Source organism: Hippoglossus stenolepis, chromosome 11 (genome assembly GCF_022539355.2).
Source record: "Hippoglossus stenolepis isolate QCI-W04-F060 chromosome 11, HSTE1.2, whole genome shotgun sequence".
NCBI classification, from domain to species: domain Eukaryota; kingdom Metazoa; phylum Chordata; class Actinopteri; order Pleuronectiformes; family Pleuronectidae; genus Hippoglossus; species Hippoglossus stenolepis.
In genome coordinates, this window is record NC_061493.1 from 16,647,414 (window position 1) to 16,717,630 (window position 70,217).

General features: G+C 41.5%; 5 protein-coding genes across 6 annotated transcripts in view; 1 reads left to right on the forward strand and 4 right to left on the reverse strand.

Annotated features, from left to right (window-relative positions):
- Nucleotides 1–32,800: 32,800 nt before the first annotated feature.
- On the reverse strand, nt 32,801–39,663 carry snap47 (synaptosome associated protein 47). 2 transcript variants are annotated; one of them, XM_035169955.2, is made up of 5 exons: nt 39,533–39,663; nt 38,218–38,741; nt 37,578–38,086; nt 37,153–37,277; nt 32,801–34,546 (listed from the first exon to the last, which is right to left on the reverse strand). In XM_035169955.2, the coding sequence occupies exons 2-5, from the start codon at nt 38,712–38,714 to the stop codon at nt 34,400–34,402; spliced, it is 1,278 nt and encodes a 425-aa protein (XP_035025846.1). In that variant the 5' UTR covers nt 38,715–38,741; nt 39,533–39,663; the 3' UTR covers nt 32,801–34,399. The 2 variants fall into 2 exon arrangements, with proteins under 2 accessions (XP_035025846.1, XP_035025845.1); XM_035169954.2 differs by lacking the exon at nt 39,533–39,663 and adding an exon at nt 38,850–39,048.
- On the forward strand, nt 39,248–41,706 carry jmjd4 (jumonji domain containing 4). Its single transcript, XM_035169953.2, has 6 exons — nt 39,248–39,920; nt 40,016–40,181; nt 40,275–40,400; nt 40,502–40,769; nt 40,909–41,055; nt 41,167–41,706. Exons 1-6 carry the CDS (start codon nt 39,668–39,670, stop codon nt 41,500–41,502), a joined length of 1,296 nt encoding a protein of 431 aa, XP_035025844.1. The 5' UTR covers nt 39,248–39,667; the 3' UTR covers nt 41,503–41,706.
- Nucleotides 41,707–41,710: 4 nt separating this feature from the next.
- iba57 (iron-sulfur cluster assembly factor IBA57) lies at nt 41,711–44,203 on the reverse strand. Its single transcript, XM_035169957.1, has 3 exons — nt 43,693–44,203; nt 42,501–42,850; nt 41,711–42,373 (listed from the first exon to the last, which is right to left on the reverse strand). The coding sequence occupies exons 1-3, from the start codon at nt 44,052–44,054 to the stop codon at nt 41,982–41,984; spliced, it is 1,104 nt and encodes a 367-aa protein (XP_035025848.1). The 5' UTR covers nt 44,055–44,203; the 3' UTR covers nt 41,711–41,981.
- A 5,345-nt stretch (nt 44,204–49,548) lies between these two features.
- gjc2 (gap junction protein gamma 2) lies at nt 49,549–54,372 on the reverse strand. Its single transcript, XM_035169307.1, has 2 exons — nt 53,907–54,372; nt 49,549–51,923 (listed from the first exon to the last, which is right to left on the reverse strand). The coding sequence occupies exon 2, from the start codon at nt 51,892–51,894 to the stop codon at nt 50,635–50,637; it is 1,260 nt and encodes a 419-aa protein (XP_035025198.1). The 5' UTR covers nt 51,895–51,923; nt 53,907–54,372; the 3' UTR covers nt 49,549–50,634.
- Nucleotides 54,373–69,317: 14,945 nt separating this feature from the next.
- Nucleotides 69,318–70,217, reverse strand: part of LOC118117221 (5-beta-cholestane-3-alpha,7-alpha-diol 12-alpha-hydroxylase) — a 2,155-nt gene continuing 1,255 nt past the window's right edge. Inside the window, exon 1 of the mRNA XM_035169282.1 lies at nt 69,318–70,217. This exon is cut by the window's right edge and continues 1,255 nt beyond it. Within this exon, the coding sequence (XP_035025173.1) occupies nt 69,900–70,217 (318 nt within the window). The 3' untranslated portion in view covers nt 69,318–69,899.

The following is a 70,217-nucleotide window of genomic DNA, read 5'->3' on the forward strand; positions in this document are numbered from 1 at the left end:
GGGAAATGGAGAAATACACTGGATATATAAAACTGAAAGGGGCAGAAGCTGACACAAGACAGTCCACCGCCCCATCAAGATCAAATGAGAGCCGTTATGCACTGAATCTCCTCAAGTTTTTCACGATAAGGGAAACACAGTGAGGTTCTCCAGACCAGCTCTGCTGTCCCCGCACAGATAAATGGCTTCCTCTTCTGAAAGGTCCCACTCCTCATTTGGATAAGCAGCGTAATCAGCAAAACACTTCGAAAAGTATTCCCCTCATTAATGTTTGCTCAAGCTTTGAAGCAAGGCATACTTGTTTGCACCCGAGTCACTTTGGATGTAGTCCATGCTCTGATTAACCTTTGAAGAGCTGAAGCTCGGGTTGAGAAAGATGTCGGACACTGCAGCTGTTATTCTGGCCTTTTAAACAAATCACAGGAAAAATAAATTTTGTTTTAATGGGAATGAAAAAAAAAAAAAAACAATTACGCAAAAGTGTTTTATGTGAGAATAAAAAAAGAACCATCACAGCTGCGGATTCACATTTTTTGAATAAAACAAATCCTTTTGAATTTTTCATTTGCATAACTTCAAAAAGTCTCAGAACCAGAACCAAGACAGCACGACACGATTCAGAGTGAAAACAGAACTTAATGACCACAAAGAACAGATGGCGGAGGAATGTCTTAAAATACTGAAAAGATGTTCAACTAAAGGAGAGACCTCAGCTCGTCTCATCGATGCTAGATTTATATATTTATGAATCATATTTAATTGTACTTTGCTGTTCTTTGAGACATATTAAATCACTAACAGTCCTTTAAAGCGCATTTCTCACATGCCTTTTGTTTTATACTCGATCGTTCAACAACAAAAACGTGTCACGGCTTCCTTTCCCTCAACCACAGAAAAATCTGTATCATTTTATTCCAAGAGCCGTTTTAACACCAAAGACATTCAAAATATTTAATTTAGCGAAGATTACATTTTTCCATTGTTAGTAACCATCAGCTGGTGTCAAATTAAAAGCACCCAACATGAGGCCTCCTGCTGTTTTCCATTACATGGTCATCCAGACAAACTGAAATACAATACAACATATGGTTGTACTTTCATATGTGCTGCACTCAGTTATGTTTCTAAAGAAGACATTATCTCCTCATCTAGTTGTAAACACCTTTTTTTCTCCACAGTGAAACACTTTTTCCATTCTTTTGTGTATTAGAAATGTTATTGATAAAATAAAAATCATGGAAAATTGAAATTGAAAACGGAGCACGATACTTGTTTCGAAATTCATTATTTTTTGGCATGTGTTATTAGCTGTAAAAAAAAAAAAACTTGCCTAACTCTGCTGAATGTTTTTGTCTCCCTTTTTGGGAAGTGAGCCTGCAGCGTGGGGGTGAGTTATTAGTGTTATAAGATGAGGCTCATCTGCTGAGGTGGTGACACACACTCTACCGCCACATTTTGTTGCATTACATGTGTGATGTCCTTTAGCCTGTTTCCTAATTGTTGCATTTAAAACAAATGCAGCCAACGATGAACTAAGACTTAAGGCCTGAATGACTTTTATGTCGCTCATGGTAAAGAGGCTGCATGAGGTCACTTTCATCTCTAACTGGGCCTGAAGTGCTTTTGAGGACACACAGAAAAACATGATGAAAGCTCAATTGCTTCATTTGAATTTTGCTATCTAGTGTTTATTGTATCAAGATTCTCATGTTGGGGAAACAATCTGTGTTGGAACTTTCCCAAATACCTAATAGAGAAATGATGGAGATATTTGCTGATTAGCGAGGAAAGGCTCTGCACATCTGACACACATCAATCAGTTCAACAACTAAACCAACTAAAATATCCTTGGAATAATTTCTCAGGTCACGTAAAATCATCGGTAAACAGCTTTGTACATCTGCTCCCTTCACGTCTCCAGATTACTTGTTTTCTTTACTACACATGCACTGAGGTGTTCACAGTCCAAGTGAAATGTATAAGCAAACATCAGTAAATGGGCTTGAGATCTTCCAAATGCTCTCATCTCACAGAAATGTCTCGGTCAACCTTTCTGTAAGGACGTGTTTCCGTAGATTTTAATTATAAATGGTCAGTACATCATGCTATAATTTCACACGGACAAGGAAGACATCCCGTGTGTGCACAAGTGTTCTCGTGTTCAACTTTTCTCTCACATCATACAGAAATGCACATTGACCTTCTTCCCTAGACTTGAAATAAAGGAGTAGTTTCATTCTTATTCTGCTTTTTCAACTAAGGCAGACAAGTCGACAGTTCCTGTCCGTCATCATTGCAAATTCATTGATTTGACTTGTTTAAATGGTTAAAGCTCAATGTACTGCAGCTCATTTACTTCACATTACCACAATGAACATTACTACAATCCAGTTATCCATCCATCAGCAATACCGCTTATCCTTTGAGGGTCAAACACTCACATTTAAATGTACAGACAATTTACAGTCTACAATTAACCTCACCTAACTGCATGTCTTCAGAACTTTCAGTTCGGGAGGCAGACACCATCTGTACGTTTAAGAGTAGGCTTAAAACCTTCCTTTTTGATAAAGCTTATAGTTAGAGCTGGTCCAGGCTTGTCCTAGACCTGCTCTTAGTTAGGCTGCTATAGGTCTAGAAGGTCGGGGGACACATGACACACGGAGCTTCTCTTTCCAGCTTCTCCTTCCTCTTCTCAATCGTTATCACATCAAAGTAATTCATATCCCATCAATACATGTTACTGACTTGACTTCTTCCCCGGAGTCCCTTTGCCTTATCGTCCGCAGATCCAGGGCCGCGGCTGTGGCCACATCATGGATTAGGATCTGTGGATCACGTATCAGAGATCGTAATGGTGGATCCAGTATGGCGGATTCTGCATCGTGCTGGCTGATCGTGATGATAAAGGCAGATCCTTTATCGTGTTGGCATCAGATACTGGTGGTGGACCACGACCGAGGTGGCAGCTGATGATGGATCCTAATGGCGGCAGTGGACAATGACTGTGGACTATAGTGGCAACCGATCTTGATGGTGGATCATGATCTTGCTGGCTTCTGACCATAGACTATGATTGCAGCAGGACTGCTCGATACATAGTATTTCTCCTCAGACACTTGACCATTAATGACATTAATCCACCAATTCACTGACCTTCAGTTATACTTCAAAATGTTTACCCTTATCAATGCTGCTAAAACCTTTATCTTGATGTTCTCCTTTACACTTGACATCTATTGCACTTCTGTCCGTCCTGGGAGAGGGATCCCTCACATGTGGCTCTCTCTGAGGTTTCTACGTTCTTTTTTCCCTGTTAAACGGGTTTTTAAGTAGTTTTTCCTTACTCTTGTTGAGGGTTAAGGGCAGAGGATGTCACACCATGTCAAAGCCCTATGAGACAAATTGTGATTTGTGAATATGGGCTATACAAATAAAATTTGATTGATTGATTGATTGATTCAGACTGTGGCAGGAAGCCGGAGTACCCACAGAAAATCCAAGACGGGACCTGAACCTGGAACCTTGTTTCTGTGCCGTCCTGCGAGAATCCAACCTAATGATATCAGATGAACTGTAATTCAGCGTAAAGCAGATACAGTAGAAATGTATATATTTTACGTTATTAATAAGTGAAACTCTGTTCAGCCATATTGTGTCATGTTGTGTTGCTCGTAGGAAGCAGTGTTTTTCGATATTAATGAATGAAAACGAACTGCGCAATTAAATGTGTTGTGACAGGTCTAAGGGAGGCATTCCTTTACTGTGGTGCAACTTTTTATAGAAGAGGGAAAAACGCCTACTTTACCCCCCTATTCTTCATTTTGCTTTTAATCTGCATTGACGCTGTTGCAGCGCGTATAAGCCAGTCATAACACAGTTTTGGAAAAGGGTGTAGACTTAACAGTAACAGATTAAATTTATGAACACAATGGCCTAAAACTGAGTCCACCCCTGACTGTCAAAACTAAATGAAACTCGAGTGCAGAGGTTTGGAGAGTTCACAGAGTTGTTGTGTGTCAGGACTGAACTTTTGATGGGTTGTCCAGTCTGTGTGCTCACATGGATACAAAGTAAGTCATGGTGAGGCAGTGCTGTTACCGTACGTTACCTGTGTGTGTGTATGTATGCATCAATATTAAAACAGCTCGGTATTAATAGCTTGTGGTCACGAGCAGCGCTTGTGACATGAACTCTGGAAATTGTAATCAACGAGGGTGTCGGCGAAACAAAGTAAAACAACTATCTCACTGACTTCCACTTCATTTTCCGACTATTTCATAACACTTCCTGCCATCAAGGAATTGTATAATCATTGTTTTCAAAGGAAAACATTATTTTCATTCACCACAACCCAGATGACATCAGTACAATTACTCTTTTCAGGAAGAAACATCCCAGTAGATGGTGAATGCCCAATAGACAGTAGAAACGTGACTAACTGACAAAGGGGGATACCAGTTGTTCATCATTTCATTACGTGTGCTGTGGTCATTCAAGGTATCGTCTTCCTTAAGAAGCTCCGTCCAAGCTTCACTGTTGTGGTTCTGGTGAACTGGACCAAGGTGCCATCACGCAGCGCCTGCCTGTTTTCTCAGCCGGCCACTCGAGTGTCGATGGTCACTGTCGCGTCCACGGCCCGCTGCCTCTGCTTCGTTAGACAGGAAGATAAATGCGACTGCTATGGGCAGCATCATTATTAATGAAAAGTGACATCATCGCGTGGTCTGCTTAACGGCAATCAGGCCTCTCTCTCTCTCGCTCTCTGCTGCGCTCAATGCAATCCAGATGTCCGTTTGATTAAAGGCTTAAACGAGATTGGAGAGGGTGAGAAGGAGGGAGGCACGGCGCGGGTCAATCCCTGAATCCTAAACAAAAAGAGTTTTTAATAAATTTCTCTTAAAATAAAAAACACATGGATAGACTCCCCCTCTCCCCCCCACGTCCTATTCATTTCTTCTCTGATGGTCTTCACCTGGTTTCAAGCAGCAACACTTGATAATCTGCGTGGAAATTCTTTCCTAATTGGATCCAGTGCTTATTGTGAGACATTACATATTTCCTACTGTAATAGTGGTGGGAAACTCACATGCTGATATTTCCGCACCGCTCGGTGCCTTAGGGACAGAACATATCTACAAGGATTCTGATGTTCAGCATCGGTAACACCATTTCTTCAGTCAGTCATTTTACATCACAGGTCATTACACATAACACATCAGCAACTACTGCATGAATTCAGATTCAAATTGTGAAGGGATTGATTCATGATCCCCACAGACTCTGGTAATCCTCTGCCGTCACCATGAGGTCGACCTTTGAATCATGTTCTGCTCAGCCTCAACTGTATCTGTGTTTAGTGCTAATTAGCAGATGCTTAATTAGTTGGCCAGCATTGTCGACATTATATTGCTCATGCTAAACATCAGCGTATTAGCATTTATCAGCACTGTCACTGTGCATGTTTGCATGCTGATGTATTTGACTCACTACAATAAGTATAGTCACACAGGGCTGCTAGTGCTGCTGTGTGCTCTAAAACAGCACAATGTCAAAACAACGCGAGGACATATGTTGCTGTGAGTGTGTTGTGTCTGGTGCCAGTGAGAAAATGGAATTGGATCCAGGACGCGGCCAGTTTGAGAAACAGATCAATGTTTATCAGACACCAAAACATTTTACCATGAGAGACGACTACGACTCTGAAAAAGTTACAGTGATAATCATCTCTAGCTTTTGTCTTTCGATTGCTGAGAAAACTGGAGCATTCACGTAACCAGCAAATTTACAATTGGTCGCTACAAATAAATAAGGGAACTTTGTTTTTTTAAACAAGGTGCTCAACACAACCTTAAGTTTGTCATATCTCCATGATCGTCTACTTCGAGGTACAAGTATAGTCGCCAGGTTCTGCTCGCACTACTCTCATCCTATCCACTGTTTGCCATTTGACTGCATACTATGTTGTACTATGTACTATGTTTTGAGTACTTAATATGTTGCGTGCTTATATGTTCTGTCTACTTATGTTTACAAGGCATTTCAATCCCGTCTATGTACATAGCAGAATTGACAATAAATTTGACTTTGACTTTTTTTCCTTTACCTAAGAAGATTATTTTGCCAAGATTCTGCTTAATTTTAATAAAATCTGAGCAGGCATGTGTGCAGCATTAAAACACAGATTTTCAAAATGCGAAACCTGAAGTGCTGCAGTGTGCCTTCTCTCTTCAACTCCTCAGAGAGGCTCTTTGTTGACCGAGGCGGACTCAAGTATTGGGTGGAAGAGAGTCAGGTATATTTGTTTTGGAACATCACATGGAAGAGGAGCTCTCGTGGTAACACTGAGATAACGAACCCTAGGCCTTGTCTTTGAGAACACATATGTATACAAGCAGTTCAAATGTGGGAGCTTGGCTGATGAGTCATCCAGCTCTTATCATTGTCAGTGAAAACTTCAGCCCCCATTCGGCTACAGAATCCAGGGCCTTCAGAGTTAGCCCGGTAGAGACCCCATCGGGAGCTTTGTGATTGTAAGGTCAGCGGCATATTTCCAGGGGATAACAGAGGGAGGCAGACATGAATCCAGGCTGTTAATGCAAATAACAAAGAACAATAGGGATAAACCCCCTAGCCCACCCCACCGGGGGGGGACACCAGCTGGTATTACACAGGGATCAAACGAACAGGAATCCCCACCGCACCCGACTATTCTACTACTGTAAACCTTCTAACCTGCAGTCACCTCTGTGGAAGCTGCGACGATGAAGGTGAGCAGTCACAACCGATTGCAAACTGTCTTACACTGCAGCGCCACGAGAGGAGCGATGATCATTTTTGATTTAGCTCATTTTCTTTCTAAAAAGCATTTCTGCACTTTGACTGAATCATAAGCTGAAGACGCCCTGAACGTCTCACGGTGACAGATGCCGTCATCTGGCAGTGCCACCATGGGACCGGAAAAACAAGGATTTAGGTAAACTGAAAAAAACATAACCCAACAAAAAAACATGAAAACACACCTGTCACAAACTGGGATGAATTAAGTCTACCTCGGTTTTTCCCCTCTCTCCCCAACCAGCGTTTGACCTGCGCTGGCCGCAAGAAGACGCGGGCGGTTTGGACTGACTGCAACCTGAACTGCCACATAAAATGACTCACCTGATGCTGACTGGGCGTGACCGTCCTCAGCTCACATTTTCCCCCACCAGCTTTTTTACGAGAGCAAAGCCAAGGTCGAAGCCGAGGCAAAAACCCACCCAGAGCTTCTTGGCCCGCTTGTTTTCTTTAGCGTATATGTTGCTGATGCAGGATGGATAGAGGGGATGAAAAATGAGAATCAGTGACTCACTTTATTTGCCTGGCTCCCTCTAATGGCAGGCATGATGTTTATCACGTTACTATGGTGGCTCTGATGGGATCCCGAGCTCTGAGATCTGCTGTTTTCCACCGTGTTATAATCTAGCGGGGGTCATGAAAAGCCTAAGTATCACTAAGAAGTTTTTTCTGTTTTGTTATGACTGTGCAGGTACCATACAAACAACTTGGAGAAAACACTGGGAAACTCCCTTTTCTGCAGGTCAAGCGCTCCAGTTCTCTGTGGGCCAAACGTTATACAGGGGAAACCATCGCTCACTGTCTGTACCTCTGTCAGGTTTGCAATGATGCTATCTGTTGGTGTAAGCTTGACGGGTGCCACACATGTAGGGTGCAGGGCCCCGTGAGGGCGGGGGCCGGCTACACAGGGAACAGATGAACTAAAATGGAAACTGGAGAGACAGTGTGTGAGGCCTGTCCATCAACTTGTTTGCGTGTTTGTTTTACCAATTAGTTGTTTGTTTATTTACCTGCTTGCCGTCTGACTTATGCGGCTCATGGAGAGGGAAACATTTGAGAATTTTTCCACTCAGGTTATGAAAGCAAATGGTGCAACACAATAATCTATTAAGTTTTCCTATTTATGTACAAACTCAAAGGTCAGCACTGTCAATACGACTTGCTTTTAGTCATCAAACCAAATTTGCACGTCAAACTTCAGCCAAGTTTAAATTCAATTATTTTGCTATTTTAAATGCCAAAGTGACCAGGCCGTAATTGACATAATTGTAGATATAATATGTAACTTTTCCTCATTAAAAACAACAAGAACTATGTTATATATTTTGCTCACATGATTTGCAGGATTTTCACAGGAAGTTAGAAAATATACTTATATAAACTAAAGAAATATACTGACAAAATAAGGTATTTACTTTGCCACTGTATTCCACATCTCTTTAAAACAGATTGTTTTGTTTTCACTGATAAATACTTTAAGGAAAAAACTCCAAAATGAGGGGAAAGAGCAAATACTGACACTGAAAATGATTGTAAATTTAGCATGATAAATATTTGAGCTGCTACAGCGATTTTGAAAAGATTAACACAACGGCATCATTCAAAGGAGCAAAACAAATACCTTTATCTGTGTTTATACATCTTAAATACGTCTTATCATGCGGGACCTCTGCTTTCTAAACACAGTCAAATCTCTTTCCTTTCGGGTCTAAAGAGACATGCAAAGCAGCCCCTCTGGTCGCAGGATGTCTGTCCCCTGTTTGAAGTTTATCTAACTACCATATGTATTTGTTTTCCCAAGCAGAGTAAATGATGATTCTCTCTGTCTACTTATCATCCGCTCCCCCCCCCCCCTACCACCAGTGCGCATGTTATTTATTATGAAATGACACCTTGCTGTCCGGGGAGCCTACTGTAGTGGGCATGATTCATGGAGGGAGACGATGAGACACAGGAAGGCCATTAAAAACCCTATCAACATCATGTCGCAGTCGCTGCACCGCGCGGGGGAAACTGAATGGCTTGCGAAATGTTTTATGCTCCAGCCTGTTTTCCTAATGGGGAGTCCAGATCAAAACAGTACGATCCAATTACCTTTATCCAAAATGTGACATGAGCATATTTTACAATGATGATCACAATGTTGGTGAAATGGTTCAACATTTGGGGAAATGAGCTTATTTGCTTCCTCGTGGAGATTTATTGTGAAGATTGATACAACTCTTGTGTGTTTGATAAATGAATATGAAAGTAGAGCCAGCAGTTAGCTTAGCTTAGGATAAAGACTGGAAACAGGGGGGGGGGGGGAGCCCCTTTAAGGCTCATTTATTAACAAGGTATATCTTGTTTGTGTGTAAAAATGACAAGTTGCGGTTTTACCCTGTCCAAGGCCCACTTCTAGGTCAAAGGCCACGAATATTATCAAGACTCTGGTCTGTTTGTGCATTTGAAGCCAGAAACGGCCTTAGCAAATACACAGAAAAATATCCTGACAGTTGCAGATGCCTGGGCTCAAATGGCATCAGTCGGAGCTGAAAAACATCCAGCATGCAATGTTTATGAAACCAAATCCCTGAGAGCCCAGAAATTTCAGCTCAGTGATAAATTTCCTTTTTGGATTGTTTCAATCTTCGAATGCACTTAGATACACATTGGGGCGGCTTTGAAGACTGGAGGTGGACATATGGCTCTCCCTTTCCTCCCTTCAATTTACTGATACATACCAGGTGTTACACTTTTCATGTTGCCTTCTCGAGATAAAGGTTTCATTCCTGGAAGAAAATAAAAGAAGAAAAAAAAAAAAAACACATGTTGGTGTGCTACAGGGAGAGAGGCAGCTTTTTCCCTAAATATATTGTGCTATCATGAATTCTAATTTCTCTGTCTGAAAAGCAAAGGAGTCTGTTGCATCCCATATGGCCCTCAGATGTTTCTGTTATTACCGCTGCGCTAAGACAATTTATTATAGCAGAGTTCGAGGGCCCGAAGAGAAAGTACGAAACATGAATTTTCTCCTGAGACGTGCAGCGAGGGCCAAGAGTGCAACGGACAAAATAAGCATAAAACGGCCCCGAAGAAAGAATGTGGTTCATGGATCATGAAAAGATAAGAGGGAAGGAATGACAGGGTTGTCAGGTTGTTCTGACGGGTGTCTCCTTTAAAAGTTAGTGGGTGGTCAATATCAGTCACTTCACAGAAAAATGCATGGAAAATGTACAGAAATGAGAGTTCTGGTGGTGGCTGTTTTGAATTTATCACAGTGATACACTCCATAACTGTCACAGTGTACCATTTTGTTATGGAGGATGGGGGCGGGGGGACTGAGTTTCTCATTTGATTTCTCATCCCTGTAGATCAGTGTTTGACAAGGAGCTTCTTCGTGTGAGGTTATGCTCAAGTCAGGCCGTGGATAACGTTGCCAGGACGGACTGGTGTCACATTAATTAGTGGACGTTGCACCAAACACCAGCCCGGGAATGATTCATGATTCAGCAATAACAATCATCTGACGCGGATGAATCATTCAGGTGGACCTCGAAAGTCCCATTACACTTTGTTTTACTGAACCCAAATGATCCAGCAGCAGATATCTTTACCAGCAGCTCGCTGACTCTCTGTCAGCCCCGCATCGGAGAGTAAATCCTCCGAAAAATGTCTCTTAAAGCTGGAGCAAGGAGCATTGTAGTAACATTAATAGCCTTGCCCTATCAGGAGGGACTGTAAGAGCAAATCCGGTAGATGTCAACATTCCTGTGAAGTCTGTGTCACTCTTTTTCATAATCACATTTAAAGTTTTAATCAGATTAAGCATGTACAATACAAGCTTACCCCATGTGTGGTCTCTGCCCTAAACCCGTACCCAAATCCTATTATTACCCATTTTAATTACAGGATAATACCTGTGGGATATTGTATCATTATTGTTGCTAATATTATTAATATACAACTGATTGACACTTCTGATCACATGCTCTGCTTTTGAGATGCCATTTTACCCCTGAGAAGACAAATAAGAGGACGGAGACGGACACTGTTGTATAGGAACACAGCAGTTGTGTGAATCCTACACATTCCTCATAAGCTTCTGGCAGTTGAACGTCAGCGTAGATCAAAGGAAAACGACTGTTTCTTCTATTTTTTTACACGCATGTGAATTGTAAATGAAGTTGTTTCTACTTTCTAAAAAGAGAGTATCTTTTTACATGCATTACGCTGATTTTGTCAAACACGCTGCCGTAAAATTTTCCTTGTTAAACCTTAATAGGCTTGACTCCTGTTATTCTATCTACCGTGCTCGAAGTGCTAAATCAAAACTGTTTGTAATTAGAGGGAAGTGAGAGGCAGCGCGAGGCAGGGAGGTCTGAGGAAACGCAGCCACCGAAGGTGTGAAAGATGAGGACAGATGTTGTGTTGTCTCTCACGGTGAGGTCACTTTGATGGCTTTGACCTCATACGCGCGAGTCAGCAGGACTCTCGCAGCCAACAGGTCATAAATATATGCCTGGGATCGGGAGTCAGACATTACCAACATAGTGCTGCATGACCTAATGATCTGGCAAGCTGTAGACGGCGTAGTGTGTTGTTTTGGTGTGCCCATACTACCATTCATTCACACTGCAAAATAGATTTACTGTTCTGCTGTAATATATGAGAAAACGTGATGCTGATCAAACAGGGTTTAAATTATTGTGAGTAAAGTTGAGAAACAAATAAAATGTTGAATAAAAAAATCAGGGGAAGTCAGAAGAATATTGAAATGTGTATAATCGGGGCAGAGAAGTGCTTTTATACGTTGCACTTACTCCAGATGTCATGCCCATAGGTAAGATGTCCTTGACCTAATACTTGCATTATGGCAATGGAATTACAAATTGGCTAATTGGGCACTTTAGAGTCATTATAAAAAATTGTATTGGTCTGACCATGACCCTTCAGTCTGTTTGAGAAATTACCATAAGAGTCAAGGAGCAAGAAACAGTGACACACTGCCCACCATTGGCAGGAATGCATATTTACACTATATGGTGACCATTACACCACACATCCATCACCTAGCCCTGTAGGGTTTTGGGGAGGCCTGCTTAGTGTGAGCTTTGTTCTCTTCAGAGTACAAAGCTTGTGCTTCAGACCACAACTTAACTTCACAATTAGCTTTCAAGCTCTTCCCCTCTTGTTTTGCAAAATGACTGTATCAGTGATTATGTCCCCAAACAGGTCAGGCAATTCCAGTTGCCGAAGCCACATGGAGGATTTATTAGAACCAGATGGGCTGTGCTCCGTTACAAGCTCGACCGAGTCGAAAAACACTGGGCTGGCTTCTCCCAGGCCTGCTCTGGGGAAAGGAGAGCGGCTGGTCCACCCATTTCCTTTCCTTGCCCTTCCCAGGCATGTCAGAGAGGAGCCAAGCCAAAAAAAATCAGACCTGCAGTGGCTTTTGAACAGGCTAGGACTCGAACAGTGTGGTAATTACGGATGGCAAGAGGGAAGGTGTGTGGTAGAGAGGAGGGGGGGCCGCCGGGCGGAATCATCCCAGGCCAAAGGCTTTAAAAGAGCCACAAAGGAACTAGAAGAAAAATAAACAAACAGATTGCTAAAAAGCTCTGGCAGTTTTTGCTCTGACATTCCCTTGACACTGACTGTCGCAGCAGAAGTCGCTGAGGTCGGACTTCGTTATGCTCTTTGAAGATAAACAGTGACCCGCTGGTCACTGAGCTGTGAGCGGAGGCAGTGATGAAGAAGCTCAACAGTCAACATCAGCGTGACCTGATCCGCTGACTTACACGCTGCGTCTGTGAAGCCATGGTTCTAGCTTGAATACCATATCTCCACAGCCATCTCCCAACCACTCTTAAAAGGCTTTCAGTCATTGCCAACAGTAATTTACACTTGTCCCTACAACTCATTTACTTCTGTCCAGACACCTGTTTCTCATTGGCCAGACACACTTCTGGTATTCTTCCCCATCTCTGAGCTGAGGCTGCCGCAGTGCTCCCATGGCTTAGGCCTGGCTGGCAGCAGAGTGCAGTTTACAGTGGTCTTTTACAGGCCTTCTCTTGGATTCTGCAGGAATCAAAAATAAATGATACGTAGCTGCATTTTAGTGAAGCGAGAGAACTCGTGCCGGATCGGTTGCCAAGAATGTTATGGCTCTATGTAAGCCCAGGTGTTGTTAAGAGGAGGTGTTATCAAGATTAGCCAGACACACTTTTAACTTGAAAGCAAAAAAATAATAGACTGTATATAAAGATTGCCGACGAGTCTCCACTTCCTCCCATTCTCCAGAAATTAAGCTAAGACGATACACTGCCATTTTGGGTATTTGGAGTCAGAGTCTGTGCTGTAGCGATCGAGGAATGGAGCTGTGGTAGCGAGGTCCCATTGATATACACGCTCGACCAATCACAAGTTAGTCTCAGCTGTCAATCATCACGTTTTACTCCGTTTTTGTAGCATTGTATCATTATGGTTTATATTTCCATGTCCAAAATGATTTGGACTGTATTGTGTAGAGGCTTTAATGGTGCAGTATTTGTGTGTATGAGTATGAAATGTTCAGTCACATTTAATAAAGCTGGACTCAGCTGTGGCAGATCAAGATTCAGTTTTCCCATTCTCCCACCAGTTCCCTTTGACATGTCCACATGAATCACAAACAATATTAGGTGTTGCAGAAGATGAATCCGCACGGTGATTCATTCTCTCCGATTTTGGGTGCAAAGCATTGCCAGACTTTATTTGCTCATTAAGGGCCTCGCTTATGATCCTTCACAGGGACCAGAAAACCATTCAGAGATATTTCCAAACAGGTGGAGAAACTTATGAGCATGGGTGGATTTCCTGAGGAGAGGCATAAAAAAGAGCAGAAAACTGGAAAAGCAGCACAGCCCTATTAAGAGGATCTGGCGTTTTCTCCTGTTTGTAGTAAAGCAGTGGAATAATATAACATTACACAATTTTGTTTTGGGTGGCCTTGCATATCCCCCCAAGAAAATATAAACAGCCGCTGTTCAGGGAATGCCCAGACATAATTCATTGCTTGAAGAGAGGTTTTTCCTCGCAGCTGCCATATTTTGCCATGACAAGTTCATGTCTCAGAAGGATCATGTAAGAGGAACATTGGCCAGAAATACAGTTGATTTACTCTGTGCGTTGCTCACAACGAGAAGGGCTTTTGTTGCCTGACGCAGATTGAGAAAACAGGTAAGTATCAAGGCCAAACCCAGAAAAACAGCCTGTTTCTGGGCTACTGTTTCTTGATGTCAAGGGCAGAGGCATGTCTACAGGGCAGTCGTTTTCTTGATGGACAGTTTGAGAAAGAAAGGACTGATAATAAAAAGAGCAAAGACCTTGAGAGAGGAAATTAATCTCCAAAAAGTTTTTTGTTCAGCACCTTTTCCAGGATCTCCAGCGGGGGCCTGCAGTCTATAAGCCTCAGATTTACATGCTATTTAAATGCACTCTGGTGTGTGCTACACCGCAAGGCCCACGAAGAGCAAGCAGCCGAACATGCAGTAAAACTGAGTTATCAGGAGGATATTTGCATGTGATGTGCCAATCATCAGGGGAGGAGCATCATCTCTACTACTGAAGGACTCAAGTCAGTTCAGAACTTGAACAGTGTCTTTCATAACCTACACAAACTACAAAGGTTCAGATTGTGCATGTAATTTTAGAATAAAGACCGGCTTAAAAGAACCGTTTGACATTTTAGGGATAAACATATTCTTTTTTGTGCTGATAGTTAGATAAAAAAGATCAATACGACTCTCATAAGTGTATGCTGAATATAAAACAACAGCCAGCAGCCGCTTAGCTTAGCTTCACATAAAGATTAGAGAAAGGGACAATGCAAACAGGAAGCCTCGTTTCCATCTAATGATTAAATAAAGAGTTTAAAAACAATGAGGTCTAATGTCCCTTGTTGTCAGTGTGTGTACAACCCACCACATTGAAATACAGGTTGTAATCTTTTTCGCTTTGGTTGTCGTACAGATTAAACCAACAAGCTTTAACATGTTAATAAGCTCTACAAAGTAGATTTCCCTTATTTTGGACAAAGTCAGGCGAGCTGTTCATTCCTGTTCATTTACTGGACAGACTGGAGAGTAGCATTGATCATCTTTTCCAACTCACTGACACAAAGGAAACAAGCTTATTTCCCAAAATGTCAAACTTTTCACGTAACGTCTGGTGAGAAGCATCACACGACACTCAATTACATTCTTCTGTCTTAATATCTCAGAGGAGAACGTAGTTATACAGTATAATGAGTTTTAAAAAAGATTGTAATTGGCTTCATTGATTTGAAAATGTACAGAAAGTTAATAAAACCACTTCTTGCTTGCAACCTCATTTCTTGTCCATTTCAGTGACTCAGTTTGTAGATTCTGTAGATGATACAGACAGGAACATAAATGAAACACAATTAGAGCAATTGTTGACCAAATGATTGATAAATTGTGGACAGCCTTCCTTCACAGCATTCTGTGTATTGACTCGAGGTGACACATGCTCCAAAACTAGGGTGCAACCATTTTTATTTGCATGTGCCACACTGCTCCTGCCAATATTTGCAAAACACACAAACGACTTGCGAGCCCCTGATGAATGCTAAAGCGTCTCACTCTCTCCCGAAGCTTGGCGCGAGCGCTCCTGTTAAAGCGACGGCGAGCCTCTTGATGTGGTCTGTCGTTTCCTCTGAGCTGGCTTCGCTACAGCACGGGGGTTCGAGGAGTGTGGGAAAAACCAGTGTGAAAGGGAAGAGAGGAAGTGTGTATTTATCTCTGTTGGTGGGGCATGATTCCCACTTTGATCTGTCGGCACACCAGCTCCTTGACTGCCTTGCGGGCAGCAGAAGCCATAAGGTCACTGTGTCAACCGCATAAAGTCGAACACGATGCTCAGGCAGCACCTGTTTTGATAAAAGCCAAGAGCACTTGTGTCCATTGGAGTAGCAGCAGGTGGAGTAAAAGTAAAAACTACAATAGCCTGCGTCTTAAAGGTTTTCTGGCCTCGGTTGCAGTGTAAATGATTGACAGGTTAACCTAGAAGAAAAACCCACATATGATATTACCTTGTTTGGTGTCATGACAACTTCCCTTTACAGACAGATCAAGTATAATTTATTATTGATCACTCAGCAGCAATCAAAGGGTTTAAACTGTCTCGATGACAAGACAGAGTCTGTTCAGCGCTAATGAATCGTGAAGTAGGTTTCATGAGGGATCTTTACAGTAAAGGATATGATATCATGGGGTTTGGTCTCTACTGTAACTATCCATCTTCAATCCATCTCCGAAACTTAGTCACTGAGCAAACAAGCCTGTATTTGCTCTCCTCGTTCAGCCAGGAGCGGCTGATTAAATGATCCATTTTCCATTGTCTGGAAAATGATAGATTTAATTAAAGCGCAAGCTGCATGTCAGCACCTCCCCCAGTGTACAGAATGAAATAATACAGTTGTGTTCACGTCATTGTGTCTTCAATCTGTAGGCGACCCTCTCTTAATTCTGCACTCAAAGTGATTTTCCGAATGGGGGTCCCTTGCCAGGAAGTGTGCTCCCCAGAGTTCAATTGCATCTGATGTTTGGTAACCGTCTCCTCATGCAATGGACTCTATATCTACACTCAGGATTTCCAGCTGCGGGTACACCCAGACCCTCTCCACCTCCTTCTGTGTGCATGTGGAGGAAGTCGGTCAGCAAGAGTGCAAGTGGCACATTGTAGTGAATGGTGGCCTGGGAGCAGATTAGCTGCTCCTGTGTCTATCTGGTGCTGACAGTTCACACAGGCCTTTATTTCCACTGCCCCTGGGCGTATCAACACACTGCTTCCCTTCTCAGAAGGCTCTATCTCCTGGCTCCAGGGCTGAAACTGTGAAGGTATACTGTGTGCATGGCTTGAAACAGAGACATGGCTTTAAAGTAAATGCATTGGCTGATGGATTAGGGAAACAATAATAATTAGTTTCGTTTGACATTTAGGGCCCTCTCTTAAACTGTCGTAAAGTATCTTTGCGGGTTTGAGACGTATGCAGGTGCTATTGTCCCATCGAGTGCTGGTGTGGACGTGCTGGTCTTCAAACGAGGTGTGGTCAGGTGCATTGTTGGCACACTGCTGTCTTGAGGCAGCGAAAAACCAAGTGATCAACTGAACAACAAAATCTTGGTCTGAAGTCAGCAGTGTAATATCTCACTGTTGTTTAAACGCTAATAATATATCACAAAACTGAAATCCTCTCACTGCAGTACACAGGAAACACAAACCCTAAAGCTTAGTGTACTACGAACACTAAGGTGGGCCCATCGACCAAAACATTTCACGATATTTCTTAATGCTCTGTCTGTATAAATTGTTATAAACCCCGCCCACTCCTGTTCTCTTCCTCCCTCAAGGCCAATCACCACAGGTGAGTCTGATTGACAGTCACACAAACCAATAAAACAATAAAGCAGCACTGAGGAAATTAAAGACACAGTAAGTGATATTCTCAACTTGGTGTTCCCCACCGTTTTTTGACATTCTTTACAACAGAATGTTTCAACAATATCTTTAAACCTCTTTACATTATTCAGGACTGTTTTAGATTTATCTCTCTTCTAACCAGTTCTTCTTTCTGTATCACCCAACATTACTTTCACCTTACTGAATTACTTTTTATTTGGAATTATGTTATTTTAATCCCTTTATCTTTACACCAGGCTACATAAGCTTTTGTAAAATCTAAATTATTTTTAGACTGCTATTTTGAGGTATTAAAACTAGTATTATGCATTTCGATTTTTCCTTTACATTCCAAACTTTGTTTATCACTATTATTAATTGGTAACAGTCTTGATCTTTCTTTCTTACACACCCACCTGCAGGTACATCCAACACGGTACCGTTGCTCTATTGGTCAAAACTCTACACAAGCTTTGAGAGAAACACTGGAGTTGATGGAATGTAATGTCTAATGTTAATGGCCTCATCCCTCCTAACTCCCTGTCATAACATCTTGAAGGTGGAGATGTTTTTGCGCAAAAACCATTTGTCTTTTAAATAAGTTAGTCATGTCATCGTGTCTTTGGGGCCCCTGACCTCTTGGGTCTCCGTGTCCCTACCCAAGAAGCAAGTTCTGGGATCCGGAGACACTGGGTTCATTCTCATCTAATGGTCAAGATCCCTCCGGAGCACAAACACTAATTGAAACAGCTTCATAATTTTCCTTGTCATATCACAGATAGAAAACAGTTTCATGCGGCCATCAAGGCAATAAAATTCAAATTAACTGACTCATCTTGGCGTAGTTGTCCGACGTGTTTACTGTGGTTATTCAAGGTCAAAAACATGCAGCAGTCCGGATCCGGTTTCTATCTCCGAGCGTCTCCCAACAAGCCCACCCCGTGCCTTCACCTCTGACTGACTTCTCAGCTTTGCTTCAGCCACACCATTAGAGCACCCATCTGCTTCATTATCTTTATTAATGATGTTACTTTCCACTCTGTCACATCAGAGGCTTTCACTTATGGTTCTGGTGATACTGCCGGTCATTAGGACGGCCAGAAGTGTGGGATCCCATCTGGAGTGTCTCACACGAAACACTGTCAGGCCAGCAAACTTTCAACAGTCGTCTCAACCAGGTCCCTGTGTTGTGGAAGACGGGTTGAGAGAGACAGAAAGTCTGCGGGTTCGAATTCTCTGTACGTACGGCTCAGTGAGTGCACAGGAAAAAGTAGTCATATTATTTGGAAAAGCCTTGAAGGGGAAAATTAATGAATATTCAGAGTAGACGAAGGCGACAGGAGCAGGCGTAGAGAATTCATTACAATGGAATGAGATTCTCGTCTCGGCAGAGAAAAAGTTCCCAAATTTATCGTGTCCTTCCAGCTTTTAATCATTTAAGACATATCAAATTGCAAATCATATTTGGAAAAAAATCCAGTTGTTACTGATTAGCATAAATAAACGAGAAGTAAATGTTAGCATAAGGGGCCTTGACAGTGATGGAGGGCTGCAAAATTTCCATTTGCAGTCACGCACAGTAATGTCATCACTTAGAGGGAATTTAACCCCCCTCCAGATTAACAAGCCCAGAAAGCTTTGCAGAGCAGGTTCAAGCACCTGACGTCACGTGCTCGGGTGGGAGTAGGGTCTTTTATATGGAGTGGCAAGGGTGTGGTGCTCCGAGCTCGGAGACTATTAAACTGTCACCACTCTATTGCTGCGGTGGGACTGCACTGGGATTTCTCTCACCCCCTGCAGAACCGGTAATGATGAGATTTGAGGTTAGTCGGCCGCTTTGCCGTGTGTGTAATCAAAACTCGAGGTTGCATTTGCAGCTACCGTTGAGCTGCAGGGAGAACGCACATGTGGAAGTGTTGCGGGCACATGTGGTTCATGTGTTTTTGTGTGTGTGTGTGTGTTGGTGCTGAGTGAGGTCAGAGAGGGCAAACACATGGCATGTACAGTAACGTACATTTTTTCCAGCTGACTTATGGTAAATGTAGGACTCTTTAATAAAGCAGAGTTATAGCCCTCCACAAGAAACAATTAAAACCGATGAAACATAATTGCCAGGTATGCCTGTGCCATAACACAGGCATGTCTGTTGCACAGTGTTACCGATCGGTTACTATAGCAGCAGATGTCTTTGTGTTAATCACTGTCAACTTACAGTTTACAGCTTAACTCAAATCAGGGGTTTCACAGCAAAGTGTAGTTTTGCTCTTATTACCATCGTATTTTTAAACCCAGCTGTTGTTTACAAACCTTTAATTATGTCACATGGAAGGAAATGTCAATTTAATTATGACCAAAAAAAAAGACATATTTTTCCTGGCAGGCTTTCACGAGAGAAGCCTTCCAGGAGGGTAAGGATAGAAGATGATTAAATGTACTAAATGATAGAGGGAATGCATTACCCCCCGAGCAAAATAGTCATAGTCATTATTCTCCATTTACAGGAAGTCAGTTCGGTTGCTCAGATTACAAAACAGTTCTGACAGTTCTTAATCTCGCTGCCTTCACCCTGTTTGGCATCTGTGCAGGCTTCTACTCCGTAGCAACAGACCACGAAGATACAGTACCGCCACCTTGTGTTGTGGCCCAGGCAAAGGTTAAAAGGTCCAAAACACCTATTTTTATTTTTCAAACTAAGCCATAAACAGAGGAACTACACTCTGCTGCAGTGCCGGACAGAAAAAGATCAAAGATGTAACTCAAAGGGGAGAAATGTTTAAGCTTGCTGATTTGGTAATCTACATGAAACTGCAAACTGAGAGGACTGGAGCGGCACCCAGTCGAGTGTAAACGGCCACCAAGGCCCAACAGTACCCGGAGGTTTATTTGGATCTGCACCAAATTGCACACGCTCATAAATATCAGTCCACTACACATGCCTGATTTTTCATTTATCAAGATCTAGAAATTATCCAACAAATGATCAAAAATCTCGCAATATTAAAGAAAGTAGGAAAAACCCTCTCCTGGATCTGCCCTCTGAATCGGATCCAAACCAAATTTTAGTTTGTTCTTCCTCAGGTTATATCTCATCTCTTTTCAAAAGATTTCATGGAAATCAGTTCAGTTGTTTTTGCATGATTCTGTTTACAAGCAAACAAACGAGCCAACCAACAAACAGACAGGGGTGAAAACAGATCATACTCGGCGGAGGTCATGAAGACCATAAGTGCATCACATAATCCCGGCATCACAGACAATACGTTTTCAGGAAAAGGCAACCTTGGCTCTTGAGATTTTCTCATGCTGATGACGAAGCTGGGCGGTGTGAGGGCATCCCCTTGGCCTTTATGTCTTACGCACAGAGAGGAGTAGAACGGCTTGTGTTGGCCATTCCTCTGGCCAAACACAGCCAGACACTGAGTTGTTCTGGCATAATTAGAACCTGCTGCAGATGTCTGAGGTATTACCTCACTGCAAAGAATACGGCTTCCCCAGCTAACAGCCCCAGCTGGCTGCATCTGGATTCCGTTCCACTACTGATCAATGGGGAGCTCCCTGCACTTACAGCCACCGCCGGTGCTGTACATCGACCGGATCAAATGGGAAGAGGGGTGCTGGGGGGCAATATTTGCTCTTCCATCAAGCTCTTTGCTTGGAGGGGGCTGCATGAAAGCTGCATGAGCAAGGGTCTCACACTGAAGGTCATCCAGAGGAAACTGTTTTCTCGACACATATGAACTTTATTCATTGGGAGGACTGAGCTCTCCTCCTTCTTGATGGATGTCTCTCTACTGTCCTGGTGTCGGAAATGTGCTCATGCAGACACCAGGGGAGCCAGTGCAGAACATGCTGCGTAGTATCCGAAGTAATTTTCCACCGTCATTCCATAAGTATAAGAATCCATTAATACAGTTATTATTACACAAGGCCATGCGCTGTCATTGCACAGGCACTATAACGTCTACGTGCACTTCCCCAGCGGCAAAGTACAAGCAGAGACTAAGAATAAAATCATGTGAGGGTCAGCCTGGGGACCAAGGCTGTCTCCAAGGTCTCCTAACTGCCTGAATCTAAACTTAAGGTCATTCCTCTGCTGCTCGACCAATTACCCACGCACACAGCTCTGCGGAGCCTCAGCCAGACGCTCTGGTTGAATTGTTCCAGGACATCCTCCTGTGGGTTTACATTGGAAATATGGCCTGCCATCGACGGACATTTTTTCATCAACCGCCAATACACAGAGGGCACGTAGGATGGATTTTTGAACATGCCAACTGTAATAAATGGCTGATGGACATACATTTGCATTGTGCGGAGAACCATTTATTTATTTTTCTTCTCTTTATAATCGCTACAGGGGCATTCGGTGACACATCATTGCTCGCCCGTCTAAGACACATTTAATAATTTCCATATCTCAAAGGAAACGTGTAATTACTGCCTGATATTTTCTCAGGGATGTGAATGCTTTCAGTATCCGAGACATGGTGTCATTGACATCAGGCGCATTTTTTGTAAACGCACTTTGGTGGGGTGAGTCATGTCATGACTTGTCTGTATGTGTGTTCCATAACCTCTGGTCCCTGCAGAGAATCTCATTACAAGGAAAATGGTGGAGTTTGTTTTGTTGTGATGGGAGGGGGAATCCAGATATGTCAAAGCACAGACGCACACTGTGTCAGAGAGTTTGCAGAGTGCGAGAAATATCAATGAACAGACAAAAGGACTGTCGTGCCAGTGGTGATGTCACTTCAGCTGAGGTAGCCTGTGTTTCTGATTTTCACAGGCATGGTAGTTTTTATCTGTACAGCAAATATAAAAACTGATCTTTACTGTCATGTCTGCTTGTGTAAAAGATCCCAGTAATTTGATTTAAAAAGTGCAGGCATATACATTACATCCACAAAACAAAGTTTCACAAGAGATCTGAAACCAGATCTGAAAACATCGTGTATACAACATATGCAGCTGCACATGTTGAACCAAGACTGAAAACATCTTAAAGCTTCCATGATCAATATTTTACATTACCGACAGGCCACATGACGTAGTGCAATGTGAATGGTTTTGCTCCTACAGATAGTTTCAGCATCTTTAAGCTCATTGTTTCAATGTCTTTTAGCTCATTGTTTTGGATTGACAGGCTGCAAATCTACTTTTTTTTGCTTCCTGCAGTATTGATTTAGGATGCATTGTGTGAACCCACATTTCTCCTCTCACAACTTTATTTTATTGGTTGAAGTGCTTGTTTGTGTTTAAGGGTTTTGATAATTTGTCTATCTGCAATTTGGTGCTGCACAGTGTAGCAATTTTTGCTGAAAATTCAGTTTTACTATACAAGAGCAAACTTATACAGATAAAAACAAGAGAATAATATAAAAATAGCATTTTTGTCCACCCAGCAAACTGAAATAAGTATAATATCCACTCTCCTTTTATCTCTGTTATGGTCTCCACCAACTCCACCGAGGGAAATATGTGGCTCTTAAGCTTGTTAGCTTATTACTAACCTTTTCTGTTTTGAGCTACATGCATAAACCCCACTGGTGCATGTCTCATTTAAACACGTTCAGTAAATCTTCTTTATATTGTAAAAACATGTCATTGTTGTATTTCCAGCTCATAGTGCTCAAAATAAATTGATGTGCAGAGATTTAAACAGCATTTTCCTTTGCCAAAAAACATAAATTATGATTACTTTTTAACGAGACCTTTCGTTATTTTATTTTCACTAATCTTTATTTGTATAAGTTTGCTATTGCGCATGAACTTCTCAACGTTGAGAAAACGCGCTGTTCTCGACATAGCACCAAAGTTTTCAAAGAAAATATTCAACTATCACCTTGTATAGCAATAAAAAACAGAAAGTGCACGTGTATAAGACCAAATCCACAGATAATTTCAGCCTATTTTCAGCCCAAGATGAACATGCTCTGTTCCTATTGAAAGAGCCCCCAGACAGAGCGTGTCCGTTTTGATTTATGGAGAGGAAATAGTTGCGTTCTCCTTGCGGGTGGGCCTGCGAACCCCCCCCACCCCCACCCCCCTCACTCTGGCGTGGCAGCCTTGTGCAAGTTGCAGCGTAAAAACCCAAATCACACGAGGTCACCATCTTCGATAGTCAGTTGCAGGTCTTAAATTACAGCTTGGTCACTGTAGAGAAAGATTCCCAGATGTACCTTCAGTTTGAAGGGTAAACCAGAGAAGAGATACTCGATCGCTCCCAACGCTCAAAGGAGGAAGGGCCGTCCTTCTGCTGCGCCCCTTAAGAGCACATAATGGAGTGAATCCCTCGACCATTGAGGAGGAAAGACAAGCTGGACCCGATTCAAGCTGGAACAATCCAAGTTAACCTGATGTGTAGCAGTTACTTAAAAACGATATGCAAGACAATGAGTGCAGAGAATTCACTTGTTATGAGGGAGTAATGTGTGAACTGACATATGAGGGTAATAATAAAACCAGACGTGGAGTCACAGTTGAACATTCATTTACTGCTTCTCTGCTCCTCGGTACCTTTTCAGTGGACTGTAAAAAAAGCAGGATGTGTCCCATGAATTCATATTATCGATGGTGGTTATTACCTCCCCAAATGTACCGAGAGCAGGTGTGCACATATTAAAAAAACCCACAATGAAATCACAGCCTATGACTTCCCAAGATGAAGAGGTTAAATAACTTTATTCGACACCTGGAAAAAATTTAAATAATACGGCGCAGTGGGCATATAAAACTAAAACAGTCATCCAAGGAGGTTAATAGGAGTCTATAGCCATGAAGAGAAGTAATATCGTAAAACAGTCCAAAACAGTTAAGATATCGTGCGAGTGGTTTTTCCCGAGGACGCTCGGGTCCAGTTCCCTGCTCAGCGAAGTTGTGACATCCTCGCTGGCCTGCTCTCTGGGGAGACATGATGCAACAGTGATTAGGTGGTTGGTTTCGGTATCACCTCAGCGGGATGTCCTCGGTGTCGTCAGCGAGTGACGTGTTTCTGCCCCCCGGGGATTGTGGACCCTGATGACCCTTTAGCTGCGACTCAGCTAACAAACACAGAATAATATATACTTTCCACTCTCCCTCAGAGGTCTGTCACAATGAATCTCCAAACGAATGAATTCTAGCTCTAATACATAGTGAAATGTCAGCCTACTATAAATCAAGTTAAGGAATTTGACAACAATGGGTGTGCGCCATGAAGTGGCCCAACAAAACTCTGGTCTCACCTCATATGTTTCATAAGAATGAATTAAAGAGCAGTGAATCAAACCCCCTATTTTATTCTTTTGTAAGATGTGAACAAACTGAGTTTTTTTTTTTTTCTTTCAGCAATAATCCAATGTTTCTGAACTGCCCAGTATAAAAGTCATATACAGCCCAGAATAAAATGTGTTTATTACATACTTGTAACATGACACAGAAAAAAGTATTTTATAAGTAATGCAACTAGTTTTCAACTGGTTTTAGTTGTCCTCATGCTAAAGAGTTAGAAATCAGATAGTGATGATAATGATGTTCCTTTTGTTTGTCGGTTGGTTTGTATGTTAACAGGATTTCACAAAAACTACTGGATGGATTACCACAAAAAACTTAGTGGAAGAATGTGGCATGGGTCAGGAAAGAACCCATTAGATGTTGGTGTGGATCCAGATCAGGGGGCGGTGCCAGGATTCATTTATTTTCCCACTTTTCTTCAACATTGTGCTTCACAGGGTGTTTTTTGTGTTTTCATCAATTTCCCACAGAATAATTCATGGACTTTGATTAAAAACATTTAGGGGACTGGTATTTATGAGTGTGTGCAATTTGGTGCAGCTTGATTGAATTGAAGTGGACCGTTGGGCCTTGGTACCATTACAGTTTAGAATGCATCTTAAAATATAGATCAGTTTCTCTTTATTTGAATTGAGGGATATTTTCAGTTTTTTCCTTATTGATCTTTCTAGGCTGAGGATTCATTGTCCTATTTTATTATAATAAAGCCAACAAGGAGATATTACGTAACAGGTCATACATGAGGTTGAACTTAATGTGAATTATAAAGTTGGCTTACTTTGAACCAAATGAAACCATATTGCACAATGACTGTTACCTCACACCCTGATGTACGGTTTATACAGACGTGACAAGTTTATTAACATAGATTGTAATCATGCTATATATCCCACACATTGTCTGTTCTAGATTATCATCTCATTCCAAAAGTAATAAGCTCGAATCAGGATGGTTCTAATAAATCACATGGCAGTGAAGCACATAGGCTACATGTCAGCCAGCTGTTTTATTAAAAGGGAAAACACTCATCATACACGTTTCTGTTTGCAGATGTAAGCAATATTTAATGATTTACCTCTCTAATTTGGAGACTAAAGCTCACCACTAATGACAGAACACCGTAGTCACTTATAGATCTGCCCCCAGTCCTGAAAACCACAGGGGAGGAGAGTGACGCACTTTGTCTTATATATATATATAGACACAGTGATTCCACCTCTCTCGCAGCAGCATGGAAAGAATGTCTTGATAGATCCACCCCACGCATACATATACATACATACATACATACATACAGAAACATGCCTTCAACATGAGAACGTAGAATGATTGTGGGGCCAGTTTTGTATATACGATACTTATTAAATGTGTAAGCGCTGTCATTATCAAGTAAAACCAAAAGTATGTGGATGTTCAAGTGTTATTTCCCCCTCAGCCTTAACCTGCTGCACTCATCTAAATGCATCAAGTATTTGGAGTTTCCGTGTATTGAGAGCAGGACACACAATGAGATATGCTGCTATCAGGTGGAAATTAAACAATGTGCTTCCAAAATACTAACCTGCCGGCTACTACATTTACTGAGTTTGCTGTGATAATATTGTGTTGACGCTTCCTGTGTGCTTTGACGGTAAACAAACACAACCCCACCAACTCGTATGTAGGCTGTGTAGTATTGTGACGGTAGAGGAAATGAACTTAAACGAACCTGTTGACCATGAGATATTAAAAATCTAATTAAACATATTTATCAATACCAAAACACCAAACATTTTATTCACTAACCAAACCGCAGCAGGCCTCATTATTTCGGCATGAACAGGAAGTGCTGAGCGCTGCGAGTGTGCACACACGAGCAATTTGGTCGAGTTTTCAGGTTTGTATGGATTTGTTGCCCTGAACCGTTTAAACAGAGACAAAGTAAATGCTACGGCCGACTTGATTGAGTCAGTCACCGCTTGCACTGCTTAGATCAATCTGAACTTGAAGTGTGAAGTGAGTTTATAACACGATCTTAAGTTCCATCTTAACTTCTATCTGCTTTCTATGATTTTCTGTAAAAGCCAATTACAGAATGAGGATGTGGCTATTTAAGACACTGACCCATTAACATACGTGAACAAGCAGAAAACACTTTGTTATAGAAGCAGACATGATTCTCATCATTTTAACAGAGAAAGAAAATCTCGATCCAAAGAAAGCTGTGACGGCTCAGACAGGAAACTTTGGCTTCCAGCTCGAGGAGCTTTCTGCCAAAAGCTTCGTAAATTTAGTTTGGTTGAAGACTAGAACATCTTAATGTGTGTGTGATAAGCCTGGGATGGTGGTGGGGGTTTACACTTAAACTTTACTATCTTACTATGTGATGTATGTGTGTGCACAGTATTTGTTTGTGATTTTGAAAACAATTTGATTGGGATGAAAAACATGTCTTTTAGGAGATGGTGTTGTTTTCGTTCGATCCCCAAAGTCCCCCATGGAGGAACAGACTCTCTAAATGCTGGTGTTAGCAGCGGCAGAGAACATGATTTCCTCCACGAAACAATCCTGAAGTGACACGACTGGATTGTTCGCCAGCAGCAGCAAATAAACTGACAAACTGTAAAGGGGCGATTTGGCTGTATGTGAATTGCATTGAACTGAGCAGTGTGGATCATGCGAGTGTAAATCACACAGACTTCCCTCCATTAGTGCCATTACATAAGACAGGATGTGTCAAAAGGGGGTTGATGTGGTCTGAAAAAACAATGACATAATGTGTTAACATGCAGCTCTGACAGGGGAGAAGGCCGGATCGCAGCAGATGGCAGTTCCACTGTAATAACAGTGTCAATAGGCTGGAACCAAGGTTTATTTTAAATTGTTTGTGACCCACGTATCTCACATATGGTGAAAAGGTTTGTAAACTGTTGTGACGACTGAGAAATTCTCCTGCAACTGTGAAGTCAAAGCTGGAAGAAGTGTGGCTGCATTGTTCCAGACGATCGCAAACGTCAGATCCAGGCTGGGATTGTTTTTCGGGGATAAAGCCGGGGCTCCTCCTCATTGGGGGGAAAAAGAAAACGCAAATATTCAATGTTTCTGACTCTCAAAACATCGGTCTACCACAGGTGCAAGTTTTCCACACCAATTTACAAGTGCTCCACCCACAAATTTTCCATCAAAATAAACTGGGTACACATAAAAAAAACGGCGCACATTAAAATGGGAGTGATTGTCTTTGATATTCAATGCTTTAATTGAAACCAGGCAGCAGAATTACCGAGCTCTGTTTTGACGGCTCCATGGTTTCCATCAGTAAAAAAGGGGATTCCTGAGTGATATCCTGAGGAACACTAGATTTCCTTTTAGAGGAAAACCAAACAGAGTAACACGTCATTGTTTTGCATTGGCTTCATGGTCAAGATTTTTTTTTTCTGTACCTGTAATGGACACTGGGTCAAAGGTTCATACTCCTTCTGTCTGCCACTCACACATTTTGAGCACGAGTTCAGTAACCACCTCACATATGGCAGGGCTGGGTAAACATCTGGTAATCTTTGTTTCAGCTCCTCAATGGCTCACCAGGCTATGGTCTCGGTCTGTGTACTCAATCTTCTCCAGTTACATACTTTCTGGCTGCTCCCCTGAGGTTACGTGGACAAACCAGTCGGGATTGCGGAAGGAGTTTCCACAAAATAGGTGTTGTCCAAAAATTCTTTGCAGTTATGGAAATAAACCCACAAAAAGAGAAAGTGATATAGAGACGGAGGAGAGTCCATGGGCAGGCCTTGGGGTTCTTTTAACCCAGACTTCTTGTTAATTTTTTTTATCTCCAAACTGCGATGAAGTTAAATAATTCAAGTGATAAAATCTTTCATCAGGCATACAAGTTAAAACATATTTTTCAGGCTCATGTTTTAAGCTGGAATAAAGACGACTACGCACGTATGGATATCTGGACCCAGAAGTTTCACTTTATTTCTAATTTAAGCCCATTCTCTGGAAGATGGTTACAATTATTCTTTCCGTTCGTGGTTATATTGACTTCACAGTCTACGGTATTTGGCCTGCGACTTCCTTTTGGAAGTACTTAAAAGAGCACGTCACAATAATTTGAACATGAATTTGATGGCCAACGCCCTCATCACGGACCCAATCTTGTCCTGGCACGGCTTCACCTACTTCATCAAACGCACTCGCCGCCTTCAGCCGAAGCAAACCTATAACCAATGAGATCCACTCATTCATTTACATTCATAAACCTATGTGCATCTGGATAATGACTTCACAGGGCCCACCTTCAAGGCTGCTCTTACCCTGCTGGCCGGGAGCCATACGAGGCTGTCGGCCCGGGCTCCTTTTCCCAAGTTCCACCCAGACGCTGCGTGCGCCGTCATCCTGCTGAAATGTAAACCCCCGATTCAGCTGTGTTTGTTATGGTTGTGCCGGCCCTCGGTGAACACACAATGCTGTCACAACGTAGCTATAACAGCGCGGGGCAATATTTCAACAATCTATTTGGTCAGCTGCAATTGCATCACTAGGTGGTCAAACACATACGTTTGCTGGAATGATAATTAGGGATTATTTCACGGGCGCTCTTAGCGAGGGTCCGAGACGCTGTTCGTGTTTCCTAACACACCTCGACACATTCGACACAGAAGTTTGAGACAAGTGCTTTTAAGTGTGTTTTCCCAGTGTCTGAACTCAACCCCACTGGACTGTGTTCACAGGAGCACCATCATCACTGTTTGTGCTGGGGATGCTCTCTCTAACAGCGGGGCCAGCTATACCCCGCTGTCTCTTTTAATCATCTGGCTACAGTATAAACAATAGTTCAGGCTGAACACTGGTGTTGCCCTTGAGATCACTGGCCTGCCGCACTAATGGCTATGTACTTTCCATAGAAAATGAGTAACCAAGAAGGTCTATATTTATCCTGAAATGACCCCATTGTCAACCCCACGAGGTGAGGGGGGAGACACATCCTTAACTTTAATCAAGCCGCTGCCCTGCAGGCTGCACGCAAGTGCAACAACCTCCGCGTGATTAATTTTTTCCTGTCCTCTTGTCAGCTCATGTGACCCAAAGTCACTTACAACACAGCGGATTCAACGGCATTTAATGTTAAAATGTAGATACATAGCCTGTGAGTGGCTGGGGGTCTCTGCAGTGTGGCATCAGTCGGGTGGGTAATTTATTGTGGGAGCTAAGTGTTTCCATTTGCAGTAAGAGCCACTAAAAACAGACTCGCTGAAGGTTTCTGGGGGGCCCGCTTGTAAAAGTAGTGATGCGGTGTGAGCTGGCTCACGGCCTGACAACCTGTTGGGGGAGCTGTATAGATGGGGTTTTAATGAATACATAATCCAGTCATTGCAGAAAAGGACTCCTCTCAATCGCCAAAAATGCATATTTGGACTGTCGTCTTCTCATTTACCTTGTGCAGTAAAGTGGTACGCCGTTTAAGACGAGTTTTCCAGAATGAAAATAAACAAGACACGCAGAAGAAACTAGTGTTGTTGGTTACTGTTACTGGGCTGTTTGTTCATTGTCACATTAAGAGACTTAAGTGTAGAGAAGCCCTTTAATTTTAATTAGTGAGACAGAACGTAGGATCTGACTCCAGTGAACAGGAGGAAATGAGACAATCTCATTCTTGAGTTAATGTAGATACAATAACAGTGTCCTCACTCAAAGTGCAAAGGTTATAATGCAATGGATTATTACAGTTAATGAATTGATAGTCACCATCAGCAACTTACTGCTGCCCTCTACTGAATCCAAGGAGCAGACTTTAATAATGATTTTGTTAAAAGATTGTTTCATGGAATATTTTACAGGATGATCAAGTTAAACCCTGAGTTTCGGCTGGCGAGTGTGAGTGGGCATTCTTACATGATGACGACTGACTAATAAGGAATAAGTTAGAATATAAATATATTGGAATACATTTTTCAAGCACCTCATACAACTTGATTAGAATCACTTTTCTTTCCTGAACCAATCCATACACTTGCTATTCCTTCCATAGCAAGTTAGCAAATAATACTGTTCATATGCCAGAGAGACCAGCACCTCCGCAGAGTTCAGGTAGGCTGTAATACGGGATTTCACCTGGGTTTGATTTTAGAGCGATACTACTGTGTAAAAACAGAGCCAAGTTTGCTTTGGCTGCCTGGCTGTTAACTCCGTCGCACAGAAATGAGAAAAGTTTGTAAAACAAAAGCCAGAAAAGCAAAGTGCGGCTCAAAGACCAAGGAAAACAATAAGTGCAATAGCACATGATATCATCATGCAGCTCAGCATCTGGGAAAGTACCACATTAACAGCCGTGCAGAACACATTCATGGTTTGATAAAACTCACAAAAAAAAAAATCTCTGAATCCAAACAGAGTTCGTGCAAAGACTTTGTGTTCACAATGAAATAAAGTCAAACGCTGGAAATTTACAGGGAACATCTGTGATGTCCATCACTCACTGTGACAGAAGAAGAGAAACTGTTACCATGTTGATTGCCAGACAGAAGAAGACGATGTTGATGTTGAGTCTCATATCACTTTCTGCTGGAGACGACATGCACCCCCCCTGGTTGGACTCAAGAGCCTTCCTTCCAAGAACGTTTTCTCCCAGTTCTAACATTAACCAACAGGCCTTATTTCCTGAAACCAGAAACTCCCTCAGCAAAGGGAAACACAGCAACACCTGCGCTACTAAGAGGCCGGCCAGGACATGAGTCAAAACTCAGGCCATTAGCCTCAGACAGTCTAATAGAGGAGTGGAAGTGCTTTTTTTTTTTTATGTACTCAGATACTTCACATCAACTATCACACATGAATGTTTAACTGGAATAAATGACAAACACTAAACACACTATACTTGAAAAGATAATTACCAAATAACAGACAAAACATTGAGCAAAATGCTTTAATTTGACAATTGTGTTTCCTGGGGATGACAACTCCGGCCTATTTGTACTGCAAATCACGCAGCTCCATATTTTGGATTGCAGCGCGACCTTCATGTGCCCTCACAGCCCACAATCTTGGGCTGCTTTTTTTCCCAGGAAGAGTTGATAGATTGGCCATCAATGGAGACACGCTCCTCGAATGAGAGCGCTCACCGCAGAGCTATCGAGTAAACAGACTTGGAAGTCAAGGCCAGCGAAATCCCTGGTGTCTCCATACCATCCGTTAGGAAGGCAAAGCCGGATCTCATGCATCTGTGGTCAGACAAGACCGCCACCACTTCCTTGTATTGCAAGGCTGCCTCGAAACCACGCCAGTGTGTGCGCCGCGCTCCTTTTTTAAGGGTTGGAATTCACATAACCATGTGGTGTGCTTCTGGAGTTTGGGACTTCCACAATCTCACTATTCATCCCTCAAATCATCCGAAATAAACAGCCCAGAGCGAAATGTTGAAAAACCTTTCATAACGTCAGAGACATATCGTGTGTTTGTGCTTTCAGTCTCCCGTCCTTCATGGCTGGCTGTTTAACACAAGTGATAGGTTCATGCTCACTGAGGAACCAGGCTGTTGAGTGAGGCTGTCGGTCGTCTTTCAATCCCCTTTGTGCAACGCGTCTTCCTGATTCATAATTGGGTGCTCAACCGCTTGCCAAATCAATTCTGATCCACTGCTGACATGAAGGAGCCCACCCCCCCCCGCTCACTTTTTGATGAAAGCAGCCAGATGGGGGTGGTCAGCTGATGCCAACAGTCTCTGTGCCAACAGGATGTTATAACAGCAGAGTGTACTAGGTGAGCCACTTCCACAACGACAGCGTCCACGGTGGCAGAATCAGTTATTAACATCCGTTTCTAATTTAATATTTTACAATGTCTAGAACAAACAAGAGTATAGTATTTTTTTTTGTTCTTGACGTTGATGCCGCTAACATTTTACTTTTGACTCAGGCCAATTAATACAACTAAAAATATTCTTTACGGTATAGTTTGTGTGTAATATGGAGAAAAATGGTAAAACATGATTCTACAATGCTTCTGTTAATTTTTCAGTCTAGAACATTTCATTTTGAGCCACAATTTATTTGGATTTTAACTTTTGCTGTAATTTGGTCGCCGCAAATTCCTGAGGGTCCAATGTGTCCACCAGCTAACTTTGTCTGTTTTCCATTTGGTGCTATGAAGGTAGCACACAGTTGGTTTATCACATTTTTGCTTGAGAGTCGACCAAAACAATGAGCTCAAAGACACTAAAACTGCCCCATGAGAAATGCAACAGGTCAGAATAAACAAACTAATGATCTTAAGTATGATCATTTGAGACTTTATTTTATTTTAAATTGTTTGTTATTACAGACTTTGAATGGTGACAACTTCTTAGCTGATAAAATGAATGAATTCCAAAGACTTACAGTGTCTACTTCCTTTAGTGTTTTCTTTGTAATAAAAAAGATGCAGGTGTACTTTTTTCCCTTGTAGTCAATAATTTAGTTATGTTACAGTGTCAAGATTAATTTGGCATCATCAGCATGAAGTCGCATCCATACAGCCCCAATACCATATTTCAAACATGGTACAGATACTTCAATTAAACTAAGAGCTAATTACAAGTTCAAAGTGATAACAGACTACAGTGAAATTACAGAATTACAAGATGTCAGTTCATTACATATAAGGAATTAGAGTATTATCAGTCTTATAAGCAAAGCATATACAGTAGATATGGACCTTAGCATCGATGTGTGTATTTAATTTCATGTACAATATTGTAAAAACTAAGAGAGGGAGTGTTTCTGTTCTGCTTCAACGAATCCCAGAAGCTACTTGCGCATTTACAGTCTTGTTGATAATGAAGAGACATTTCCACTTAATGCAGAACAAAGCAGTAATATTCAGACATGCAACATTAAGTCACAGGGATTCTGGACCTGAAAGACATCTCATCAGGACAGAAATCCGTCTTTAAAAAAGTTAGGATAGCGATACAACAGAAAAGCAGAAACTCCTCTGATGATATGAGCAAACATTATCTGTTCGATTATTATTTGTCATTTTTATTTCATAAAAAATCCTATTTCATCATGTTTCCGTCTCTCTTATGTTTTTCTTATAGTTACGTAAACATGCAATTTCTTTTGAATTCCTTTGTGCAGAGAGAATAAATTAGCAAGTTATTTCATTCTTTGCTTTCCAATGTCAATTTTGTCCTTTCCTGTATTTGCTGTCATTGATTACTCCCACTGGGTCTGGGGAGGGTGTAAAGTGTTGTGTGTCTGATACACACAGTCATCAGCTTTTTTTTTTTTCCCACTTGCCAGCTCCACTGACAGGCACTGAGGATTCAGGCTTGTCCTGTCACGATCTCTCACTGGCTTCCCACCCCGAACATTGCCAATGGGGTTCAATACACCGAACCAGGCCATAAACACAATTACTGAACATTGTACTTCTTCCTCTTCTGGTGAGCAAGTGCCAATTATCATGAAACTCCAACAACTACTGGTCAACTTCAGAGCACATCTTCCTCTCCAGGGAAAATAAACCAAGAGACCCACAGCTGCTAAGTGCTGCAAGACACACATTTAAAAGGCAGATCACAGATAAAAATCGAACAAATGTACGAGCCCACAAAGCCTATAAATAACTTACTTTCACTTAAAGTAAAAAAATTTCAGGGATTTGGTTGATTACTGTTAAGTGTTAAGCGAACACTACTGCATCCTGCAATTGTACGATCAAATGCAACAAGGATATAATGAACTATTATAGAGCATGTTCGTGTCCCTGCTGTTGTTCTGTTATGTTCTCTAAATGTACCAATCCCACGAGGACAATGAGGAAGCTTACAGTGCATTTCTCAGGAGGGACGTCGTGACCACGTGCATCAGCTGGGCTTTCAGAGCTACAGCAGTCTTTTCATACGGCAAGTGTGCTTATCTATGTGCATGGTGGCTCGGTCTGTGGAGCTGGTGAGGACGTCCAGAGATTCATCCTGCCGTTCCAGCTCCGTCTCTGCCTCCAGGGCAAGGGTTTTCAGCTGCATCAGCATCTGCGCAGACACACACACACACACAAACAAATAAGTACACACTTTTAGAGACACACATCATTTGTTAACGCTATTGCACAACAGCCCCCAGTGAACAACTAAGGAGCAGGACACAAATAAAAGTGGATTTAATAATAAAATTGGTGAGCAGTTGCAGGCAGGGACATGTGGACCATGTGTGCAGAGGTGTGAAGACGGGGTCAGTGGGTTAGAGTGTGTTGATGACAGAGAAAGAGGATTCGATGCGAGTGAGATTTTCATTGAATTCAAGGTTCTTTCTTCTCACTTTGGCTTTGAAGACAATATTCTGCAGCTTCATGTCACACATCAATGCTAAAAATTCAACACTAATCTTGATTTAGTATAATAATATTTTATACTATGCAGTATATGAATCTAGAGAATACATTCACAGAGAGGTCTTGGCTCGTCTGCTGGGACCATTGATATCATACAATACTGCTTGTTTGCTGCTTTCAGTTGGTTTAAAGAAAATTGCAACTTCATCTCAATGGTCCAGCAACTATGTATGTTATGGTTGATGGAACAACTTAAATACACTGCGATGTGCCAAGCAAAACCTAATAAACACCCACTCCAAACCCCACCACCATAGTTTCTAAACTAATATTATGTTATGCTACATATGCTCTCACACACACACACTCGCACACCCACTGACATTATGTCAGCTTGTGTCCGTTATATGCGGACACTGCAACTGAGCACAGAAACTGGTCCAGACAGCAGTTAGAAAAACAGACAGTATGTCAATACACACCAAGGAACAACTGTATACACTCCCTCAGGACTGTGACTTTACAATATCTACTGGGAGAGTAACTGAATCACAACGCGCAGTGGGTTTTTGTGTGTCAAAGGAAAACACAGAAAATGAATATTTTTAGCTGCTGCTTAAACAAAGGCTAGAGGACTCTAAGTCATGTAGAAAGCTCAAAAATTAAACATTTAGGCTACAACTAATAGAAAAAAACATATGAGCTCAAATTCCATGTGTCATTAGCATTAGTGGGGTGACTTCAGGTCTGTGTTTGAAGACATACAGTACAAGAAAAAGACAGAAATGCTTATCAGTTATGAATGAACCAGTTTGTGCCTTTAACAAGTTGGAATTTCCAACCTCAAACAATAACAATGCAAATATAAAGTGGAATATTTGCAAAAGCACTTAGGGCAAGACATTAAACCCAGTGACCCTCTGTACAAGTTTCCCTACTGCAGATTCTAATCTTGACATGAAGAGTAGGGTGTGTGTGTGTGTCGTGTACAGAAGCGTAGCATTAACTCAAATATGGCAGCAGCCTTTCATGTCTGAACCATTATCAGCTGCAGACAATATGCCAAAGACAAGTCAAGTTGTATGAACAAACCAAGTGCTGTTAGTGCTACGATAAATCTATCTGAAAAATGATTATAGGGGCAAAAACACCAGTAAACCTCCGTGCGCTGTCATTATGTGTAATAATTAACTAAATATGAGGTAAAAGGTGTCAACAGTGGCTTGTTTGAGATGAATCACGACTGAATTGCTTAAACAAAGGTGGGATAAATCCCCAGTATTTCTCAGGCCCCAAATAAATAAACATCTATATGTCAATCATAATCAGAATGGTTTACTTCAACCTGTCATTGCTATTACTCTTTGTAGAGGGATTTGCAATTTTTGTTAGGCAAACATAGTTTTTATTTTGTATGGCTGTTATCAACTGATTTTAGCAGTTTTAAATGTTGATTGGTCCACTGCAATAGGTCCTGCCTGTTCTGTCCATACCTCTTGGTCACAATTTTTCAAAAACATCTCTGAGGGATCATTGTCCACATATATCAGATGATGTACATTTTAATTTATTAATATTTGCCATAATAAATACAGTATTAGCAAGACTATAGTTCTATGGGACATTTCCCATATTTCTGGCAGTGCTTCACTGTTTAGTTGCTTCTGTGGGTGTTTAAATTACTTGGTCTACCGTGATATCAAGTAAGCATCATATAATTTGGTAAACAAGTAGCAGAACCTTAACAAATGTAGCTAGTGTAGACTGTTATCGTTCATTCACTCATCTAAATACAATGCGAGTAGCCTGCTGAAGGTTTCCCATTACTTATTCTAAGCAACCTGTAATAGTGTGTGACACGCACACGCACACACACAAACATTGTCTGAATCATAGGTCTGAATTTGCGTCACTGTGTAGCTCTTGCCACCACAGACCGTGTCTGTAACAGTTCTCAGTGTTGGGAGCTTCTGAATGGAAAGACGCTGCTCAGTCTGAGCAAATGACTGACCATGTCTCTTTTCCTCTCTTAAAACCAGGATGGACTTTGGTTTGTGGTCTCACCAAATAACATTTTAAACACACAGGATAAAAAATAAAAATCATTATGATGAAACGTGGTTTGGAATGGAGCGATCAAAGTACATGTTACTATAACGGCTGCCAAGACAATCAGTTGCCTGTACGCACAGACATGGCTTTTGTATTCTGTACCTTAAATATGCAAATATGAAAAATCTAAATGCAACAGCAGTGAAAGTCATTGAGTCACACAGGCAATAGAAGACTTGTCCAACTGGACCTCACCTGTTTGAGCTCTTGGGCCTCAGCCTGACTGACAGATGAATGGAGGACATGCACCTGCAACTGGGACAGCTCTCCTGCCGGGACCTCCAGTGGGAGCTCTGTGTCTTGGCACATCTGCAACAAACCTGTTTCCATGGGTGGAGATGGTGAAAAAGTGCAGAGTACATATGTTGTTTATGAGGAAACCAGACTGTAAACTCAAAGCACAGCAACTGAGGCAATCAGGGTGAAGTCATTCATCAAAACACATTTCTGTCAAGAAGATACAGAAATGACCTTGTTTGAAATTCATGTGGATGAAGCGTCTTGTCACAAGGCCGCACTCTCAAAAACACCCAGAGGTGGAAATGTAGAGCTTTACTGCCACACAGTGGTCAAACTTATTCTAGACATGGAAATGACAGTGAAATATTTCTCCTCCTTACCTTCACCATAGCTTGTCCCTTCTCTGCCACATGGAGATGACAGTGGAGTTGCCTGGAAAGCAGTGTATTCGCTTGTGAACGCAATCTTCTTCTTGTACTGAATCTCTAGCACCGACAATGCTTCAAGCATCTTGGCAGACAGGAACCTGTAGCATATATCTGGCTTCCCGATGAACCGCTGTCTCACTGAGATCTCGTAAGGGCTCGTCACCCTGATTTCATCGATTTCATTTCGTTCAAAGCGATGGATGAGCTGGCAGTTTGTGTCTCGCACCTCCAACGAGGACACCAGCACCAACAAGCAGCCTGGTTTCAAGTCTGAGTCTCCACCTTTGGACACTACAGCTGGGATGCTTGAGATCACCTTATTTCTACCAGACTCCCTGCTGGCTGAAGCAGCAGCAGACGTGGCGGCTCTCGCTGCGTCCTCAGCCTTGGCTTCCTGCTGAGTCTTCCAGGGGAGTTTACCAAAAGGCCACCAGGGGGGAGACTCCAGCTCTAACAGAAGTCTGCAACAGAGAAGACGGACCAGAACATTTGTGAGCATTTGATCGTTTGTCAAAAAAATGTATAGCAACACAGAAAAAAAATACTTAAAATATAAGATGAATAATATTTAAGTGAATATAGAGATAAATACTTGTCAGCCACGCCCAGGTCAGAGTCGATCTTCTCCAGTCCCTGCATCATGTTATCAAACTGCTCTCCCTGGTGGCTGAGGACTGTGCCAGTGTCCTCCAGTCTCCTCTGGGCCCCTGCCACCAGGCCGATCAGCTCTCTGCCCTTCGAGGGCCGAGACTCAGCCCCGCGGGCCCCTGAGCTCGGCTGCAGGAGGAGATCTCTCCAGAAATGTTCCATCACATTAAAAACCACCACCCTGTTGGGCTTCAGGGAACCAAACCAGTGCTTCACGTTGCCCTCCTCCAGCACCGTGAGAGTGCTGAAGATGAAGCTGGACGACTCCATCTTGATCTCCACGATGCGGGAGAGGCGGAAGCTGACGAGGCTCTGCTTGGTCTGATTGGAGACAAAGCGGACCGTGGTTCTGGTGATGGACAGGGTGCCATTTTCCCATCGCTTCTCGCTGTTGATGTAGTAGGAGCCCGTCCAGCTGTGGATGGGAGTGTCCCGGCTCATTTTGGGAGAGAGGCACACTGATTACACCTGGAAGAGAAGGGATCAGATTCAATACGACACCAGCACCAAACATATGAACTGTTTCAGCCTCTTATCACATCGTAAAGACACGGTTGTAAGTGAGAGGGAACATACATTCGTCAGATTAAGACACAGGCAGCTTCAGGTTTCCACCCAACTAACCGTATTACAAGTGCATTAAAAGCCCTTTTAGCTGATGTCACTTCCTATAAGTGGGTTACAACCGTACAAAACCACATTAATCGCCATTATCTTCCCCCTTTTGGTCTTCACACTACGGACGCTGATGTTTATAACGGAAGTTGGGTCGCATACGTGTACGTCGGTGTTTACTGTCCGACTTGAAAATGCTGCTGTTTAAAGGAAAAATATATCGTTAGCTATTTATTGCTAACAACTTAGCAAATACAGCGCGCATCGTTATATGAATACCAATGTAATAAAGGTAATGGATTAGCTGCAACTATTTACCCCCCACAACCTTGTCGCACATGAGTACGTCAGTGTTTACTGTCCGACTTGAAAATGCCGCTGTTAAAACGGGCTACAACAGCGACGGGCTACTTATGGGAAAACACACATTGTTAGCTGTGTGTAGCTAGCCAATAAGCTAATATAATGTGCACCGTTCAGGTAACTGCAGCTTTTATATAAATAAGTAATCGTGATAAACTATAAACGGTGTTAGTGCGTGTGCGACGTCCAGGAACCTGTCGTCTTTGACATGGAGTCAAATGAAGCGACCTGTTGTGAAAAATATAAAAACAACACCCTTTGACATAATGTAGGTTTTCTACCTTATTATGAAATCGATTTAACAGCAAATAGGAGAAAAGACGTAGCTAGAAACGCGTTTTATCTGTCCGTGTGTCGCGGTCCGGACGGTGACAGCTAACCTCGCTAACAGGCTAGCCGAGGTGTTGTTTACCATCATGGACCGGGAGGCGTACCGCAACTGCAGCAGCCTGGTCAAGATGCCCCGACAGTCGTACGAGCAGTTCTGGTCCTCACACTTCGTGGACTACATCGACAAGGAGCTGAGCTATTCCACGTTTTTCAAGAAATACCTGCTCCCCAATCACCCGTGCATGTTTTCCCGGAGGTTTACAGAGGACTGGAAGTGTAGAAAACAGTGGGTGACAGAGGAAGGGAAGCCTCATTTCCAGAAACTGCTGCAAGAGTTTGGTAAATAATCCTCTTCCCAATGCATTAACTATCATGTATCATTATGCTGCTGCTGATGTGCATGTAATCTGATGCATTTCTCTCCTCTCTTACAGACGAGACTCCTGTTCCTGTTGCAAACTGCAATGCAAAGGAGTACAATGCAAACCCCAAACAAGTAATGCCTTTTAAAGAATTTATACACTACTGGAAAGAATATATCCAAAATGGCCACTCGTCACCTAAAGGATGTCTCTATCTTAAAGACTGGCACATGTCAAGGTGTACATTTAATTCACTTGATGTGAGTCTCATTTTTGTTTTTGTGAAAGTAGTTTGCAATATGTGTAACTGACCACTGTTGTTTTCCCTCAGGGACTTTGCAGAACACAGTGTTTACACCACACCAGTCTTTTTTTCTTCTGACTGGCTCAATGAATACTGGGATACACTGGAGGTGGATGACTACCGCTTTGTTTACATGGGACCAAAAGGTTCATGGTATGAAATATTGAACATTACATTAGCAGAGCCTGGGATCATAGCTCCATATGATTTTTTTTTTAAGATAACCAAATTAACTTCATTTTTTATTATTGTAGGACACCGTTCCACGCCGATGTGTTCCGCTCCTACAGTTGGTCAGCAAACATCTGTGGGAGGAAGAAATGGCTCCTTTATCCCCCGGGTCAGGAGGAGTTTTTACGAGACTCTCACGGCAACCTCCCTTACGACGTGACATCGTCGGATCTTCAAGACAGAGGCCTTTTCCCTCGCTGCGAAGAAGCCTGTCAACCTCTTGAGATTATTCAAGAGGCTGGTGAAATCATCTTTGTGCCCAGTGGCTGGCATCATCAAGTTTACAATTTGGTAAGAACTGTAGAGGTAAATTAGAACTGTAGAACGACAGCAAAATTATTAAGAAAAAAAGAGAAACACTGGGATTATTTCCAATGTGCAAAAGTGTTTTATTAGCATCAGCAGTTTATGATTGTGAATTTTTTTACAGGAAGATACCATCTCTATTAATCACAACTGGTTGAATGGCTGCAACGTTGACATCATGTGGCAGTTCCTTCAGAATGAGCTGTCATCTGTTCAAAAAGAGATAGACGAGTGGAGAAACACGATGGATTCGTGGCATCAGCACTGTCAGGTACACATACTTTTTTCAGATAAGATTGATCTGTGTGTATGTTGTCTGGAAACATTCTGCTACCCTGTGTGTAAACAACAAGTAAGGTAATTGTTGTGTGTTTCAATTCAGGTCATCATGAAGGCCTGCTCTGGTATTAATTTTGCTGAATTCGCCTCGTTCCTGAAAATAATTTCTGACAACCGAATGGCCTTCCTGAACGCTTGCTCCTCGGGGGATTCCCCCGATTACCCACGGCATCTCTCGGATACACTTACCACACTCGGACCTTACCATGCTGCCTTCGACCTACAGAGAGTGGCTCACGTACTTGAATGTCTACTCTGCAATGAGGACTTTAAGCGGCTCGATCATTCAACACTGGCTCTGCAGCCAGAAACCATGCTACAGCAAATTCGGGACACCATTCAATCCACAAGAGGGCAGCATCTCCTTTATCAGGAATAAGATGTTCTGTGTGGTCCCAGCAATGTAACGTGCGTCACCTGGAAAGAGCTTGAAGTGCCAATTTGTTTGGAGTAAAAAAGATGATGATAGGTGTTTGTTTGAGTTTGGTTTGAGATGTATTGCAATCTCAAATGTTGCCTGTGAATGTTTGAAATAGATTTTTTTGCACTGAAAGATGAATAGATAAATAAATTTAAAAATACACACGTTGATTGAGTCTTTTATCTTGAGATTTAAAAGACCACTAATACCATATGACAGTTGGTACACGCTGTTGTATGAAGCTAGAACAAATCTTTAACAAGATCTTTATACTTCACAATTCAGGGGAAAAATCACAATAAAAATCTGATTTTATTGCAAAGGGAAAATAAATCTCACAAATATACGTTAGTGCCACATCTGTAAAGCAATGTACATACTGTACTTCAGTGTTCTGTCTGCAAGTCATCTGTCACATGTGATGTATGTCACAGCCTTTAGTTAATTTTCACATCTTTAGGCCACCAGTCTGGCACAGAGACCTTAAGTGTCACTGTGTTGTCATCAGAACATTTGAGTGTCAACACCTCATTTGCATGAGCCATGCGGATTAGGCTCAGACCCAGCTCTCCTATCCCTGCTCGGTGCTTCCCAGCTGGCTTGCCTGACTGCGTTTGCACTGCAGCTCCTTCCTCCAGGTCCTGCACTGGAGATGACAAGCGCACCGGCATCAGGCGTTTCCTAACCACCCCCGTGTGATGGGTTCTGGCTGTGAGCTCCTGGCCGATGTAGCAGCCTTTGCTAAAACTGATGCCCTGCATGTAGACGAGATTTGATTCTAGTGGCAGTGCCACCCCTGGAGGGAGGTCCTTCACTCCCTCTGGAAGTCCTGGACAACAATGACAGCAGAGGAGACAAACAAAACATCAATATCACGTGTTGACACAAATTCACATTTCTCACCACATTTGTCCTCCAATACAAAGTGTATGTACTCAACTACAAACCAGTCTTACCTATTGCATAGCGATGTCTGTGATAATCCTCTGTGTCACCTTTCTGACATGATGCAATGATATCCCAAGGGTCAATTTTACTGTCCAACACCAACCTCCAGCCCATTTCCTGAGTTCGAGGATCAGCCTCCAATACCAGAGTGTTTTCAGGGGAGGACAGCTCAGGTTTACTGGCCTCCTGGCCAGAGACGTTTTGCTGGGGGAGCACCGCCCAAACAGAGAGTTCTGGACAGGGGCTGATGTTGACCTTTCTCCGAATCTTGTACACCTTCAAGTGTCTTAAGATCGAGTCCTTGACAGTAGCATCACACTCCAGGAAAATGCCGTGTCCAGCATCAGCTTCTTTCAGACTGAAAGGAAAAACAGCAAAGTTGAGTGCCTCTTAAAATAGATAATCCACCACTAAAAAGAAATCCTACTAGTTTGATTTCAAGTTTTAAAATTTTTGTGGGTGCTGGTGAACATGCCACCTCAGACCTCTTGTTTGTCATATCGCACATGTTTACACAAACATCCCTCTGGAAAAGAGTGATTAGACAAGGTGTTCTAGTAAAGCAAAATAAAATACTTTTAAAGTATTAAATCAGTAACACCAATGCAAAATAATGAATTATGCCTTTGTGCAGGAATTACAAATTTTGTAAAAACATTCACTTAGACTAACTGATGATCTGATTACGTTTAAGTGGTCAAAGGTCAAAGGGCATCACAAAACATGTTTTGGCCTCTTGAATGTGAATGTTGAAATCGACTTGAGGGAATTTCCCCAACTTTTGATCAGTTGTCAAGACTACCTGATTCAATTTCAGTGGTTAAAAGGCTGTGACGACCTTTTGTGAATCTGGAAAGTGCACCGGTGGTGGCGTTATTGAGGGTATTTTAAATACTGGGTTGAAAGACTGGGGGTCATGTGAGAGGACACCGTTTTCCAGACGGCTGAGAAGAAATGATAAAACTATATTTGACAGTGAAAAGTGAACTGTGTTTTGTTTTGAAAGTGCCCAGTTGAAGGTGGCTTGGACAGGGAGGCTTAAACCTCGAGGCTCGCGGGACACTCAGCAGCAGCAGCTCTCTAAACAGGACGCGTTGCCAGCAGGCGACCACTGCCAACGAGTGCATTACACAGATAAGCGAGTGCACACACCCTGGTGCTTCCTGAGAGGTTTAAACAGCCCGATGTCTCCCACTGTACCTGTACAACATGACGTCATACAGTGTCCTCCCTTGTACGTTCAGCAGGTGCGAGTACATGGCTCCAGGTCCAGGCTCCTCCAGCAGCCCCATGTCGTTGGTTATGATCCCCTGAAGAAAGGGGCTCGTGTCCGGGCCCTGGATCTTCAGCAGGCTCCTGTGAGAGAGTTGGTGACACACAAACGGACCCGGGACAGGTGTCGCGTCCCGGCTGTACTCACACCGTCTGACTCGGGTCCCTGCTGGAGCGGAAGCACCGGCGACCGATGTGACGCACAAATACCGACCGGTGCGTTTTCTGGCATAAACACCGAGACCTCCGCTGGCTGTGAGCGCTCTGCTGGCGACGCACCAAACCGCCATGTTGTTCACTGTCTGCTGGCAGCGGTGGGGGTCACGATGTAACAGTCAGTCCGCCTCACAGGCACCAGCCGACGGCTACATAACACCGGACATGGCGGTTGACTGAGGCATGAAGGGCTCCATTTTGAAATCCCACAATGCACCTCGCTATAACATTGGAACCCACGTGTGTGTGTGTGTGTGTGTGTGAGTGAGAGCGAGAGTGTGTGTGCGTGCGTGTGAGAGATAGTGTGTGCATTTATGCGTGCGTGTGTGAGAGCGACATACTGTGTGTGCGCGGGGGGGCTGCGTGAGAGAGAGTGTGTGTGTGCGTGCATGCGTGAGAGAGAGAGACAGCGTGTGTGAGAGAGTGTGTGTGTATATGTGCTTGCGTGTGAGAGACAAACTGTGTGTGCGCCTCTGTGTGTGTGTGTGGGGGTGGGGCTGCGTGAGAGAGTGTTTGTGTGCGTGCGTGAGTGAGAGAGAGAGAGAGAGAAGGACAGCGTGTGTGTGAGTGTGCCTGTGTGTGGGTATATACGTGTTCGTGTGTGTGTGAGAGACATACTGTGTGTGCGCCTCTGTGTGTTAGTGTGCTCTTGTACAGATGTGTTTGTGAGGACCAGTTTGAGGCTGCAACAGAGTGAGGACATCTTAGCCGGTCCTCACCTTCTGACCCCCTTTAATGGACTATTTGGGGGTTAAGACTTGGTTTTTGGGTTAGGGTTGGGCATTTAGTTGTGATAGTTAAGGTTAGGTTTAGGGTCTAGGGCAGAGGTCTTCAACAGGGGGTCCGGAATTTTTGGTTGATTATAGATTTTATTGTCTTTAAATACACATTAACATGAATCCAACATATTATAGCGAACGGATAAATGGAGGCAGAAGACGTTATCTTTCAGTCAGCAATGCACACATATATATAGTAGGGGTTCCCTGCTCCATCTCTCCATCAGTTTGGGGGCCCTTGGCCTGAAAAACGTTGAAGACCCCTGGTCTAGGGAATGCATTATGCCAATGACTGTCCGCACTAAGATAGAAATACAAACGTGTGTGTGTGTGTTTACCTGTTTGATCTTTTCCAGCATGAACATGACCTAGACAGGACCAGTCTACCTCATGGGGACCAAAGCCTGGTCCTAATGAGGAAAAACATAATTTCTGGGGTCCTGGGTTAGAGGCTAGGAAATGCATAATGTCAAAAAGGGTTCTCACAAAGAAGTATGAGTATGCATGTGCCTGTTTGTTACTTCAAGACAAATTAAATACAATTTGATGTAATAATTATTATAAATTATTACGGTGTACTTATTACAAGAGTCTATATTATCACATCAGCATTAGATAAATACGCACATTCTGATGAAGCACAATGTAAATGTTTTATAAACCTAACCCAACAATTGCTCTTATCAGTGGGTTACAACTGAACTATAAAGCATCCATAAACGATTCATTATCTATTATTGAATTGCATTTTATGAAGTGAACAAAAAGTTGTTCTACAAATCTCCCCTATTTTTAATGAGTTAAATTATGTTATAACAGCAAAGATTTAGTCAAAGCGTATGCAGAGGGAACTGATATTCTGGTTCCATAGCCTTTGTAAGAGAAATTAATAATGACTAATAATTATAATTTCACTTTTTTGCCCTTGAGTTTCGATGCCCCGTGTTGAAACATCATGAAATTCTGCTGCGATTAAGCACGTGGTATTTATTTAAGAAAGAAAAAAAAGACAGAGGAAAGTATCAGTCTGACCTCTCAAACGTAGCATCATTTCTCAAAATGTGTGCATGGAAATCCTAATCCTAATATATATACAATATATTCAGTGCTGGTCAGGGAATAACTACTTCCTGTTAATCATAATGGCGAAACGCTGACAAGGCAACATATGATGCACTAAAATGCCCTACAAACCATGCAGTGCTCATTAACCCTTATGAAATACAGATAAAAAGGTACAAACAATAAACATGCAGGTCCACCTGTAGTTACTGAACAACATATGTACCTTATATAAAGGTAAAATATTGAAAAGTCTGTTTGTAACAAAATTCAAGGAAAAGGCCACATCCCAAAAACTAAAAATATATGTAATCTAGATTTATTTTTGAAACAAAGTTAGTGCACTTTGACGTGGTGTCCTTCTCCAAAGCTTGGAAAAGCACCCGTTGTTCTGTTAATGGCAGGTAGACTGTGGAAATGATTATAATGTTAACTTTAGCTACACGTAGTCATAGGCTGTGCTTGGAAGTGGAAACAATGACTTTGAAACTTTTAAAATATTTGTAAAATGGTGATAAGGTTTGTTGTGTAGAATTAAATTAAATTCTGAGTTTATTCCAAGTGGCATTTCATATCTATCTATATATAAAGGCACAGAAAACTGGTGGTTGTCTCCAAAAGTAATTGTTGGGACCTGAAAACACCCACCCTGATAAAAAGGTGTTTTATCTTAATATTTGCTTTAATTGCTGCACCTTTCTATGGAGCCCCTGAAGTCCTGAAAGTTAAAATCTGTATTTATTTATTTTGTTGTGCACACAGAGTTAATATCTGCATAGTAAAGACAAGAAAAGAGAACAGTAGGTTACATTTAGAGCTTTTAGGAGTTTGTTAATTTTGAGTGAAAACAGTGTATTCTGTGGTAGGCCTATTCATTAGTTGTATATATAGCTCTATAGTATATCCAATATATATATATATATAGTCATCAGACTAGAGACAAGACAGACAGAAAACATCACTTGTTAGAGAAAGTAAGATCAAGACTTTGCAACCCTCCTATAATGAAACAACATAGAGAAATAAGAATAAAGAATAAAGAACTTTCAGAGAAATACATGGGAAACCAGAAGAATTGACTTTAGGCTGGATGAACTACAATGAGGATGCTGGTGACTATAAGCAGGTTCAAGCTGCAAAAGGAGGAGGGACATGACATTTTATCCCACTTTAAGATCCTTCTTTATTTACTTTCAACTGAAAGTATCGTAAGTATATACAAAAATGTTATGTACAAGTGAAGATGTGTCAGAATAATCACGAAAATGTATCCCAGGTATTCAGGTATAATAAAAGTACAAAAAAGGCCCAGGCTGATTGTAGAAGATTATAGCGTGCAGTTTGTGTTGAAATTGTTTTACAAAGGTGTTGATTACACTTTATGAACATTTTGGAGACTGCAGTTTGTGCTGCTGCTTTACTGTGGTGCTGTGCACTCGATTATACACAAAACACACAAAATTATCAGACTCATAGCTTCAAGACAAAGTAAATACAATTTGATGTAATAATTATTATAAATTATTACGGTGTACTTATTACAATCGTCATTATTATCACATCAGCATATGGCCTTAGATAAATACGCACATTCTGATGAAGCACAATGTAAATGTTTTAGAAACCCAACCCAACAATTGCTCTTATCAGTGGGTTACAACTGAACTATAAAGCATCCATAAACAATTCATTATCTATTATTGAATTGCAGTTTACGAAGTGAACAAAAAGTAGTACTAAAAATCGCCCCTTTTTTTAATGAGTTAAATTATGTTATGACAGCAAAGATTTAGTCAAAGCGTATGCAGAGGGAACTGATATTCTGGTTCCATAGCCTTTGTAAGAGAAATTAATAATGACTCCACTTAAATTTCACTTTTTTAAACTAATGCCCACTTCTGGTAGGTTTCCTGCCCTGAGGAATATATTCAGTGCTGGTCAGGGAATAACTACTTCCTGTTAATCATAATGGCGAAACGCTGACCAGGCAACATATGATGCACTAAAATGCCCTACAAACCATGCAGTGCTCATTAACCCTTATGAAATACAGATGAAAAGGTACAAACAATAAACATGCAGGTCCACCTGTAGTTACTTAACAACATATGTACCTTATATAAAGGTAAAATATTGAAAAGTCTGTTTGTAACAAAATTCAAGGAAAAGGCCACATCCCAAAAACTAAAAATATATGTAATCTAGATTTATTTTTGAAACAAAGTTAGTGCACTTTGACGTGGTGTCCTTCTCCAAAGCTTGGAAAAGCACCCGTTGTTCTGTTAATGGAGGACGAGGGACATGACATCTTAGCACAGAGACATACTTTAAGTAGGAGATCAAATATATCTTCATCACAAGGTACACAACTGCTAAACACACATTGTCCTTTGCACATATCCAGCTCCTCTTAATCAAATGGCTTGGCACTGTCCACTGTGTCCCATAACTCTGGGTGAGAGTACAGCACATTTAGGATTCCAAAGACCACATTTGGGTTGGACACAAGTCGGATTCAGTGTGCATTCCAGACAGCTTTAATGTTATTCAGCTCTTCCTAAAAACATACATGAGTAAAATGAAACAGCTTATTCATCCATGAACAAGTCAATGCACTGTAGATACCTGATATGATGTTTAGTCATGTTCAGTGGTGGAAGAAGTATTCAAATCTTAAGTACTTCAGTAAATTGACTTAAGTAAACGTTATATCACACTGTTAAAATACTCCATTACAAGAAAAAGTCCTCAAGGCACATACTTTAATTAGGGACTAATATATGTATTGATGTTGCATTAAAGCCCTACTTAAGCAAGCCTGCAGTATTTGAGTAAATTTACTTAGTTAAACTCTCCCACTGTACATGTGTCACCATATTAACACCTAATCATTATACATGAATTATTCCCACTGTGCACAACTAACCGACATATCGTCTCGAAGGTTTTGTGAGTAAATGTCTCTGCGTGTCTCAAACAAGGCAGTATTCTGTGCCGCAGTCAGTGCGTACAAGTTCGGGACAGCGACTCAGTGATTCTAAAGCTTCAAGAAAATAGCCCCCAATAATCCTCAGGTCACGGCTGGTTTTGTAAGCATTCAGCCAAATTAATTTCCAGGAGAAGCCATCAATACTACTATGCCCATGCATCTTCCCCAGACCCTGTAATTGTTGTTGGACAAAGTCAGTGACACGGCCTAAATCTTTATAGTCCTTCCGTCGGCTGAGCCTGTTGTCCTTCAGTATGTGCAGCAGATGAATCCGGGTGATGACAATCCTGTGTCTCTGTGCAGGAGCAATAAGAATTTCATAGTATGACATTCCAAGGTGAAAATACAACTTGAATCAGCTGAGTTGTCTCCATGCTGTCGTACAAATCTGGTGGCTGTGTCCATCTGACTGATTAAAACACCAACATCTTCTTAAAATAAATATCTTGTGGGCACAGCATTAGGGTACATTTATCCTTGTCATGGTATTTCCCCATATTTAAGATGCTAAAATGATGTGTGATTTATTAGGTTATATAAATCTTGGGTTAGGGTTGAGTTATTTACAATTTGTCATTGTTGTTGTAAAGTCTACAATATATTTTGTTTTGGCTTTAATCAGATCCTTTTTTGTCACAACACTTGAATGGTTTTCTTTTTTGCTGTAACCCCACACCTTAATACTATAACCATATAGTGTTCATTCAAATGACAAGACAGCTACCACGAAGCAGGAAGTCAGAGGTTTCAAATACGTTTATTTCTTCATGAATAAAATACCAGAACAGTCTTTAAAAATCTTAGGCACTTTGAAGTATGACAACAGTGAAGGCAGGGGTAAATATTACTTTAAAGTTTTAGAAACATACTCTGCTTCAGTGACAAAAGAACTAATTTGATCATCTTCAAGACAACATGCCTAAACACAACATAACTGTAAGCAAACTAAATAGCAAAGGATGGGATCTCTACCGTAGCCTAAATGTACTGTATGTTCCCAGTTGTACAGCATGCATCATCTGCTTCAGATTGAAAAAAAGAAATCAGTATTTGTTTTAAAAAATAATCAGACTTTCTCTTCACTTACCTCTTTGGAAAACATGGAATAGATAAAGGCTTTGCACGCAACGACCGAAGATCGTCACACTGTGCGGATGTTTACCAGGCGAGCCTCCTGTGACACAGCCCTGTTCTATCACCCTTATCAAAAAAATAAAAATATATATATATATCTTTCGGCTAAATATTCCACCTCTAATCTTCTTCCAGCAACACTCATCCAAACATAACTCCCCAAATGTCAATCATGCATCTTTCCAACAACAATCATCACGCTTCAGGAATGACACATTATGCGTTGATACAGTGTTTTGTACTGCATTTTCAAATTCGGGCCTAGGGTACAATCACACACTTCCAATGTTAAATTTCTTCAAATAAATCCAGTTAAGCAGCAGTCAAGGGTAGATCAGATAATATACTATATAATATACTTTGAGATTTTAGCTGGAATTAAAGATAAAGAGAGTAAGCATATGTTAATCATGTCTGAAAGCTATGGCAAGCACGAAATGACACACTACAGTAACAGAAGATTCATGAGTCTGGATTTGATAATTCCATCATGTGTATTTTTTTTTTTTTTCACAAAAACTATAAGCATACTGTGTAATGTACTCCTTCAGCCAGTGTGATTGAAATTCTCAGTTGTTATTGTCCAAAGTCACATCTCGTACTCACTCATGCATCCTCCAGTGTCCCAGTACAGTCCTGGAGTCTTAAATGTTTTTTTTACTATTAATATACTTAATTTTGTATTCATGTCTAGATCCAGACAGAGGTCTTTCCATTTTTTACAATAGTCGCAGCCTTCTCTGTGGCTGATTTCGGCCTTGCCCCTTGTTTCTCCTGCACTGTGTTGACGCGGTTTTGCTCTGCCATAGTTCCCCCAGATACAGGACTACTGGTTCTGGAGGTTTGCTGGGTGTTTTTGGTCTGATATGTCTGAAAGGCCATATCAAGCTGCTCCTGGGCAACCCGTAGGTGCCGATGCAGGCTTGCCAGATCGGAGGGGATGTTCTCGTCCGGGCTGGTGCACTGCTGCTCCTGGGCCACGTTAGCCATGTTCTGCTCGTGGGTGATGAGGCTGTTGGGAATCCTGCCAGGTTTGTCTGTCTTCATCACTAGATTGTAGCCTGGAGGGGAGGCAGGGATGTTGCGAGAGAAGGGGTAGCCGTAGGTCGTCCGTCGACCCCGATTCCTCTTCATGCGAAGCGTATCCCGAAAAGTACCAATTCCCAAGTGAAGCATCTCACACACGTTTAACACTAGACAAAGACAGCTTACCACATACATGATGAGGAGGAAGATTGTTTTCTCTGTGGGCCTAGAGATGAAACAGTCCACGCTGTGCGGACAGGGAATCCTGCTGCATACATATGAAGGATTAACACGAAAACCATAGAGGAGATACTGTCCTGCAAGGAAAGCTATTTCAAAAATTGCTCGTGACATGAGCTGAAGAACATAGATTCTCATCAGTCCTTCTTGCATAATTCTTCTGCGGCCATCATGTTTTGGTTGATCTTTTCTGCTGCTGCTGCTGACTGGCTCAGGTTTGACCTCCTGCACCTCCAGAGTATCCTCATAGATCATTGGCTCAGCATCGTCATCTTCCTCCTGCTCTAACACATCCTCCAGGTGGTGGCTCCCCCTCCATCTGGAATGAGGTGACGGCTTTTTGCAGAGCCTCTGGTGCTTCCTGCGCTCCACCTCTGAAGTTCGGGCAATCTTGTGAATAGCATAACCCATGTACATAATGGAGGGAGTGGAGATCATGATGATCTGAAAGACCCAGAAGCGCACGTGCGAGAGGGGAGCAAAAGCATCGTAGCATACGTTGTCACAGCCCGGTTGTTTGGTGTTGCAGGTGAACTTGGTCTGCTCGTCCGAATAGATGGACTCACCTCCGACTGCTGTGAGCACGATGCGGAAGATGATGAGCACGGTCAGCCACACTTTCCCCACGAAGGTGGAGTGGTTGTGGATTTCTTCCAGGAGACGAGTTAGAAAGCTCCAGCTCATGTTGGTCTTTCAAGCTTTTCAACTAGAATCTGCAAAGAAACGATTAGAAACGAAAGAAAAGCTTATAAGCTATGATGGGACACTGAAAAAGGCATGAATTCAAAATGCATTGTTAACTGTACTAGCAATCACAGTGAAAAATCATTATATTTAAACAGAAGACAAACACCACATTTGAGAGTTGAAAACAGCAATTTTCCTAAAAAAAAGAAAGAAAAATAGCGGTCGATCAATTATCAAGTTGCTAATTTATTTCTGTCCATAAATTTATTGATTAAGCTGTTTGCCATTTCAACTCTAATCTACTGTAGACATATAATTTCTGAGTAAATTACTGAGACAATCACTGTTAATATTTCATTCTTATGTTCAATTTTTGTTAATTTATACACAAAGGAATTTGTCAGTTTGCTGTTTTAGTTTTAATAAATGTTTGCAAATGTCTCAAACATGAAATATTCTCATCTGCTCAGGACTTCTTGATGTAGAGGAGACATCCATCTTCAACAGATTGCATGTCTGAGCGTTATGGACAAAGGCTTGAGTTGATTCACGTTAGCAGTGATGTCATTCACTCACCCCATCCCAACACACGCCACGCAACATTTCATTCAAGCTGGTGGCTCGAAAAAAAGAGGGAAATTATATCGGACCCAACAAAAGAAAACATAAAATGAAACTGACAAAAGCTCATTCAGGTAAGAAATAAATGCATTTGAAACCTCTGATTTCCAGCTTTGTAGTAGCTGTACACACTGTATGGTGTGTTTAGGAAAGAAACTGGAGTTGAACTCAAATTAAGTTGTGTGGTTACAGCAAGAGTATGTTCCACTGAGAGTGTCATTTCAGAAACATACTGCTCATGGCGCTTTAACAGAAGCGTCGTACTTCTGTCCCTTCATTCACGGGCCAGAGCCAGAGAGGTCATGTTGATCTCATGACTGTGACACTGTGTTCCCCGGTGTGGGATGTGCCATCTCCCCTGCCATCTGAGTGAACAGGAGAGAGGCTTGTTGCTCCGCTGTGACGCCTCTCCTCCAGATTCTAGATCCAGAACTGCTCACGCCAGGGAGGAGTACAACCACATGGAGACAGATGGCACCTATGGTGGGCAACTCATGTCTGCCCTAGGATGGCACGACAGCAGGGCCGCGTCACAGGATTTACACTGGAGTTCAAATGATTTAGTTGCGTGTCACAGCATCAGCCTAATTTGTACAATAACAACCACTACTGACATGTAGGTGACCTTGAGATATCTGAGTGATGTGTTTAGCAAACCGTTGTGCAGCTTTATAATGTTGATTAATAGTCTGTCTCTAATTAGCTCAGGTGCTGCAATTTTAACCAGGTTGTCTTTGATTTGTAATTCAAGGGAGACTTCCCTGTTTAGATATTTAATGTAATTATAGATGAATAGTAATTATTTCAAATTAAGAGCATGTATGTAAATGCAACGATACTTTTAAAAACAAATCTAGAACTGGGTAAATTTTAGATCATGGTTTGGATTTATTCCTTTTTGCAAAAAGCTAGAGCATATATTACAAAAAAATTATAAATATGAATTGCATGTTAAGTAATAATAATAGTTGTTATAATTTTAATGATTAAATAATTCGATTTTTTTAATTGCATAAGGATCACTTCTAAAATTTGATGATGAAGCTGTAAAGTAGACAAACGATATCCTAGCTTTATTTGTATGGTTAAGACAAATTTTTAATTTGTGATCAGATATTTTATCATGAGCACACATGCAGATCTATTCTGCTGTAGTTTACACTCATTCAGAATTTCATCATTTAGGACAAACAAACAAAAATTAATTTAATTACAATTGCTTTGCCTCTAAAGCAGACTGTGGTATTTGAAAATATATTTCAACAGGATTCATTCAGAAAGTGGACCCCACAAACAGTTCAGAGTTTGACTGGTACAGCCCGGTCTATCTACAGGATAGTTGAACAAACATGTTCTTTAGAAGGAAGTCAGTAAGTGACACAACCCACCTGGTAAAGCTGTACATGTATGTTCCATTCTGAAGGTCTCCTCTGCCCTCTCTAGATATTCCCTCAATCCGATCCATGGATTTCCACCTCCATCCTTACGTCCTGGCCTTTGCAAACTTATTGATAACTTACGAAAGGCAAAAAAAAAGGCAAAAAATAGGAGGAACAACGAGAAAACTTCTAGGAGTATAGACTTTCTATTTATCCTGTTTTCTCCCTCTGTGAAGAAGCGAGGTCTCGCTGCTGTGAATGCCTCACATTCTGCCTTGTGTCTGTTTTCTATTACACCAGCCCTCTGCCCGAGAAGGAAGTATAAAAAACAGAGAGGCAGAAGAAAAAAAAAATCCTCCTCTGGCAAGTGACCCTCATCCAAGGGTTCAGACTGGAGGATATCGTTGTGCAGACTGAAATGAACACCCAGCTGAGGAAGCGTGTTAATCGCTGTACTGTCAACCTCTTCCCAACACTCATATGAAACATTTGTAACACAGCTGATGAGGGTCTCTCTCTCGCCCTCTCTCTCACCCTCTCCCCCCTCTCTCTCTCTCTCTCCCCCTCTCTCTCTCTCTCCCTCTATGTCTCCATCCATCTATGTATCTCTTGCAGGTTAATCTCTTCATACCCCTCAACAATCTAAACAGCAACAGAAGTGGCTCAGTCTGAGGAAAATTATGAGATATAGAGTTGCTTCACACACATTTATGACAATCACACACACATGCACACACACACACATACTTACCAATTGCACATTAGCAGCCTCTATATTATCAGTTATATAACAGTGTACAGTGGGTAACAGTTATGAAAAAAATAAAACTTGGGGTAAAGACGGGCGATGGAGGACAGAAGTGTCACACAGACACAAGCCACCTTGCCTCAGTGCAGATCCGCTAGAATGTAACCAGCAGGTACGCTCAGTCATATCGAGTGTCATAATATTTGGATCTTCAATCCAGGCATATGGCCAGATAGCAGAGCAGCGGACAGGTCGCACTCTGCTTCAGCGCTCCGTGTCTTTTCCGACTTGATGTTTACACCCCAAGCTTTCACCTCGGCCTGTGGCAGTAGCACACGTTGTTACTTAAGGTGATGGACTTTTTCACATGATGGCAAGAATGGGGAGAGAAGCCCCCCTCTCTCTTTCGCTCTAACACACACACACACACGTTTCTTTGTGTTCTCTGATGTGACACGACAAAGTACAGACGAGGAGGTGATTCATGCAAGATTAACATCGGAAAGGAATTCCTCCATCACTTTATTCCCCGTCAAGTTGGTAAGGGATCTAAACTCAACTACTTTTAACAGGACAGATGAACGGGTTAGTGTCTGGCTTGCATTAATGAAACGCATCTGGTCATTGTCACGGCGGCCATATTATTATAATGCTACCTTCACAAGGCCCTCAATAACCCTTTAATTATGACCTGTATACGGCCATAAAGTGAAGAATAACATTCAACAACACCAGTAAGTTCACCATCAATCAGATCACAGTTAGTCAGTGACTTAAATGATGATGAAAAGACCTTGATTTCCAAAACCCTACATTGTCCAGATAACTTTGGCCCCGACATTCAAATACGACTCGAAATGGCGTCATTTCCAACATGTTTTTAGCCTAAATTTCCTCTGATATCCTCCTCTGGAGCCACGTTCGTGCGTGGATCACAGCTCGGACATTCAGGCTAAAAACAAGGTGGAAATTATGTTGTTTTTTCGATTTGTGAATATGATTAAATATGAATACATTTTACATATAACATTGTATTGATTGATGACAACTGCAACAACTCATATCTAAAGGAAAATAATATTAGCGTATGAGAAGTCGTTGCATTCAGATCTCGTTCTGTTTGAGTTGTTTGTGGTCTGAGAGCCAGCCATCTGGGCCTGCAGGACCCCTCCTCCAGAGGCCTTGCCTTAAAGCCTCCCCTCTCCATCTGACTGAGGAGATGTGGCGTAGTGAGCAGCCCGAGCTGAGGAAAAGACGACGGGGGATGCTACTGGAATGACTAGAGCATTTGGGGTTTGGACATGTGCAGTCCCTAAGGGACAGATGAGCACGTGTTTTTAAGTTGTGATGCATTCCTGTTTTCTTCCATCTTCCTCAATCTACCCATCATCCACGAGACGCAGATGGTGAAGATGACTGAGAAGTGAGAGTTAGTGTGATTTAAACTTTAAGTCAATTAAAGTTTATGTTCCTCGACAGTTGGTAGAACTCTCTGCCCATGGCTGCGGTTTACAATTCACACCCAGAGAGGATGGACACTTAGAACATCTTAGATATTAATAAACACATAAACATAAATCTCCCCCTAAAAGAAAACCATAATTTTGTCCTCTACATCTTCTATACCATGCATGGAGAGAAGAAAACAAGAAAAGCAATCTACAATTGTATTTTATTGAAATTATTAAAGAAAATGGACTTATGATATATTTAAATTTCATTATTATAGTTCTAATAATAATAATGGCATTTATGTAAAAAAGTGTTATTGTGAGATAATAGATTTCTAATTTCCTTTTAATTTGTTTTTGAGACTGCAGTAAAATATTTGAAATGTTCCCAGTTATTTAAAGCAAAAACAAAAAACGTGCAAAGTCGAAGAGTCAAACCAATGACTGTCTAGACATGAAAATGTTGTCACCGCATGTGTCCTCGGACAATTCGGGCTTTTCTAGCTTTGGGAAACTAGCTCACGTTGATAAATATTGATTGGACTGCCCAGAGCCAGGAAAATATTCCAGAACTCCCCCTGCAAGACATTGCTTGACATTGCTCTTGTTATGAGGCACCACTGGCATCCTGTGACAGCTAAATGACAGTGTTTAATATTCATAAGGTTAAAGTTATATTTAGAGTCAAATGTAAGATGTAAATCAGATTTTTTTTGGATTATGGTAGCATCTGTAACATACCAACAAATCTTACAAAATCTAACATGACGGCTGACAAATGAACACACTGTACTTGGCAAAATGACAAAAAATGATTGTGGTGCACATGAGAACTCGCTGTACAAATCATATCATACATGTATGATGTCTTCAATTGCACAAATGTTTTAATGACATGATGTCTATGTCCCAGACATTTTCAGAGGTCACTGGGAGCTGTGAGGGTTTGCAGCGTCGCCAAGTGCGATGCAGCGCGGAGGAGTGAAGATCTCGACAACTCTCCTTGTCCGCCACCAATGTCAACGCAAGAGTTTTATCCACATGGATTTACTGAACAAAGTTGATGAGAGCAGGCTGGGGGCTGAAGAGGTCTGTGTTTACGTAACAGATCGAGCTCCACCATGTGACTTGGATGCCCCCCTCCCCCTCCCTTAGAGGAAAGAATGACACAAGACACCAGAGCAAAAACATGCAACTTGGTGCTCGGACTCCTCCCCCTCTTCCATCTCTCCCACCACTATCATCATTAAACTGCTCTCACCAGCCTGTTGGAGGCGATCCCATAGGCAGCCTGAGAGTGGTGGCAGTCCTATCTCATTTGTTCATTTTTCTCCCAGTTTCTCAGCTGAGCGTACCCTACCCCTGGGGTGAGTGCGTCCCGTGCCAGTTTTACTAAGGCCGGACTCTACTGAAGCGACTGAGATGAAAAGCCTTGAGGTGGATGCCAACAACTTTCCTCGGCCAGCGTCTCCCACATATGAGCAAAGCAACTTGTGATGTGTGTGCATTTCACTGTTAAAAAACTGCAAAGTTGTTATCATTGACATTGTACCTTGGCTCAGTTGCTGGAATTTTGCCACACCACTACCAAGCGTACCCTGGTAATACATTTATGGTATTAATTAAGTTTGAATATAAGAGTCTTTATGTATTCTATCAAATTCTCATTTTCATTGTAAACTAGACATCAAAATTTACTTGGTGTGTGTTGTTGTTTATCAAATTACTGAAAGCACTGAGCTATTGTATCAGATATCAAATATATCAAATAAAATGTCTAGACAGTCATTGGTTTGACTCTTTGAGTTGGCACGTTTTTGTTTTTGCTTCTAGCCTTGGTCCCTGTTTGAGAAGAAATTCGAATTTTTCTGCTCGGAGGTGCTACAGGCATTCTGATAGTAAATATTTGCAGCTAAAAACTAAATGATTTTTTCCGTGGAACTTTACAGGCATCATGATCTGAAAATTCATCCTTTGTTTATATTTATATGTTTCTGAGTAGAGAAGGAATGCAATCAAAACTTCCTTCTTATCTGGAAGCCGCAGAGCATTGCATCAGTTTTGCTTCACCCGCTGGATGTTTCTGTCATAATTAACCCTTGACCTTTGTCAAAACTAATTTGACCTATAGTGTAATTTCCTAAATTCCTCTGTCACTTAATTTTGATTACTTTTCCCTCTTGCTGGCAAACCGTCCGCAAATTGTAGATCAAGTGAAAAAAACGTTGCACAGAGCCAATGCCCTCATTCTGAATGAAAATACTTAAGCAATAATATTATTCATGAGAGAAGCTGTTGTATGTTTTCATGTCTAAACATGAGCAGAGCACAAACTCATTTCAGTTTGCTGGACAGCATGTGGATCACAAGGGTCCCGGAAAAGAATAAAGACATCCTGAAAACAAGACTGATTATAATATACTGATGTATTCAACGACAGGCCCGTATAAATAACACTTTGGTGGTGTCAACTGTATTTTCCAAATAATATGTCTCTTTTAGGGACCTGGAGTATCCTTGTGTTCTAAAATTAAACACATGACGGGTAGTTTGATAACGGAGAAAAGTGAAGTATTTCCTCATCCGAATGTTCCCCTAACAGGGTGATGAAACAGCATTTTGACCATCATGTAGGGAAATAAAATTAGGGCACAGTTTATCATAACAGATCGGTGATCATATGCAAAATAACATTCAGTTCACAAGATCTACATCATTTTTATTGTTTTATTCACCAATATCAGGGCAGTAAAATTCACCACACAACTACCCATCCAAATAAACAAAATAAAAGGGCTTTGCTTGCGGAGCTACAGGGCTTTAATCTTTGACATTATCTTGTCTTAACTGACTATGTCATGGGCTGATCTGAGGCAAGCCCAAAGGACCAGCAGACCTAGTCAGGGTCATTTGGACTACAAGAGATATGTTTACTGCAGCTCCTCCTCCTTCCTTCCTTCCTTCCAGACGCTGTAGTGCCATTGCCCTTCTCCAACTCAGTGAAGTCCAGACACTAGTAGCAATGCTGCAGGACCCCAACGATAACAGCAATATACCATATCTCTTTAACACACTTACGCAACAAAAACTCAGATCAAAACTGTATGTGCACATACTGGATAGGTGTGACGTTTAAGTCAGTGATCTAGTCAATCGAGATGAAGGATGTAGATCCGATCTTAAATTTTGGACACTGCTGTGTGACAAGTGGAACGCATGTCTTTTTTCTACAACAATAAAGTAGAGACAACCCTTTCCCTCAGATTCTTTACTGATGCTGCTCCCTCTATTGGTTTTGGCTGGGGTCAACAATAATAATGAGCTTGCTCTTCCCTCTTATGTTCAATCCACTGCTCTGTATCCTATCATCGTTGCATGCATTCTCTGGGGCAATTCTTGGTCGAGGAAACAAATTATAGTTTTCTGTGATAATGAAGCAACCGTTAACATCATTAACAAAGGTCGCTCCTCTATTCCCAATTTTAATCTGCATTCAGGGCACTAACCCTCTGTGCTTTTATTGTTCATTGTTGTAAATCTTGAAATATGCTACCTTCATCCATCAAACCTTCTGTAGCAGGTATTCACTTTCATTTAAGATGCAGAGATCCTTCAGTATGTAGCCTGCTCAGGAATCCCTCCATTCACCTCCTCTTCAATGGCCTTGGCCTCTCTTTGCCTTGAGTCCATAAGCTGGTGATCCACGTAAGGCAGGGGGGTTTTGATCCGTATGTAGATGCTTTATTAGAAGCCATATTCTTGGCTCCTTTCTATTAGTTTATCAGGTGCAGCAAATTCACTACCAGTTTTGACTCTCTTGACCCCTTGCATGATCTTTCCATATCCGATATCACCTTCGACACTTGTTCGCAATCCACCTTAAGGACTCAAAATCTGATAGAGAGGGCAGAGGTTCAACTGTCATATCACAAACTAACACTGCTTTCTGTCCTCCATCTTCTATAACCCTATATTTCCAATGGCGTCATTGAGCGAAGCAAGATGAACCCCTGTTCCTGACTGACTGAAGGAAAGGCAATATCCAGATCTCGGTTCACGTCTCGCATTCACCTACTCTGCAAACCCGTCCCAGCGGTACACCTTGCACTCATTTCGCATTGGTGCTGCGACCACTGCTGCTGCATTGGTCCCTGAATCCACCATAAAAGCCATGGGTCGTTGGTCTTCAGCAGCCTTCAAGTGTTAGACTTAGACAAGATTATCTTAGCTCAAAAGAATATGAGTGCTAATGCCTGAACAGCAGATCTTTCAGTCATGTAATAAAGTGTTGCATTTGGATGTGCATCGATCTGCTTAGCAGATAATTAGAGGTCTGCAGCAGGCTTGCTGCCACACATGGATAAATCACATAACTGCAGTGTGACCTCTCGCAGAATGCACACTTGCATTATTTAGTCAATAATTTTAGAGGTCTGCAGCATGCTTGCTGCTACATATAGATAATATTATCTATATGGCACTGGATTTCCATTGTTTTAGGCGTTTTTGTGTGTGTATCTAATCATGCTGCGTGCCTAATCGAGGGGACATCCAAAGAATGGAGCCATAACTGTGTTCCCATTTGTGCAATAATGGTAAATTCATGACGAAGTCTTCCTGACTGAAATGAAGCATTGCGTTAGTTCATGCAGGACACAGACTCATGTGCTCCAGCTGTAATCAGCTGTCAGCTACTGATAGCTTTATGGTTGCTCGTCAGTCACTTACCAATCACAGCCCATTCTCTCAACTTGTGCTCTGCTGCTAGCAACTTACCTCCACCTTTTAGCAATAATATATATAGACTAGTTTAGAGCTCATCTTTCTCTTCTCTTAGTGGACAATTTTAGCCACTAGATGACCCTCGTTTTAAAACAACACAAAATCCTCAAGTACTTTCCAAATATTTTGTAAAACTGTCCAGATACCCACTGAGGTGAATGATCCGTAGACTGTTGTCACTCACCAGTTAAAGATAACAGCCCCAATACTGATAGAAATAACCAAGCTGTCAATGAGTAACATTTGCTGGTAAGCATCAAGGAACTGACTGCACACAAACGTCACAGCTAATTTGCAGTAAGGTCCCCCGATGTAACATTGGGGTTAGTTTGAGCCAATAACTGTGGGAAGAAGATGAAAAGAGTTAATTCTTTACTGTTCGTTTCAGTGGTTTTGTAATTTGCCATATTGCAGTGTAAGATTGTTTGTTTAATGTTGTTTAAACAGGAGCAATCCTTGTTCATTATCATTTCAAATATTTATAGAGCCGAAGTCAGCGTTCATGCAAAGCCAATACAAGCATCCCTGTAGCTGTCAGCCTAACTGACAGCATGGTAATAGATGTAACTTATCACTTGTAACTTATTCTACACATCATGGTGGAGCATCCTGGGCGGAAATCCAGAGGTTCTGTTTCACTGCTCAGGCTCGGAGGGATGACACTGACAATGGGTCATTTTTCTTCAAGACCCCTCACCACCAAGTACAGGCAGGACACTCAGGAGACCAGCATCCTGCCAAAGGCCCCATTGTTCCCCAGCCCATCCGCCGCCATTACCATGACCACCAAGTGTTCATCTGTTTGATCCAGGATGACTATAACTACTACCCCATTCATTCACAAATAAATTAACTGTCATGTAACTTTGGACCTCTAAAACTTTGCTTTTCCTAATGTAGCTCTGTGTGTGTGTGTGTGTGTGTGTGTGTGTGTGTGTGTGTGTGTGTGTGTGTGTGTGTGCGTTCCTGTACTTATACGTTTGTCAGGACCATTTCATTTTAAGCATAGACCCTATGAGTGAGGACATTTTTGAAAAGTGAGGACGTTTTGGCCGGTCCTTCCTTAGGGTTAAGACTTGGTTTTAGGGTTAGGGTTAGAATTAGGTTTAGGTTAGGGTTGGGGCAACGGTTGGCATTTATTTGTGATGGTTAAGGTTAGGGTAAGGGGCTAGACATTTCTCACATTCAGCTGTGACTCAAACAGTATTACTCAGCCACAGTTTGTCGACAGAGCTGAACTTGCTTTGCAGGTTAATGAATGATATGCTGCATCAGTGCATTATCACCATGTGTGTGAGTCTCAACTGTTTTTTTTTATTGTGTTGCCTGCAACTGCTCTGAGTTAGGTTGTGGACAAGTGGTACGGGATGTGGTAAATTACATTTCATCTACAAAACAATGTGCTCTATTGGTCGATGTTGTGTGCACCTCATGTATTTGTCTTCTTGTGAGCGTTATCCCCACCAGATTCTAAATCTCACAACAACTCTGTAACATCTGGCTGCTCCTCTTCCTCATGAAACACCCAGAAGCCATGAGAGCAGTGAAGGAAGAGATTGACAAGGTTCTGAAGGAATCAGGGCAGGAAGTCAGACGTGGTGGCCCTTCTATCAACCTGACCTATGAAATGCTGAAGAAAACACCCATCCTGGACAGTGCTTTGGAAGAGACCCTCCGACTCTGTGTTGCACCTGTCCTCACCAGAGCTGTGCTCCAGGATATGACCCTCAAGATGGCAGATGGGCGTGAATATTTCATACGCAAAGGTGACAGAATGTCTATGTTTCCTTATTGTGCTGTTCAAACTGACCCAGAGATCCACCCTGACCCACATTCATTCAAATATGACCGCTTTCTGAATCCTGACGGGAGCAAGAAAACTGACTTTTACAAGAATGGGCAGAAGGTGAAGTTTTACACCATGCCCTGGGGTGCTGGGGCCTCCATGTGTCCCGGGCGTTTCTTTGCCTCTAATGAGATGAAGCAGTTTGTTTTCCTGGTGTTGGCCTACTTAGAGATTGAGCTGAAGAATCCTGAGGAGAAGATACCTGAATTCGACTTCAGCCGATGGGGCATTGGATCCATGCAGCCTAACAGAGAGGTCCAGTTTCGATACCGACCCTCATTTTAAACCAACTAATCATTTTGACATCCGTGTCAACATTTTTTTTTGATTTTGATCAAGTCTTTAAGCTTTCATTTGAAAAATGATGCTTCTGAAAAATGTGAGATTCCACAATGAAGTTTTACCTTTATTATTGTACCAGTGATAATCACATTAATTGTGTCAATAAAATGTGTTTAAATATTTTGTGCGTTAAATACATTTCCAACCTAAATATTAGCTCATCTAAATAACAGTTGACATGACAAATTTTGTGTTTCCTTAGCCAGTTTACTCAGATACAATAAAATAAGCTCTTATCTTTAGTAGCATCCAGCATCATTTAGCATGTCATATCTGTTGAGTGTCAGGGAACTGGTTTCAAAGAAATGATCGGAAGATAAAGGTTCGGTTTTATTTGGGAAAGTTGTCTGTCCAAAAACAGCACCCGTAATGACTAACATGTGTGCTGATTTCTGAAAATGATGCATTTTTTTCGCAACTTTCCTTTTTGCTTTTAAGTTTAAGTTTATGATGACAGGGCCTGTTGATTAAATAAGAGTGGAGTAGAAAGAAAATACGTTATCTTTGATTAATGAATAACACCTGTAATCTTTATTGTTTTACAGTGTCGAGACTGCAGAAGTCATTACGGATGTTCATTGTGTGATCATGTCTGAAAATAAAAATCACTTTGTAAACATCTCTAGCTCAACTAACTATTAGCTATAGAAAATGACATTGTTGAATTGCTGTATTAATTTCTTACAATGTTTGTTTTGCTTTGATCCCCAATAAACAAAAAATCTGTGAACAGGTTTGTCTGATGCTGCTCATTTCTCCATCACGCTATCAACGCTATTGGCTTTCATTCTGTTTGGAAGAGTTCATCTCCACAAAAACCTCCTTTAGTTATTTCACACACGCACCACTGTTCTTCCCTCAACTCAAGAGCCCCCATGAAAATTATGCATAAGAGCATACTATTTGTTTTGCTCCCATGCCTTTAGAATAAATTTACAGGCAGGGAAAAATATACATTTACATTTATATTTTGCAAATTTATTTAAATCTTAGTTGGATCTTAGTTTCTCCCTCTCAATTTGGCTCCATGCAAAGCGACACTATTTAAAATGTAAAACATTAATCAAAAATGAACCTTTAATACCCGTTGAGTCATCTCACATGTTAAACACACGCACGTCTCTCTATAGTTGTGAGGATACTCATTGACCTAATGCATTCCCTAGCCCCTTACCCTAACCTTAACCATCACAACTAAATGCCAACCGTTGCCCCAACCCTAACCTAAACCTAATTCTAAACCTAACCCTAAAGTCTTAACCCTAAGGAAGGGCCGGCCAAAAATGTCCTCACTCATAGGGTCTATGCTTAAAATGAAATGGTCCTAACAAAGGTATAAGTACAGGAACACACACACACACACACAGAGCTACATTAGGAAAAGCAAAAGCAAAGCAAAGTTTTAGAGGTCCAAAGATACATGACAGTGAATTTCTTTGTGAATGAATGGGATAGTAGTTATAGTCATCCTGGATCAAACAGATAAACACTTGGTCATCATGGTAATGGCGGCGGATGGGCTGGGGAACAATGGGGCCTTTGGCAGGATGCTGGTCTCCTGAGTGTCCTGCCTGTACTTGGTGGTGAGGGGTCTTGAAGAAAAATGACCCATTGTCAGTGTCATCCCTCCGAGCCTGAGCAGTGAAACAGAACCTCTGGATTTCCACCCAGGATGCTCCCCCATGATGTGTAGAATAAGTTACAATAAGTCGGTTAGGCTGACAGCTACAGGGATGCTTGTATTGGCTTTGCATGAACGTTGACTTCGGCTCTATAAATATTTGAAATGATAATGAACAAGGATTGCTTGTTGCATTTCTAATCTAGACATTTTCTGTACAATCATAGGATAGTGTATCCTGTTTAAACAACATTAAACAAACAAGGAAATAAGAGTCAAAGTTGTATCTTTAAATGAGGCAGGGATGTGAACAGTTTGCCAGGAAAACAATACCCAAAGACTGAAACAATGATGCACTAGCATGTGTAACCATTCCTGTTTTTTTATAGCCTACATGTTTCTGTGCCATCTTACACTGCAATATGGCAAATTACAAAACCACTGAAATGAACAGTAAAGAATTAACTCTTTTCATCTTCTTCCCACAGTTATTGTTTTAAGTACATTAAATGGCTCAAACTGACCCCAATGTTACAGGTCGGGGGACCTTACTGCAAATTAGCTGTGACGTTTGTGTGCAGTCAGTTCCTTGATGCTTACCAGCAAATGTTACTCATGGACAGCTTGGTTATTTCTATCAGTATTGGGGCTGTTATATCTTTAATCTTTTTTTTTTAGTCCCATGTCATAAAAACCTTCAACTCTGGCTTCATAAAATGTCATTTGTTTTATCAAACTCATGTTTTATTATGTGGAGAAGTGGGGAAATATACACATGTTCTCAAACACAAATTCATTAAACTATAATTCAAGGTTTTACGACAACAGGTAAAGTTCAAGTTAAAAGAAAGTCTGTGATAAAATCTCCACGTTCTGGCAAAACCAGTCAGTTCAAACTGTTGTCAGGCTTCATGGCAGATTAAATATTCATGTACCTTTGTAACAGTAAAGCTACTAAAGATAAAGCTCTGCCCAGTGGGCTGTAGGTTATTGCACAAAGGGATCACGATCGATGGCCTCGTTACAAAGATCAGTGTAGAGGGCTGAGAAGACTCTCACATTGTTACGGTTAGTTTTATCTTTATTTTATTGTTCATCTTTTGAAAGTAGTAAAAGAAGCAAAATAACGTCACCAAAACATGCCTGAACTTGTCAAGTCATCTGATTTACTACTCTACATTATCATGTTTGCTCTGTTGGTTTCCTTTATGTAGAGCACCACCTAATGGTTCTAACACCTCATTGGAAACTCTTGCAAAAGAAGCAACAGCTGAACTGTATGTAAGTTTTGATTTTACGAGGTTTATAAAATTGTTGTTGTATTGAATTAAACAGCTTTTTAATGTTTGGTGAAGATGTTAATTTATAGAGAGAATAGAATATGAAATGCAATGTGTGTATGTTTTGTATGTTATAGATTAAATGATTCTTATGTGAAGAGGGACCTCAAAACCAAATCTCTCCTTGGGGCCAAAAAAGACTAAATACGGCTCTGGCAGCAAAGGTAAGAAGAGGTTACAACACAGTGACGTCAGAGATTTAACTGTTCAGGAGATGAGTAAGTGTCATTTATATTTAGTCATCACTTTTAACAGCTGGACCTCATCCGTCTCTGGAAATCACACAACTGGAGGTTACACAATACAAGCATGCATTGGATATTAGTCAAAGAAATACCACCAAGATTATCTTAGCTCAAAAGAATATGAGTGCTAAAGCAGATCTTTCAGTCATGTAATAAAGTGTTGCATTTGGATGTGCATTGATCTGCTTAGCAGATAATCAGAGGTCTGCAGCAGGCTTGCTGCCACACATGGATAAATCACATAACTGCAGTGTGACCTCTCGCAGAATGCACACTTGCATTCTTTAGTCAATAATTTTTTAGGTCTGCAGCATGCTTGCTGCTTCATATAGATAATATTATGTATACAGTGGGGCAAAAAAGTATTTAGTCAGCCACCAATTGTGCATGTTCTCCCACTTAAAAAGATGAGAGAGGCCTGTAATTTTCATCATAGGTATACCTCAACTATGAGAGACAAAATGAGAAAAAAAAATCCAGAAAATCACATTGTCTGATTTTTAAAGAATTTATTTGCAAATTATGGTGGAAAATAAGTATTTGGTCAATAACAAAAGTTCATCTCAATACTTTGTTAGATACCCTTTGTTGGCAATGACAGAGGTCAAACGTTTTTCGTCAAGAGGAGCCTCTTGAAGAAGTTACAGGTCTGTGAGAGCCAGAAATCTTGCTTGTTTGTAGGTGACCAAATTCTTATTTTACCGAGGAATTTACCAATTAATTCATTAAAAATCCTACAATGTGATTTCCTGGATTCTTTCCCCCCATTCTGTCTCTCATAGTTGAAGTGTACCTATGATGAAAATTACAGGCATCTCTCATCTTTTTAAGTGGGAGAACTTGCACAATTGGTGGCTGACTAAATACTTTTTTGCCCCACTGTATGCCACTGGATTTCCATTGTTTTAGGCATTTTTGCATGTGTTCCCTGTTTTATCTAATCATGCTGTGTGCCTAATCGAGGGGACATCCAAAGAATGGAGCCATAACTGTGTTCCCATTTGTGCAATAATGGTAAATTCATGATGAAGTGTTCCTGACTGAAATGAAGCATTGCGCTGGTTCATGCAGGACACAGAGTCATGTGCTCCAGCTGTAATCAGCTGTCAGCTACTGATAGCTTTATGGTTGCTCGTCAGTCACTTACCAATCACAGCCCATTCTCTCAACAAAGCAGCCCATTTAAATAAGACCTCCTCCTCACTAATCCCTGCTCACCTACACTGACACTTGTGCTCTGCTGCTGGCAACTCGCCTCCACCACCCCAGCCTCCACCTTTTAGCAATGATATATATAGACTAGTTTAGAGCTCATCTTTCTCTTCTCTTAGTGGACAATTTTAGCCACTAGAGAACACTCGTGTTAAAACATCACAGAATCCTCAAGTACTTTCCAAATATTTTGTAAAACTGTCCAGATACCCACTGAGGTGAATGATCCGTAGACTGTTGGCACTCACCAGTTCAAGGATAACAGCCCCAATACTGATAGAAATAACCAAGCTGTCAATGAGTAACATTTGCTGGTAAGCATCAAGGAACTGACTGCACACAAACGTCACAGCTAATTTGCAGTAAGGTCCCCCGATGTAACATTGGGGTTAGTTTTTGCCATTTAATGTATTTAAAACAATAACTGTGGAAAGAAGATGAAAAGAGTTAATTCTTTACTGTCATTTCAGTGGTTTTGTAATTTGCCATATTGCAGTGTAAGATGGCACAGAAACCTGTCGGCTATAAAGAAACAGGAATGGTTTCACATGCTAATGCATCATTGTTTCAGTCTTTGGGTATTGTTTTCCTGGCAAACTGTTCACATCCCTGCCTCATTTAAAGATAGAACTTTGAATCTTATTTTCTTGTTTGTTTAAAGTTGTTTAAACAGGATACACTATCCTATGATTGTACAGAAAATGATTAGATTTAGAAATGAAAACAAACAATCCTTGTTCTTTTCTGACACTTCCTTTTAAATGACCCATTAGTCAGCATTATCATTTCAAATATTTATAGAGCCGAAGTCAGCGTTCATGCAAAGCCAATACAAGCATCCCTGTAGCTGTCAGCCTAACTGACAGCATGGTAATAGATGTCACTTATCACTTGTAACTTATTCTACACATCATGGTGGAGTATCCTGGGCGGAAATCCAGAGGTTCTGTTTCACTGCTCAGGCTCGGAGGGATGACACGGACAATGGGTGATTTTTCTTCAAGACCCCTCACCACCAAGTACAGGCAGGACACTCAGGAGACCAGTTTGATCCAGGATGACAATAACTACTACCCCATTCATTCACAAATAAATTCACTGTCATGTAACTTTGGACCTCTAAAACTTTGCTTTTCCTAATGTAGCTCTGTGTGTGTGTGTGTGTGTGTGTGTGTTCCTGTATTTATACCTTTGTTAGGACCATTTCATTTTAAGCATAGACCCTATGAGTGAGGACATTTTTGAAAAGTGAGGACGTTTTAGCCGGCCCTTCCTTGGGGTTAGGACTTGGTTTTAGGGTTAGAATTAGGTTTAGATTAGGGTTGGGGCAACGGTTGGCATTTAGTTGTGATGGTTAAGGTTAGGGTAAGGGGCTAGGGAATGCATTAGGTCAATGAGTATCCTCACAACTATAGAGAGACGTGCGTGTGTTTGACATGTGAGATGACTCAACGGGTATTAAAGGTTCATATTTGATTAATGTTTACATTTTAAATAGTGTCGCTTTGCATGGAGCCAAATTGAGAGGGAGAAACTAAGATCCTACTAAGATTTAAATTAATTTGCAAAATATAAATTTATTCTAAAGGCATGGGAGCAAAACAAATAGTATGCTCTTATGCATAATTTTCATGGGGGCTTATGAGTTGAGTGAAGAACAGTGGTGCGTGTGTGAAATAACTACAGGAGGTTTTTGTGGAAATGAACTCTTCCAAACAGAATGAAAGCCAATAGCGTTGATAGCGTGATGGAGAAATGAGCAGCATCAGACAAACCTGTTCACAGGTGGCCAGAGCTCAGACTTTTCTATAGCTAACAGTTAGCTGAGCTAAAGATGTTTACAAAGTGATTTTTATTTTCAGACATGATGATTACAGGTGTTACTCATTTATCAAAGACAATGTATTTTCTTTCTACTCCACTCTCATTAAATCAACAGGCCCTGTCATCATTTTCAGAAATCAGCACACATGTTAGTCATTACGGGTGCTGTTTTTGGACAGACGACTTTCCCAAATAAAACCTAAACTTTATCTTCTGACCATTTCTTTGAAACCAGTTCACTGACACTCAACAGATATGACATGCTAAATGATGCTAGATGCTACGAAAGAAAACACACGTAACAGCTTATCTAATTGTATCTGAGTAAACCTGGCTAAGGAAACACAAAATTTGTCATATCAACTGTTATTTAGATGAGCTATTATTTAGGTTGGAAATGTATTTATCGCACAAAATATTTAAACACATTTTATTGACACAATTAATGTGATCATCACTGGTACAATAATAAAGGTAAAACTTCATTGTGGAATCTAAAATTCATCAGAAACATCATTTTCAAATGAAAGCTTAAAGAGTTGATCAAAATCAGAAAATGTTTTGACAGAGGTGTCAAAATGATTAGTTGGTTTAAAATGAGGGTCGGTATCGAAACTGGACCTCTCTGTTAGGCTGCATGGATCCAAAGCCCCATCGGCTGAAGTCGAATTCAGGTATCTTCTCCTCAGGATTCTTCAGCTCAATCTCTAAGTAGGCCAACACCAGGAAAACAAACTGCTTCATCTCATTAGAGGCAAAGAAACGCCCGGGACACATGGAGACCCCAGCACCCCAGGGCATGGTGTAAAACTTCACCTTCTGCCCATTCTTGTAAAAGTCAGTTTTCTTGCTCCCGTCAGGATTCAGAAAGCGGTCATATTTGAATGAATGTGGGTCAGGGTGGATCTC

Bases quoted from the DNA above. Each gene is read 5' to 3' on its own strand.
- snap47 (XM_035169955.2), bottom strand. From the start codon at position 38,714: ATGAGCCGGGACACTCCCATCCACAGCTGGACGGGCTCCTACTACATC. The intron at 38,087-38,217 runs GTATTTATCTCT...TCTCTGTTGCAG, and splicing joins GACCTGGGCGTGGCTGACAA to ACTTCTGTTAGAGCTGGAGT. The intron at 34,547-37,152 runs GTGAGGTCCAGT...GTGTCTGCGCAG, and splicing joins AGGCCCAAGAGCTCAAACAG to ATGCTGATGCAGCTGAAAAC.
- jmjd4 (XM_035169953.2), top strand. From the start codon at position 39,668: ATGGACCGGGAGGCGTACCGCAACTGCAGCAGCCTGGTCAAGATGCCC. The intron at 39,921-40,015 runs GTAAATAATCCT...CCTCTCTTACAG, and splicing joins GAAACTGCTGCAAGAGTTTG to ACGAGACTCCTGTTCCTGTT. The intron at 40,182-40,274 runs GTGTACATTTAA...GTTTTCCCTCAG, and splicing joins AAAGACTGGCACATGTCAAG to GGACTTTGCAGAACACAGTG.
- iba57 (XM_035169957.1), bottom strand. From the start codon at position 44,054: ATGGCGGTTTGGTGCGTCGCCAGCAGAGCGCTCACAGCCAGCGGAGGT. The intron at 42,851-43,692 runs GTACAGTGGGAG...TTTTCCTTTCAG, and splicing joins TATGACGTCATGTTGTACAG to TCTGAAAGAAGCTGATGCTG. The intron at 42,374-42,500 runs GTAAGACTGGTT...ATTGTTGTCCAG, and splicing joins CAGACATCGCTATGCAATAG to GACTTCCAGAGGGAGTGAAG.
- gjc2 (XM_035169307.1), bottom strand. From the start codon at position 51,894: ATGAGCTGGAGCTTTCTAACTCGTCTCCTGGAAGAAATCCACAACCAC.